This window comes from Nilaparvata lugens, chromosome 1 (genome assembly GCF_014356525.2).
Source record: "Nilaparvata lugens isolate BPH chromosome 1, ASM1435652v1, whole genome shotgun sequence".
NCBI classification, from domain to species: Eukaryota; Metazoa; Arthropoda; class Insecta; order Hemiptera; family Delphacidae; genus Nilaparvata; species Nilaparvata lugens.
Window position 1 is genome coordinate 95,508,441 of NC_052504.1, and position 72,089 is coordinate 95,580,529.

General features: G+C 35.3%; 4 protein-coding genes and 1 long non-coding RNA gene across 6 annotated transcripts in view; 4 read left to right on the plus strand and 1 right to left on the minus strand.

Moving 5' to 3' along the window:
• Nucleotides 1–3,529, plus strand: part of LOC111058725 (uroporphyrinogen-III synthase) — a 33,482-nt gene extending 29,953 nt beyond the window's left edge. Inside the window, exons 5-6 of one of the 2 annotated variants that reach the window (XM_039419661.1) lie at nt 895–1,107; nt 2,940–3,529. The gene's annotated coding sequence lies outside the window, so the exon portion shown is untranslated. The remainder of the gene's footprint in view (nt 1–894; nt 1,108–2,939) is intronic. The other variant, XM_022346287.2, reaches the window with a different exon arrangement.
• A 6,484-nt stretch (nt 3,530–10,013) lies between these two features.
• LOC111057633 (beta carbonic anhydrase 1) lies at nt 10,014–23,357 on the minus strand. The gene is made up of 5 exons (XM_022345078.2): nt 23,076–23,357; nt 19,736–19,820; nt 16,457–16,596; nt 12,840–13,079; nt 10,014–10,508 (listed from the first exon to the last, which is right to left on the minus strand). The coding sequence occupies exons 1-5, from the start codon at nt 23,166–23,168 to the stop codon at nt 10,299–10,301; spliced, it is 768 nt and encodes a 255-aa protein (XP_022200770.1). The 5' UTR covers nt 23,169–23,357; the 3' UTR covers nt 10,014–10,298.
• Nucleotides 23,358–26,047: 2,690 nt separating this feature from the next.
• LOC111057630 lies at nt 26,048–31,681 on the plus strand. The gene is made up of 3 exons (XR_002606496.2): nt 26,048–26,172; nt 27,078–27,188; nt 30,049–31,681. It is a non-coding gene; the product is annotated as an uncharacterized LOC111057630 (long non-coding RNA).
• Nucleotides 31,682–41,847: 10,166 nt separating this feature from the next.
• On the plus strand, nt 41,848–46,603 carry LOC120348738 (gastrula zinc finger protein XlCGF57.1-like). The gene is made up of 3 exons (XM_039419656.1): nt 41,848–41,940; nt 43,223–43,345; nt 45,138–46,603. The coding sequence occupies exons 1-3, from the start codon at nt 41,929–41,931 to the stop codon at nt 46,356–46,358; spliced, it is 1,356 nt and encodes a 451-aa protein (XP_039275590.1). The 5' UTR covers nt 41,848–41,928; the 3' UTR covers nt 46,359–46,603.
• A 10,788-nt stretch (nt 46,604–57,391) lies between these two features.
• LOC120349428 lies at nt 57,392–69,232 on the plus strand. Its single transcript, XM_039419508.1, has 2 exons — nt 57,392–57,679; nt 68,796–69,232. The coding sequence occupies exons 1-2, from the start codon at nt 57,559–57,561 to the stop codon at nt 69,230–69,232; spliced, it is 558 nt and encodes a 185-aa protein (XP_039275442.1). The 5' UTR covers nt 57,392–57,558.
• Nucleotides 69,233–72,089: the final 2,857 nt, after the last annotated feature.

The window sequence follows — 72,089 nt, forward strand, 5'->3', positions numbered from 1 at the left end:
AGAAAATGTGTTTTTTTCAATAATGCAAATGTAGGCAACTGTCTATTAAATCATTCACTATGAAGAGATAGCAGTCTTCGTGTGTCCCATCGTTATTGTCCTGTCACCAGCTGGCAGATCTTTGAATAGTAGACTTGAGATGCGCGAGTACACTAGGGTCAGGTGATAAATTTTCATAGCGGCAAGGAAAGTTGTGTGAGTGCGCCACACCAGATTTTTTTCCTCCGTCTGTCTCCATACTATTACTGTCCACCGCTCGTAACTTGGCCTCTGGAAGAAATGCAGTCGATCTAGTTTTAGGCGTGACATATGGCACTGGAGAGCCAGGTAGCGAGTACACAACACGCTGTGGTCTATTTGCCTTCGCCAAATGTAATTGAGCAATTTCCATCCCACCAAATTTGTAATTTAACCAGCGGTCTATAAGTAAAATTACATCCTAACTATTTTAGTGGTTACATAAAATAATAGAGTTAAGATTCAAGTTCAACGGCTACTAACTTAATGAAAAAATAACACAACATTTCGACGTTTAGTACTCCGGTCAGCTGCGGAAACAAAACTGAAAGCTGAATGGTGAATAGCTTTATTAGTGAGCACGGTTTGTAGTCACAATACCAAGTCGTCAACAACATGGCACCACTCGTTTATTCCCCCCTACGCCTCAGACCTCAGAAGCCAAGTTACGAGCGGTGGACAAACATCTATCTGTTGCTGTGTGCGGTCGCCTGATTCGATTCTCACTCATTGGATATTAATGTATTAATTCAATCGAAATTAAAAGCAACGTTTTTTGTGTATAAGTAATTCATGAGAATGACATTGAACACAGTCTGTATTATACGATTGCAAATGTCTGATTTTCAAGTTTATAACCAAGTTTTATATTTACAGGGAAATCAATAATACTTTGATACATTAAACTTCGCAAAGCTGCCTGCATCAAACTTGACAATGCTCCTCCGATTAGTAACTTCACTCCAAAAGGTGTCACAACTAAAAATGCAGCGCATTCATCATAATCGTGGAATCAGCATCCAAGTATTGTCACGTTCCGAAGATGACTTGTCCTAAGCCCAATACACCACTGTTATTATATTATCAGAGGTGATTAAACTTAATTTTATTCTTATTCTCATGTTCAAGGTTCTTACAAAACTTTCCGTGTTGTAGAGAAAGTGTTAGGCTAGGCACACACCAGTTAGTCAAGACAAGACAAGACATGATCAGACACAATACTTCACATAGTTGCTTATGAAGACATGTCTAATTGCAATGACTAATCAGTGTGTGTTGCGTCAAAAGCAACTATGTGAAGTATTGTGTCTGATTATGTCTTGTCTTGTCTTGACTAACTGGTGTGTGTGTCAAGCCTTATTGTGGTTTGTAGTAGATATCCATGTTGAATAAAACAACTCAAAATTGTCATAACCACTTTTTTAAATCATTTCATTATTTAAATTATTAATAAGTATCTTAGTTTTTAATGAATAATTAATTGTGACAGTACAAGTCGTTCTAGCCCACTATAGATTGTATAAAATAAGTTGAGACTTGGCCCTCCATCCGAAAAAATTACAGCGCGTTGCAAAATTGTGAAAAATTGCAACTTTCTTAAATTTCTAATTCAACTACAAAATTGTTTGTAGAATTTCATCCTCGAAATTCCAGTAGCGATGAAAAAGTATCAAGGTTGAAGGATTGAAAGGAAATTTTAAAATATCCGAATATATATTTTTCTTTTAAAGGCTAAAAATAAACTTTCTACTCGTGATATTTTTCAAAGTTTTTCGATTTGTATATCATCAAGCTATCAAAATGAAAAAGTTTTCTCAGGAAAACATTTTTTTCCGATCATTACTTTTTGAGATATGAGCGCCTGAAGTTTGAATTTATGGGACAGAACATTTCAAATTCGGTAAGATATAAATCCATGAGATTTAGAGGATGGATTCTTCATTGTATTGTTGATTTAGTAAAACAAAAATCTCTGAAAATATCAATTTTTGAAAAAGTTATTAAATTTACCAAAGAAGAAATTATAATAACATGCATGTTCATACAGAAATGTTTTATCTAATCACAGTCAATTGAGATTAATTCCCAGAGGAATGCAAAAATTTTCCTCACAAAGGCCCGGTTGCACAAAAAACCGGTTAAATTTTAATTCTGATTAATTTCACGTGAACCAAATCAGAGAAGACCATTTCAAAAAGATGGATCTACTGGAATTAATCAGGATTGAAAATAACCCGGCTTTTTTGCAACCGGCACCAAGTACCTGATTGAATGATTACAAAAGTTCAACAGCTGAGTCATAATTTTGACACAGTCCCACACACATGAACTCGCTCCATTCACTTCCATCATCAACAGACGGTGAAATAATTATTATCAGCTGTTTTTCCAAGGATGAATGAATAATAATCATCCTTTTTAATGTCCTTCAGCGAGTTTTCCCAGGGATGAGACCTAGTGCAATCGAATTTTTATATCATAAACCTACTATGTTCCACATTTCGTGAAAATCGTTAGAGCCGTTTTCGAGATCCGTTGAACATAATAACACATAACCAGATAAATATAAATAGGATATAATAGGATATCGCGTGATATAATAGGATATTATGTATTAGTTCAATTCTACCTACCGCCTTTCGAAAATTTTGAGCTCCTTTGGAAATATTATTACTTTCATTTTTTTAACAGAGTGGAAGATTCAGTCTAGTTCTTGGATAGATAATAATTTTTATCAACTGTTCTAGCTCCGGGACAATAACTATACTATAAATATAACTATAATACAAATATTTTGTTATTTTTAATCATCGTGAAAAATGCTTGAATGCAAAAGTTAAGGTCGCCTGTATTCTACAGTATATTCTATGTATGACTCGTTTCTATTCTTTTCTGAACTTAATGAGATAAATTTGTTTCAGTGACTGAAAATTGGGACAGAGGTCAACAGTCAACATGGCTTGGATTCAACTGATGGCATCATTTGATCAACTCTTCTGCAATCAAATTTTCAATTACACTATTTCTGCGAAAAGACTGAATTATCTGGTAGCAAGGTGCATAGATATGGAGGTACATTGAAATTTAACTTCTCTCTTTTGATTATTAATTTATTATTCTTGATAGTACTGGACCTGCAAAATAGAAAATCAGCTGAGACCGCACGCTGAAAGTGCGTTTTACTTTATGCGACCTCGGCCAATGACCGAGAAAGAAAACCTTTGGGTTTTAAGGGAGTGTTCACGCGTTGTCAGGTTTCAAATCTGTGAACACTCTGATAAGAATCAATTCTTTTTCTCGGTTATCGGCGAAACGAAAACGTGCGAATATGGAGGGCATAAAAATTCTATTCTGATTCCTTTGTACAGGATTTTCAGATTTTAGATGATCAGGATCCAAGTTTATTTTTAGTAGTATTCTACCAATTCTTATTTATCTCTTGCACTCGTCAATCCCTATTATTTTATCTTAAGCTGGGTTTAAACCAAAAATCAACTACCATATTTATAAATTTATAATCTTATATAACTACCATATTTATAAAAAAAAACGTAACAATCAGTAAAGCTGCGTTTACACCAAAGTTATAAGGATTAAGTTATAAACATTTTGTTAATAACTTTGGTGTAAATGCAGCTTTAATGATTGTTACGTTTTTTTCTTTATAAATATGGTAAATGATTTTTATCTTTTGAATTTGCTCAAAAGATATGACCTAATGTAAATACTTCAGGTTTTGCTCTATGTTATTTTTCTTTAAAATATTTTATGATCCTTGTTAATTGATATAAAATTGATGTATATTATATTGGAATGAATTAATTTTTAAAAGTTCATTGACGAAGTTGTTCAATTTTATTTGATCGTTGTTTGTAAAAGAAACACTGTAGAGCCCTTACCATCCACTATTAAAATATAATAATTGAATGAATTTTTCAATGTGAAGTACAGTTTTCTGTAATGTAGGGAAAGTAGGTTCAACTAACTACTTTGAGATAGAATTTCATATTAGATAAAATGACTTGAAATTGTCATAGTCACTTGAAAAATTGAGAAATTATCAATCAACTAAATTAGTTTCGGAGTTTCGTTTGCTTAAACCATTACATCAAACTCTAGTAAATTAGTGGTTGTGACAATTTTAAATAGTTTCAACTAGTTATTTGAAAAAATGCGGTTGTAAAAAATCAAGGATACAGAAATGAAAACAACGTACTTGGAAACTTGATAAAACAACATTGGAACGATATCAAACTGTCGAATGTTCATGAAACTTATCTTATAAGATAGAAGTAAACTTTTTAATACTCCCCTACACTAGACATAAATATACAGGGTGTCTGATAAGTCACTCCCTATTTTTATACAGCTATAATTTCTTTATTTATGAACCAATTTTGTTAGAACTACATTTGTTAGATTGAGCACTCCTTGAGGTTGTGTTCAACACCAATTTTCATTTGTTTCGGTTTAGAAATTCCCCCTCTCTTGACTATGGAAGAACAAGCCAAAATAGCAGCTCGTTATGAGGTGTGGGGATCTGTGGTGCGAGCACAAAGGTGGTGGATGGCTGAAGGAGGGATCCATTCAACACTGGATGCCATAACTGTTAAAAATTGCCATTCCAAATTACTAACAACAGGGAGTGTCGCAGATGCAAGACGATCAGGATGACCATCAACGTCGAGGACAGCAGAGAATGTTGACAGAGTTCGTGAAATGTTCATGAGGAGCCCTAAGAAATCACTGCATCAATGATCTCGTGATAGTGGTATTTCACGTTACTCTGTTGCAAGGATTCTTAAGAAATAACTCATGGAAGCCACGAGATACTTGATGCAGTGATTTCTTAGGGCTCCTCATGAACATTTCACCAACTCTGTCAACATTCTCTGCTGTTCTTGACGTTGATGGTCTTCCTGAACGTCTTGCATCTGAGACACTCTCTATTGTTAGTAATTTGGAATGACAATTTTTAACAGTTTTGGCATCCAGTGTTGCATGGATCCCTCGTTCAGCCCTCCACCACATTTGTACTCGCACCATAGGGTGCGTACAGATATACACGCCGCAAACATGAGCAATTCACTTTTAATCAGCTGACTATATCTGTATTTTTACAGAAACGGTAAGATACAGATATAAAAAGCTTGGCATCGGCTGATTAAAAGTGAATTGCTCATGTTCGCGGCGCTTATATCTGTACGCTCCTACAGATCCCCACACCTCTTAACGAGCTGCTATTTTGTAAATTTGGAATGACAATTCTAAACATTTTTGGCATCCAGTGTTGCATGGATCCCTCGTTCAGTCCTCCACCACCTTTGTACCCGCACCACAGATCCCCACAACTCATAACGAGCTGCTATTTTGGCTTGTTCTTTCACAGTCAAGAGAGGGGGCATTTCTAAACTGAAACAAATGGAAATTGGTGTTAAACACAACCTCAAGGAGTGCTCTATCTAACAAATGTAGTTCTAACAAAATTGGTTCATAAATAAAGAAATTATAGCTGTATAGAAATAGGGAGTGATTTATCAGACACTCTGTACATGTGACTGTGAGAATTTGGAAATATACAAACAAACCTGTGATAAATAATGCACTTCTAGTGTATTCTAGGTCACATCTTGAACACCTGCCTTCAATTTCTCATGATATTTATTTTAAAGTATTCAGTCTAAAAAGGTGTGCACAGAGGACGTTATTAGCTTCCACCAGCTGCTGTGGGAACGCGAAATCGGAAATGTCATGAACAGTTGAGTCCCAGGCATTTCCAATTCCGTGTTCCCACAGCAGCTAGTGGAAGCTACAATTGTCCCTGTGTCAGGCTGCTCATCTTGAACTGATGGTCAATAATCTATAGTGAGGTCCATGTTATAATGACAGTATTTGATCAACTTTGGTTTTGGTATCCTTGTCAATCATTCGACGAAGCCGGTGGTACTATCCTTTTCTAGGTCCACAACGATGCCAATTATGTTTTTGACAGTGTATAAGTATAATTAATTAATGCAGAGAATCGGCATCGCTATTCTTCTATCTTTATCCACTGTCATTATAACGTGGACCTCACTATAATTGATATCAAATCCCACTTTCACAGAAGTACTTACTTGTTTAGTCAAGTCCGAATGCGTTTAAAGTCACTAGGTCTTTTCTTTAGCGTACAGGGAGAATTAAGGTGCCGTACTGACCTATAGCATAGAGAAACAATAGCATAAGTAGATATCCCATGGTATAGGGCAATGGTCGCCAAACTTATGAACCTGTGAGCTAGAATAGCATTTATAAATCTTCTAGTGAGCTACCATGGAATATTAGACTAAATAAAGTACGGTACCGGTACGCATAATGAAATTTTCACACTTTTATTGTCTATAAAGATACATTATTCTAATGTTGAAATCTACTTATATCATGACAAAAAGTATAAAAAAGTTGAAATGTACATTTCAATGAGAGCAGTGGAACTCTTTTTGGTCGTCAAGTATTTTCTTGATGTTTGGAGTGTACGATGTAGCCGCTATTCTGATGCAGTTGTCTAAATGTTCATCCAGTCTGTTGCTATATCGATTTTTTATGAATTTCATAAAATGCCTTACATGAGTAAGTAGAGGTGAACATAGATTTCAACCTCAATGGAACTTGAATAATATTTTGATATTTTTCTTTGGGGACTTGAGGCCAAATATTTCCAGTTGTAGAAAGTGATCTGAGAGACAGATCATTTTGAAAATCCACAAATTCCATTTCAACTGAAGCCTGATCTCCACCAAAATGTTTCACTACACAAACTGAAAAATCTTCTGCATAGATCTCTACAAAAGAGAGTTGATGAATATTTGATATGCTTTTAAAATCTTGAAATCGTTGATCAAACTATTGTTCAAATCTGAAAGAATTGTAACGTATTCTTGGTTATTGCTGCGGTGCTGTGGAGGATTTTTCTCGTCATTGATTTTCTTCAGACTGGGAAAGTGTTTATAATCAAACTGGACGACATTCTCTTGCACGAGCATTTCTTTGAGCTACCAAAAACTACCCCACGAGCTACCGGTAGCTCGCGATCGACTGTTTGGCGACCACTGGTATAGGGCGTTAATGTCGCAACTTTTACTGTTAACTCAAGCCGATTACTGTCGATTATAGTCAATTCTCACTGTTTTGTTGGGATGAGAGTGTATGAACGGCACAATATGAGAGACTACCAGCATCACACAGCTGCATGGAAAAGAACTACGTGGACTATTGGCTTGAGATAACAGTAAAAGTTGCGACATAAACGCCCTATACCATGGGATATCTACTTATGCTATTGTTTCTCTATGCGTATAGTCTGTATAAAATAAGTGGAGACTTTGAGAAAATATCCGTGTTGCCAGATTGTGCGATATTTCAATTTTTTCATGCAAGCCCATATGACTGGATATATTCCAATTGACAAAAATTATGTGTTCGACTGTATTGTCTAATTGAATACATCCTGACCTGTCATATGGGATTGAATGAAAAGATCGAAATTTCCCACAATTTGGCAACACGGATATTACTTTCTTCAAGTCTCAACTTATTTTATACAAACAATACCTGTAGATCCTTAATACACACCCTTTTTTCACTCTATACAACAATTATATTAATTCATGTATATAAATAATTCTACTATCTATGATGAAGGTAGTGACCAATTAATTGAAATCCTTCCGAAAAAAAGCTTTTTTGTATAAGTGAAGTTCTATTATTATAGAAATCACTATTAACTCTTTATAGAAACCTCTTTATAATGTTCTATACAAATACAACTAGTAGTTCTGTGAACAGTAGACCTCACGCAGTATTCTCATCCACAAGTACCTGATTGAAACTATAGACCTTATGGAAATACAGCAATAGACTGGCTTCTCCACACATCTGTGTAATCACTTGTCAGCTGATTTATGATGAATAATTCTATAGTCGGATCTTACTCTAATATTGGCGTATGAAGGAGCTCCTTTTTCCTTTTAAATTATCCTTTCCAAAAACCTTGTATATACGAATATACCTGTCAAATTTCATGAAAATCTATTACCACTTTTCGCCGTAAATGCGCAACATATAAACACTTAAACATTAAGAGAAATGCCAAACCATCGACTTGAATCTTAGACCTCACTTCGCTCGGTCAACTAGTTTCGAGCATTCATGCCATTTACTTAAGGTACTAGTAGTTCTGTGAACAGTAGACCTCGCGCAGTTATAACCACAGCCTCCTCTTATACTGTCCATCAGAGTAAATCCTGTCTGTATGTCGTGTCGGCGAGATATCGGTGTGAAAACGGCTAATAGCTGTTGGGGTTGGTGTATCAAAAATGCTAACATCAAAAGCTAATCTCCTTCAAGACATACTGGCAACAGGACAGCCCGAGTTCAAAGCAGAGAAAGGTCGAAAGACAATACTACTTTATTTTAGTTATTAATTGCATGCGTAGTTATTTAATAGTGCATAAAAATTGCATTCAATGAGGCATGCAATTAATGGTCCACACAGCAGCTGATTTTTCACCAAGTTACATTGAGATATTGAATTGAATGCGTCATGGTATTCACTGACAGCTGATTATGGAAAGATACAATTTTCAAGATGTTCGATGTTTTGAAAGGGTAGTATTATGGTCCACTAGACAGCTGATTTATGATGAATAATTCTATAGTCTGATTTTTACTCTAATATTGGCGTATGAAGGAGGCTCCTTTTCCTTTTATATTATCCTTGAAATTCAAAATTTCAAAAAACCTTGTATATACGTCGACGCGCAATTTAATAAGGAACATACCTGTCAAATTTCATGAAAATCTATTACTGCGTTTCGCCGTAAATGCACAACATATAAACATTGAACATAAAGAGAAATGCAAAACCGTCGACTTGAATCTTAGACCTCACTTCGCTCGGTCAACTAGTTTCGAGCATTCATGCCATTTACTTAAGGTACTAGTAGTTCTGTGAACAGTAGACCTCGCGCAGGTATTAACCAACGCCTCCTCTTATACTGTCCATCAGAGTAAATCCTGTCTGTATGTCGTGTCGGCGAGATATCGGTGTGAAAACTGCTAATGGCTGTTCGGGTTGGTGTATCAAAAATGCTAACATCAAAAGCTAATCTCCTTCAAGACATACTGGCAACAGGACAGCCCGAGTTCAAAGCAGAGAAAGGTCGAAAGACAATACTACTTTATTTTAGTTATTAATTGCATGCGTAGTTATTTAATAGTGCATAAAAATTGCAATCAGTAAGGCATGCAATTAATGGTCCACACAGCAGCTGATTTTTCACCAAGATACATTGAGATATTGAATTGCATGCGTCATGGTATCCACTTGACAGCTAATTTATGATGAATAATTATGTAGTCTGATTTTTTACTCTAATATTGGCGTATGCAGGAGGCTCCTTTTCCTTTTATATTATCCTTGAAATTCAAAATTTCCAAAAAAAAACTTTTATATACGTCGACGCGCAATTTAAAAAGGAACATACATGTCAAATTTCATGAAAATCTATTACTGCGTTTCTCCGTAAATGCGCAACATATAAACATTTAAACATAAAGAGATAACCGTCGACTTGAATCTTAGACCTCACTTCGCTCGGTCAATAATGCATGCTATTTTATTAATGAATGTGAAGTTATTTATAAGGAATACTGTCAGATGGAGGGAATCTCAATACTCAATATACCATAATCCCTGCTTATCATACATAAAACAGCAAACAACAGTCAACAAAGAGCTGATAAGCAACCAGGCAGAGATAGACATGAGTGGGTTAACAATGAACTACACACCCACCCTCACTTCGCTCGGCCAAAAATGACTTGAAAATGGTATGATTGCTTGAAACTAGTTATGTTTATATAAAACAGTATAATGAGGGTGCCAGTGATTTCTATAACTAACAGTTTAAGTAGCCCTATTAAAATACTTTATCAGGAAGTATTGAAATTCGATACCAGTGCAACATCAACTTTACTTTTATTCGATAAAAAACTTTTACAATCCAAAATAAATTAAAAGCATTGTACACTATTTACAGCAAGGTAGATCTATGACTTGGGCGGATCTGTGAACATAAGTAGGGCGTTAAGGCGAGGGCCGCTCGAATTTATGAGAAAATTAAAAAAAAATCAAAGTACCTTTTTTAAAACTTAAATGATAATTTTATAACTGTGAGTAATAAAATAAAGGGTACTTTGGTTTTTTCTCTGTGAAGATAAATTAATAAATTTACAGTGGTTTACGAGTAATATCGGTTAACTTCTTTGGTGAGTTTATCAACAGTGTCTTCGTTGATCTCGATGAATCTCTTGCTTTGACGACTAAAGTAGAAGATGTCTCCGCTGTAGATGTCGAACCAGAGCGCGTGAATGTGCAGCTGATGCGTCTCCAGTCGTTTCTTCAGAAAGCCGTAGCTGGCGATGTTTTGAAGCTGCTGCAGGCAGTTCACCTGTCACAATATCATCAATTTCAACTCAAATAATAGTAACAATAAAACACTAGAATATTGTCTAAAAAACATGAATTTATTAAAAAGTTACGAACATGTTTAAACATCCAACTAAGGTGTTACTTTTAGGGCCGTTTGCACAGTATAGATTGCTAAACTCGATTAAGTTAATCGAGTTTGAGTTAATCTGAAATTGAATCGGTTTTTTCAGTGCATTTACTAATCCAGTTTAAGTTAAACTAGTTTAGCGTTAAGTTGGTAATAGAATGTCATTGTTTATAATATCAGGAAGACTGATTTTTACAGGAAATTTGTTGTTTACAAACGATCAGTAAATTGAGGTTATGTAGCTACTATTTTCTAGCTCAAAATCCACAGAGCTGTAAGCTGTACGGTAATAAAAGTGAAAAGCGATGTAGAAATTCTTTAAAAACTTATGTTTAGTTTGCACCAAAAAATATATTTTAGAATGTAAGGTAAAAAACTTATATTGCTACGCTTGAATCTACTACGGTCTTTCTCGTTTATTAGAAATATCTTGAAAGCAAAATATCTCAGTCATGTGTTATTAAAAACATGTTTTCTAATCAAAGACCACTGTTAAAAATTGTCTTAATTTCTATCAAGTGATTTATTCAATCAAATACTAACTGGCAGTTGCTTTACTCAAGCAAAACCGTAAAGAAAATTCTCTGTTGAAAATTGTCTTAATTTCTATCAAGTGATTTATTCAATCAATACTAACTGGCAGTTGCTTTACTCAAGCAAAACCGTAAAGAAAATTCTCTATCATCCCAGAAATTTCAATTTATTATTCGTTTTTGTCCAATTTTTCTGTTTCAAAATTTCTTCGCATTCATCTTTTTCAATCGCATTAAAAACTTCTATCAATTCCTCCATTATAATTATTTTTACATTCAAATAATGAATCACTATAACCTAAATAAATTATTATCGTCTACAGAAGCAATAAAAACAACTGTCGAAAAAGTTTCGACAAAAGTCGAAAGCTGTTTCCCCATCAAATCTTTACAGATGTCAAGTTAATCCAAATTATTTGGTTTAAACCTCCTGCTTTGGAGGTTTAAACTTTCCCAGAGTTTAAACTCAATACAGAGTTTAAACTGATACTGTGCAAACGGAATTTTAATTTAAACCAAAAAAATCCAGATTTGGTTTAAGCTTTAGCTTAAACTTTCACTGTGCAAACGGCCCTTAGTGTGAGAATTCAAAACTTAGAAACGTTTGTAATCACACCCTTTATTTCCGGTAACTGAATAGTTTATAGTTGAATCAAAGATTGGCTCATGCATGATCTGACGTGCATTTGCACATACAGAGTGAGTCATATGTATGGGAACCCTTCAATAAATTGGAGACTGTTGCAGATATAATACTGTAACTTTCAGGATAAGTTATTGTTCAAATACTTCATCTTTTGACGAACAACTGAATTTCAACCCCTCATAAAGCGGTGACTTAGGGGTTGTAACTCGAATATTTTTAATGTAAACACCCATTGTGTGGAACATAAATTTAAAGGTCTTTTTAAAACAAGAAAGATGGCATCAATTATAATGTGCTAGAAAGGATGTGCTCTGATTGAGGTTTTAGTTTATAAAGGAATGAGGGGTTGTAACTCAAATATTTTGAATCTAAACACTCATTGTGTGATACATTATTTTAAATGCCTTTTCAAAACGAGAAAGATGACATTAATAAAAATGTTTTTCAAAAATGGCGGTTGATTGAACTTTATCAATTATTTCTTTAAAAACTAAAACTTCAATCAGCCGCCATTTTGGATCATAGAAAATTTTTATCTATGTCATCCTTCTTGTTTTGAAAAGGCCTTTAAAATGATATACCACACAATGGGTGTTTACATTTAAAATATTCGAGTTACAACCTCTCATTTCCTTGAAAACTAGAACTTCAATCAGCCGCCATTTTGGATAAAATTATCATAGAACATTTTTATCGATGCCATCTTCCTTGTTTTGAAAAAGCCTTTAAATAATGATGTTCCACACAATGGGTGTTCACATTAAAAATATTCGAGTTACAACCCCCAAGTCACCCCCTTATAAGGGGTTGAAATTCAGTTGTACGTCAAAAGATAGAGTGTGTTCGACCTGAAAGTTACAGTATTATATCTACAACAGTCTCCAATTTATTGAAGGGTTCCCGTACATATATGACTCACTCTTTATACGGTACTCATTCAATGTGATCATACCATGACCATAACGCCACATAAGTTTCTGGTAACTGAATTGTTATACTCGAATGAATCAAAGTTGAATTCGTTACCGAAAATGTAATCTGTACCTGAGACAACTTGTCCTCAATGGAGAAGCGGTTCTCGGGATCTATGTAGGCGACAAACTTGCGCATGGGTGTCTCCGACTGGAAGATGAGTGGCGTGTGATAGCCAGCCAGCTCTAGCTGTTGGAATTTGGTGAGCGACGACTGCGCATGCGTACAAAGCCACGCGCGCAACGGTGAAATGCGACGGTTGTCTTTGCTGGCGAACTTTTCGTCACGCAGTTTGTGAAGCAGATTCATCGCCTGCAAAACCGAAACAAAAGTCTCTATTTCAGTAATGATTAACAACGATGTATTCTAGTAAAATCCACAACCAGTAAAAATGTTGAGGCTTATTATTGCAATATTATAGACAGCTCAAATGTATCATAATAAGCAATATTGAGAAATTACTGACCGAAGCGAAGCTGAGGTCTTAGTTTCGACTCGATCGGCTTTTGTCTGTTTGTTTGTACCGCAGTTACAGTCGCAGTTATTGTCCGATTTGGATGAAATTTGGTATGCAAGTTCTTTGAAAGAAGGCGCAGAAACGTATGTGAAACGATTTTTGATAAAACCTCTGGTTTTTTTGTAATTTAAAAAACCGTAAACTAACCTCTATCCAGAAAAGATGTGTCTTTGAAGATACAGCAATTCATGTTCATATACTTTTTCGCATCTATTGTTACGAGTACATGGTGGCCGAGTTGATTAGACCGTGGCTACTCACACTGTGGGACCCAGGTTCAAACCAAATCTCGTTCTTACTAAATTTTTTTTGCAGATGATACTAATTGTTTTATCTTATTCTAATATATATCATTATAAAATGAATTATTATGATTAGATAGAATAGTTAAATTGAATCATCTTATTATTATTAGATTGATTTATCAAATTAATTTGATAGATTATTTTTAAAAATCTTTATTGTATTGGAGCCCAATACTGCAGTTGTAGAAAGAAATTTGTGTATAAAGGTAAAATTTGTATGTAAAGGTATAAAGGTTAATTTCGATTTTCTTTTTGTGTAGTTGAGAAGTTGATATTGTGGTAATTATTCATATTAAATGAAAAATACTAAGAAATTGTCAAAAAACACATATTTATTGATACTTAGAAAGACCGGTTTCGGTGATTACACCATTGTCAATCTCTGATAAACTCTGATAAAGACCGAAACCGGTCTTTCTAAAAGTATCAATGAATCTGTGGTTTTTTGACAATTTCTTAGTCTTTTTCATTTAAAAGGTAAAATTTGCATGTATTTGATATAAAGGTACCTCCTTGATAAGTCCAGTGTGCCTTCAAACAGTGTCTCTAGCACTTTCAATGGAGAAAATAATAGATGACATGGCTAAATCTTCACAATATACTGTAAGGTACTTATTGTACTGGCCCTTCTCATTAGATTGAAAGTTGTATTCATGAGCGAGGTCTACTGTTCGCAGAACTACTAGTATTTACGTACAACACTTGCCAGTATCATTCTAGAGAAGGCTATCAGTTTCATTCCTATGTATGAAACTGTATTGTGTTTTGTACTCTATTATTCGATAGTTATAATATATCAGTCAACCTAGAGTAGTGAAATATACATGGAAGGAGAGGATATACAACAGAAGAAGAAAAGCTCGACCGAGAAATAGGTGGACAGATGATGTGGAACGCGATCTTAAGCTGCGTACACATATTCGCGCTTCCAACCCGCTCCGAGCACGCTCCTCCCTCGTACCGCCCTCGTACCACCATCGAACTACAGTCGCTCCGCCCCCGCTCTGCAGTCGCACCCATCATGAACGTTACGGAAGATGTTAGATCTTCTCGCGTTCCCCGGTCGAACCACTGTTGCTCGCCGGTCGATCATCAATCGCTCTGCTGGGCGACAGCCTGTACGCACCTTAAGGATGCTTGAATTTCGTAACTGGAGGAAGCAGGCTGAAAATCGAGATAGATGGAGGGACTATTTGAGGGAGGCCAAGGGTTGCAAAGACCTGTAGAGCTGAGGAGTAGGCCTAAGTAAATATCAGTCCACCTAACTCGTTATAGAGTATTTTTGAGGAAATTTACAAGTTGTCCCAAGTTAATATGTGCGAAATTACCAGACAGTAATAGCATACAGAATAATAGTGAATTGTTGTATTTTTTCTCTTTAGGGCTACTTTTGAATATAAATAAAAATATAGATCTGAGTACCCTTTTTGAAAGTATTTAGTCACGACATGTTTAGGTTATATCCTATTATATTAAGCGAGCAATTTCTGTATTTATATTTCTGGTTATGTTTATATCTGGCAATTTTTTATTTCTGGCTATTTTTATATCTGTTTATTTATGTTTAAAGGATCTCGAAAACGGCTCTAACGATTTTCACGAAATTTGGAACATAGTAGGTTTATGATATAAAGATTCGATTGCACTAAATAACCATAAATAACATAAATAACATAAATAACATAAATAACATAAATAACATAAATAACATAAATAACATAAATAACATAAATAACATAAATAACCATAAATAAATATGTCCAATATATACAGAAATTGCTCGCTTAATCCTATTATATTAAGCGAGCAATTTCTGTATATCTGTTTATATTTTTATACCTGGTTATCTGGTTATTTATGTTCAACGGATCTCTAAAACGGCTCTAACGATTTTCACGAAATTTGGAACATAGTAGGTTTATGATATAAAGATTCGATTGCACTAGGTCTCATCCTTGGGAAAACTCGCTGAACGACATTAGAAGGATAATTCATCCTTGGCTGAAACAGCTGTGGATAGTAAAAAAGTGAGTATGTGAAAAATCAAAATATCACATCCCCGAAATTTATGATGACGTTTAGCCAGCTGTGAAATATAAACGCGATCATTTTAGAGAATTGTGTTCTGTTTATCAATAAATAAAAATAACGAGTGAAGCTCGGTGCCCCGATATTAATGCCATTATCAAGATAAGTTCCTTCATTATCAAGATAATGGCATTATTTATAGCCGAAACATTTCGTGACTTGATAATTTTTAAAAAGGTAATCAGATTTATATTTTTTCCTACAGTTACGTTGAAAAGTGGCCATTGCTGCACTGATTACAGAACGCAAAGAATCACTTTTCCGCTCTAGTGCGGGAAAAATATTTCTGCACTCCAGATTTGCAACATGGCAACGCAAAATACTTAGTAGGTTATATGGAGCAACAGTGCAGCAAAATCAAAATGAAGTTGGTAACAGTGACTGCTGTGGCTGCTATAGTGAGCAGAGGTGCAACGAAGCACAACGCGCTAATTATTACTATTATAATATATTATATCGAGGACAGCAACAGCACAGTGCCACCACAGCACACACCACACAGCTGCCCCCCGCCATTCAAACACTACTAAGTTATTTGATGGATTTCAGGCAATTTTACCCATAATTACCCACTTTTCATATTCAATGGTAACTGTAGGAAAAACTTAATGTGAAATACGTGCGCAAAGTTCCTCTGCTGCACTCAAGAAACCATTCCGCCCTCGCCTACGGCTCGGGCGTAAACGTTTCTTTCGGTGCAGCAAACTGTCACTTTGCGCACTAGTTGCACAAATAACTATTATTTATAGTGAATTGTTCTATTCTAGTGTTTACTTTACCTTACAATCCGAGTGACCGCATACGATAATGTGTCGTATATCGTTGACCACACATCCCAGCTCTAACGCGGCCGGCTCGTTAGTCGTATATTCGTCTAAAAAATGCTGACAGTGTGGAATTAAATTGCCAGCGTTTCGAACTGAAATAAAAAACAAACATTTCTTATCACATATTAGATAAGTTCATCATCTATTATAATAAAACTATGAGAATACAATGTAACAGTACACATATGAGTTGAATGAGCAATGTGATGAAACTTTGATTTTAATTGAAAAAGACTAAGAAATTAAGATAAAGAAAGGAAAAAAAAAGATGTTGTCGAATTTCACTATAGTTCCACTATATTCGACAACATCTTTTTTTCCTTTCTTTATCTTAATATGGAGAAGTTCCATAATATCTCTGAAAAAAAGTGTTAAATTGACTAAGAAATTGTCAAAAAACCACAGATTTATTGATAATTAGAATGTATAAAATGAACATTGTTTATAAGAGATTGACAATGGTGTAATAACCGAAACCGGTCTTTCTAAGTATCAATAAATCTGTGTTTTTTGACAATTTCTTAGTCTTTTTCATTTAATATGAATAATTACCACAATATCAACTTCTCAACTAAACAAAAATCTGGTGTGGGGTAATCACACAACTTTCCTTGCCGTTATGGAAATTGATCAACTGACGCTAGTGTACACGCGCATCTCAAGTCTACTATTCAAATATTTGAGCCAGCTGGTGACAAGACAATAACGCTGGAGACACACGAGGTCTGCTCTCTTCATAGTGAATCATTTAATAGAATCAACAGTTTGTAATTGGATAATCACATTTTCTCGAATTTCAAGCTTATTTCCAATTTTAGGTGAAAATTTTACTGAACATTAATTGTAGAGATTTTTATGCTCAATCTTTTCCACACAATTTTTTTTTGTTTAAATTGTATCTGAAGCCTGATAGTTGGGAATCTAAAATCAAACTTTGCATAGATGGGGCGGAGCTCCTGAATTTTTTACAGATATGGGACTTGTGGTAGTTGATAGAGCTTATCAATGACTATTTTAGGTATAAATTTGATCAAAATCGTTGGAGCCGTTTTTTAGAAAATCGCGAAAAACCCTGTTTTTGACAACATTTTAGCCGCCATCTCTTCTAGCAGGTCTGCTATCTCTTCATAGTGAATGATTTAATAGAATCAACAATAATTTGCAATTGAATAATCACATTTTCTCGAATTTAAAGCTTATTTTCAATTTTAGGTGAAAATGTTACTGAACATTAATTGTAGAGATTTTCATGCTCAATCTACTCCACTTGATTTTTTTTGTTTCAATTGTATCTGAAGCCTGATAATTGGGAATCTATCTGCATTGATGGGGCGGAGCTCCTGAAATTTTTACAGATATGGGACTTGTGGCAGTTAATAGAGCTTATCAATGACTATTTTAGGTATAAATTTGATCAAAATCGTTGGAGCCGTTTTCGATTAAATCGCGAAAAACCCTGTTTTTGACAACATTTTAGCCGCCATCTTGAATTGCATTTGATCGAAATTGTTCGTGTCGGATCCTTATAGTGTAAGGACCTTGAGTTTCAAATTTCAAGTCATTCCGTTAATTGGGAGATGAGATATCGTGTACACAGACGCACATACACTCACACACACACATACAGACCAATACCCAAAAACCACTTTTTTGGACTCGCAGGGGACCTTGAAACTTATAGAGATTGGGGTACCATAATTTTTTTCGGAAAGCAATAATACTTTCCTTACCTATGGTAATAGGACAAGGAAAGTAAAAATATTGGATTGAATTGTAATTATCCCCTTCAATGAAATGAGCGATCATTTTTTCAGTTCTCAGCTTTCAATTCAAACTTTTACTTCAATAATAATAATTGAAGTTATTTAAATCAGTGTTCGAAAATAACTAACTAAAGAACTCTTTGTATTGAACATGAAATTAGAGGATAGGTAGGTTTCTCACATATCAGTATCAGTATCCGTGTTCAGTTCAGTGAGAATACTCTTTCCATCAATTTTAATGAGAATATTCACACTCAGCCGTCGCCGTCTAATAGAAAAAGTTTCATCAAAACTAATGGAGATAAATATTTTTACTGAGCCGGATACGGACACTGATATACATGTGGGAATCCAACTTTAAATGGAAATATTTCGAATTAAGGAAGTTTCAGTCGGCAATTTAAAACAAAGTCTAAAGCTCAGACAACTGCAAGCGTCTAAACTAGTAGTTCTGTGAACAGTAGACCTCGCGCAGTTATAAACCACAACCTCCTCTTATACTGTCCATCAGAGTAAATCCTGTCTGTATGTCGTGTCGGCGAGATATCGTGTGAAAACGGCTAATGGCTGTTGGGGTTGGTGTATCAAAAATGCTAACATCAAAAGCTAATCTCCTTCAAGACATACTGGCAACAGGTCAGCCCGAGTTTAAAGCAGAGAAAGGTCGAGAGACAATACTATGTTATTTTAGTTATTAATTGAATGCGTTATTGCATGCAATCAATAGTGCATAAAAATTGCATTCAATGAGGCATGCAATTAATAGTCCACACAGCAGCTGATTTTTTACCAAGTTACATTGAGATATTGAATTGCTTGCGTCATGGCATGCAATTTATAGTCAACTCGACAGCTGATTTATGATGGATAATTCTATAGTCTGATTTTCACTCTAATATTGACGTATGAAGGAGGCTCCTTTTTCCTTTTATATTATCCTTGAAATGCAAAATTTCCAAAAACCTTGTATATACGTCGACGCGCAATTTGAAAAGGAACATATATATACCTGTCAAATTTCATGAAAATCTATTACCGCGTTTCGCCGTAAATGCGCAACATATAAACATATAAACATTCAAACCTTAAGAGAAATGCCAAACCGTCGACTTGAATCTTAGACCTCACTTCGCTCGGTCAATAATCCACTCGACAGCTGATTTATGATGGATAATTCTATAGTCTGATTTTCACTCTAATATTGACGTATGAAGGAGGCTCCTTTTCCTTTTATATTATCCTTGAAATGCAAAATTTCTAAAAACTTCGTATATACGTCGACGCTCAATTTAAAAAGGATCATACCTGTCAAATTTTATGAAAATCTATTGCTGCGTTTCGCTGTAAATGCGGAACATTAAGAGAAATGAAAACCGTTGACTTAAATCTAAGACCTCACTTCGCTCGGTCAATTATAGGTCTATTAGGCTACTTGAAAAAAATAGAATAAGAAGCAAATCTAACTTACCTACAAACATGTCTCCAACATTTGTTTCTGTGAATCTGGTCGGAATCATTCTGCTATCCATGCATGTGAAGAAAACTGCTTTTGGCTGAAAAATGTTATTTCTTAATCCACAAGATATTTTTCATTTTAAAATTTATTTTTTAGTATTCTTGCTTGGAATATCACAACCAAAACAGCAGGAGTCTTCGCTGTGTTTGAGAGAAAAATCCTGAGAATAATTTATGGACCGGTATGCGAGGATGGACAGTGGCACATACGTACCAATGCTAAGTTAACAGAACTTTATGCAGAGTCCCAACTATCAGCCCATATAAGATTGGGCCATATGTATAAAACCTGAGCATATACTCATGAGCATGGAGCATAAGGTTTTGCTCATGATCATTAGGTAGAAGCATAAGCATTAGCTCATTTTTATATAAGAATAAGCTTTACCTTATACTCTTACCTTATGCTCCTGAACTCTGGAGCAAATGCTCACGTATTTTAAAGATTTTTCATTAGCTGATTGGCCTTACTTTGTTTTTATAGTAAAAGGTTAAAATGTGCTACTACTCACGTAAGCGCTAAATATGCAAGTATAGACACCGCTTGTATTTGGTCGTCTGCTCTGTTCTCTATCTATGAATTGAGTTTTAGGTTAGTTGAGTTCTGAATTTTGAAATAATAGCGTGAAAAAATGTCATCTCTAAAATAATCTTATAATCTCAATAGCCTTCTTATAATTGTCTCTCATCTTCTTAAATACATATTTCCTATTCTGTGATGGCTATGTTTATATCAGGTATCTTTTGTATTTATTCTTTTGTAGGAATAATGGTGTTATATATCATGGTTGAATCTAAAAAGAGTTTTATAGTTTTCAACTATTGGTTGTGATCGTATCTGGTATTGTATTGCCTCTTCCTCACACAAATTAGTTGAGCCATTTTACTATGAGCAAAAGGTGAAAAGCTGCTCTAGACTAGACTCACCTTTTTTTAAGCATTTGTATTCAAAACTTGAGCAAATGCTCTAGTTGATTCATACAATTTTGAGTACAAGCTTTTACTTTTGAGCAAAAAATTCTCAAACTTTTTTTTTGATGATCATGAGCAAAAGGTTTTGCTTACGTTTATTTATAGAAAATGAAGCATATGCTCCATATTTTAGAAGTATAAGCAAATGCTCAACTTGATTCATATGGCCCAATGATGCGCCTCTGATGGGCAGGGCATGTGCAAAGAATGCCCGAAGCACGAGTGCCAAGGAAGGTGTTTGTCGGTCAGCCTGGGGGATGACGACCTGTTGGGAGACCAAGAAAGCGGTGGGAGGACGGATTCTAATGAAATTCTGCGTGTAAGGGAATGGAAGAGAGCGGATATGGTTAGGTATGGATGGAGGCGTAGTTTGGTTGAGGCCAGAGACCGATTTGGGCTGTAGCGTCATTGGAGAGACATATCAATTACTATGTGAAATGACTCAACTTTAAAATTTACATGACAAGTCCTTATACCCCTTTTATAGGAGGTCATCGGATGCTTTAAATATCAAATTGAGAAAAAAATAGAGAGAGAGAGTATTATGCTCAGTGCGACGTTTCTTTTCTAACTCTTGACTAAATTCAGAGTAGCCTAAGCACTATAGTCTTATCATTTCTAAAAAGGGTGATTATAATCTGTAGTTGGAATCTGAGCGCTACCGCTTCTCAAGCTTGTCAAATGTAAAGTTACAAATTATTTCAAATTTTTATAAGGATCAATTTATTATAGCACACTCTCACATACTGGTAATATTATATTACCGTATTGATGTGTAAGCACACACGAAAGCATGCTCCTGTAAAATATTATTTTTTTTTAAATTAGTGGATTTTTGACAACATTTCAAGTCTGTTCAATTATTACTGTATTGTTTATTATAATTGTACTAGATTTATATCACCCCTAAAAATCCGTCTGAGCGAGTATGATAGTCCCATTAGAAAACTTATGAGAATTACATTTTACTATTCACTGTCACTGTTTTGTGGATATTCATCTTTATTAAGTTTAAGTATGTACAAATTAATATTATAGAATACTGTAATTTCGTCAATATCAATATTATGGTATCGAAATTTGAAATGGTATCGACAGTTATCAGTCCTCGGTCTGGATGAATCAGAGGAACTTATAAACTCATCCTACAGATAGTTTTTTTTCATAATCTTTTTATGAGTTTAGTGTCTTGCATCAGACTTAAGGTAAATTTTGCTCCTCATTCAATTCATAATTATTTATTAGAATTTCAATTTAGGTATCATTCCTATAATAGCTCTACAGTTTTTTTTTTCCAATTGAAATCCAACATCGTCGGGGTTTGTGCTTTGTTTCTCATTTCGAGTTTCCCCTGTCCTCCTCTCAATATCTTAGGATACGTCAACATCCTTTTCCAATATAAATAAATGAATTTATATGTAAATTAATAATAAAATTTCATTCTCGTCAGGCTGACTGATGGGGGCTCATCCTTGGTCACAGACCTTAGGCCCATGCAAGGATTAATTCCTTTAAGTACGGCCTGTCAGCTTGCACTATTAGAAGAATAATAAACATTAATGGTAGAATAGAAAGTTTTTATGTTAATATGCTTTATTATTATTATTATGCTTTGTAAGTAACATTATTGTATTGTAAACATTTTTCTGATAGTGTGGGTGACAGAATTTATTTATATTTGTTGTATTGTTTTTTGGATGAGGAATAAAAGAATTTTAATTTGAATTTGAAATCTAGATTTTATTTCTAGTTTATATTTCTCTGGAATTAACAATGAGGAAATGTCACCTCCATGGATATCTCATTCCATTGAGGTGACTAACTATCCATTGAGGTGACTTAGAATTCAATAAAATTATGTAGTTTTAACAAATTTACAATAATCGAAATTGTATGTTTTACTTATTGACATAATTTTAGGGTTATATTTCTCTGGAATGAACAATGAGGAAATGTCACCTCCATGGATTACTCATTCCATGGAGGTGACTTGGAATCCAATAAAATTGTGTAGTTTCAACAAATCTACAATAATCGAAATTGTATGTTTACTTATATAAAATCTAGATTTTCAAACCAGTTGAACGATATTTCAAATTTCCCGCCGAGACCTCAGACATTCGTCTCGACCAATCGCATGACGATGAAATATGACGTCACAGCATAATGACGTGCAACTTGTTGGTTCAAATCAAAACCTTGACCCAGGAGCACAGTGCATGTTTTTGTTTCTATTCAGTAGTTTCCATTGATTTGCGTTTGTCTTAACACTAACAATTCCATAGACTATTTGAACAGTATGGAAGGTTTGTAAATCTTACCACAGGATTGTTTTTCACTTGAATAAACTGTTCTACCATAGTTTTTCGGTCTGTCTGCCGATACCGCATTACACCACGTAAAATTCTGTCCATTCTTGTTTTAGAAATTACACTACAGACTACACTACACTACCTACTGAAAGTATTGTGCCCGTCAGACTACTAATCAAGGTTATCTTTGGAAGGCGATTCATAATACGTCTTGCCTCTGTGAATGCTGCATTACAAGCGCTGTTTGATTTCACATTTCAGCCTTGTTTTTACCAAATCTTTCTCGAACTCGCACAACTAGACGAATCTTGAAGAGGGGAGGGGGAATGATAGTAAACAAAGTTATAACGGCCACAACAAGATAAACATTTGAAAAGTCGCAACAGTTATAGCTGCGTATTGTCATTTTAAATATTTTTTGTGCTTTCAATTATCTTGACGTGTTCCCTTATGGACATGCCCTGATGGCATGTCTGTGCTATGAACAAAAAAACATTATTATTATTACCTATAGGCTACATATATAGCCTATTATGGTTTTATTTCCTCAGTGCTATAGCTGAACCTGAACAAGAAATAGTTGTAGCCTCTATAGGCTATTTTGTCTTTGAAGTAGTCTAACTTGATTTTCTCATGGTATTGGAAGCTGAATTACTTGAAATGAATAGAATTTTAGTAATGTTTGTATAAAAATGGCAATGAATACGTAAGCTAAGGTACCTGTTCCGACAATTTTTGTTTTTAAATTAAATATAGTAGGTAGGTGACTTATTCTATATAATTTACAATATTTGCAAAGTAAGTTAACTTCATGAGTAGTTTAATCTCTCAAGCAAGAAAAATATTTTAAATCTTAATCACTAATTAAAAAATACACATACCGTGTAGGATAATAATATTTAAAAACAGTTTAAAATGAATTATTTGGATTGCTTGGAATTTAAATTAAAAATGAGTACGGTGAAGAATCGGGAGGAAGACATGCAGCAACTCATCTATATGAAATAAAAAATAAAACCGTCCAAATATAATTATTATTAAAAACATCCTTTGGAGTGCTACTGCCTCTGAATAGAAAAAGATAGTTTCGATTACCCTCATCTACAGGTATACCAATAAACAATATTATATTATTTCTGTATATGCTTATTCATCAAATTGAATATACTTATACTGATACTACCTATTCCTATGAATTATACTTATCTACTTTATACTCGTTCTCAAAAGCATGGAGTGATTATAACAAGTTACTCCACTGGCAAAGGATCTTCTGACTTTTTAAAAGTTACGAGTGAAAAAAAAATGTAAGTTAAATCTTGTTGAACCCCACATCCCTTTCTCTCTTTGTTAGGCTGGCCACTAGCGGTAGAACATGCATTTCATGCACATGTTCATCATCAGCGAGATGCTTCTAGCATAAAATGAGCCTGATGCATGAACCATATGCCTGCAATAACATATTAAATGATTAACTGGAAAATTACAAATTTATAATGATAGAAGAATAATTCAACCTTAAATAGAGCAGCAAAGAGAAAATGAAAAAACATTTAATACTAAAAACTAACTTCAAAACATTTTGCTCGAAGCGTTTCGCTGTAGCGTTTCCACTAAGATGTTTCCAAAATATAAAAAAGGTGATAAGACGGATCCTAAAAACTACAGGCCAATTGCTAACCTCCCACAAGTATCTAAAATAATAGAACGTGTTATCTATGAACAGATCATAAAACATCTCAAAGAAAATAATTTAATAACCATCAGGCCGTACTATGCGCTGTCAGAGTACATCCGGGACCACACCTATATCAGCATCTGGCAGGACGTGCAGCTAGCAACATTCACTGACCTCCTCCCTCAAGCATGAGCAAATATTGACGATTCCCCGGTCACCGACTGCGGCGAAGACAGAACTAGTAACAAGTAAGTATAGTTTGTGTAAAACAAGTTGAGACTTGGCCCTCCATCCGAAGAAATTACAGGGTTGCAATAAGTCTCTAAGTCTCAACTTATTTTACACAGACTATAAGTAACAGCTGTGACAACACAACAATCAACAATGTGTAGACTGTACCATATGCATGTTATCCGTTAGTGGCCAGCCTTCTAGTATTTTGCTCTCTATATTTTTCATGTTCTTTGCAGGACCCATATGCGAATGAATATGTTGATGAGCTTACCAGGCAGTTTTCATGCGTATGATCATTATACATTATACTCTATACAATATAATAGAAAGGCCACCAGGGCCTTGTATTAGAGGTGGCTATGGTATGACACAAGAGTGAGCTACAGATTGAATGTACCTTATCAGAGGTTGAGCTGAACACATGGACTTGCCCACCTATATATATCAACAAATACTCTTCTACAAGCTTTCAAATAACATCAAAAAATACCTGTCAACTGGTAACTTATGGGTCGTGTACTAGAGTTTTCGATGAGTGAAAAAATAATAGTAGAGAAGAGATTGCACTTTCTATTGATATTGTACTGAGTATAATGTATAAGGTACATTTCAATATTAAACAAATCGATTCAAATGATCAACTCTATCATAAAATAAAATTCATCCAAGTTTGAAACAAATTTACGGTACTCTCCTATTCACTTTTTGAATGATAAATTTCAACTTTATTCTATTATTAGATAAATAGAAATAAAAAAGCTGGTCGCAAATTTTGTTTTACATTGAAAAATATGTTTTTAAATACCGCGCTCTGAATGTCGCCCAGGGTAGCCAACGCAATTGAGTGTGCAAACACTTTACAATGCAAAGTCAAATTTTGATAATCTTCATAAATGATGGAAAAAATATTCATAATAATATTTTATAAATTTTCAACATTAGTTTCAATCTTTATAATATCATATTATTGTTATTGTTGTATGTGCATTACGGTACCAAAATATATCTATTCTGTGACGGTACTTCCGCTTCCAACGTTCCAACAAAACGAGTTGCTGCTTGGCTTGGCTTGTTCCTTGTTAACCTTCTCAGTTCTCAGTCTCAGTGACCTTGTTGAGTTGTTTGAGCAATCAAGAATCAACTGGCAAAGTTGCAACTTGCAATATTAATTATTTATTATTTCATTGATTCTTGGTAGGTATTAGAAGTTTTAGCTGTTTCTTTCACATCTATTTCTTGATTTATTAGAATTTTATAATTTGTAATTACTACAAGTATTATCTCAACGAGGTGTTTCTGTACCTAGGCTACTAACTACCTCGTGTCATCCATCCATTTTAAGTATTTTGTCTTTTATTCGTTAAATTTTGACCTTATTCTCTTAATTAAGGAAAATGTTTATTTGCATATGCCCTTATTTTCCAATATCTAAAACTGTTTTAATTTCATCAACCATCAGTTTTCTTTATTTCTAATCAATACGGTATTGAATGAATTTTTAAAATCCTAACATCCATAACAATCATTCATTGTTGGGTTAGCATTTATGCCTACCAGGCGTAAAATGTAATTTTTTATCATTTTCCTGCTTTTGAGTACTTTTATTTATGAAATTAGGTAGTTTTAGAATCGGTAATGATGTTAGGATTTTAATTTTATCAAGGCCTATTTTGTAAAAATTGTAGACCGTAACTTGATGTTTCGGAACCATCGTGTCTTGACTTGATATGTCGGAACGGAAAAAATATGAGCACTAGCCTACTAACGTAAATAAAAAATTAAATTCTTGTTACATTGACTTTTTAATAGCAATAATTTTTTTTCTCAAGTTCTGGTAGGTATTTATTTAACCTAAAACAAATTTCCGTAATTCTATAGGCTAACTACAATTTGTCATTGTTACGACCTCTACTACTGTTTTTGCATAAAACCCACGATATTATCGTTCAAAGCTAATGATTTAGTTCTTGTTTTAATATTCTGTGCTTTTTATTTTCATTAGTATTTTTTGTTTTTATTCCCTTCTATCTTCTAATAAGATACATTTTATTAAGAAAAGATTATATAGGTATTACTTTAACAAAATTTATATTTTTCAGGACCTTCCAGCTTTCATCGTTGGTGAATGACAATTATTGACAAACCTCTCATTGGAGTAGGCTACATACTTACTTCCAAGCAAAGGAAGGGCTAATCGATAGGAAGTAAAGGTTAGTAGAGTTTTTAACATTAATTAGCCTAGTTGATTTTTTGTGCTATTGTAACATATTTTTAACCTTATTCAATAATATACATTATGTATTATCCTAAATGACTGAATCCCAAATTTTCATTAAACAGCATCTATGCTTTTTACAAATCATTAATATCCAATTTCTTGATCAAGGACCAGGCAATCTTGAACGGACTCCTGTCAATCAGCCACTAATCTGTCCGTGTAATTTTGAAAATGATAACCACTGGTATTGGTAGTTACACTTTTATTAATATATAGTAATCTATCTAGATCTAGGCGTAACTGTGACAACTGAATAGTACGAAAACAATATCCGATGATTATATCCAAAATATAATGATTGTTTATTGCTTTTGAAGGGACGGATTCAAGGATCCAAAGGTTTAAAGAACCCCACACGTCAACCAAAGCTTATTGTGTTCCCAAGTAGTATGTTAGGCAAACCAATACAAGAACGAGGAGTTTTCCCCTATACTAACATTCCATTCATCACCTGGTTGCAATTCTTGTCGCAATCCAGTGTGATATTCTTGGCAGGCTCTTCAGACTGATTAGTACTCGTGACCTACGTGAGTTCCACTCCTGGCCTTCTTTGTAGGTCCTTCCGCTAAGGGCGCCCGGCCACCTTTGTCTCAGCCTCTTGACCCACATTTGTGCCTGGAGTTTCACCCATCTCTGGTCACTTGGGTTTTTCTTTTTGCCCCCCCCCCCCGAAACTCTGCAGGGTCAAAAGCCTCACCTCTCCCAAGAAGCTTTGCCTGAATGGCAGCCCTTAATATCACTTCCAGTGGTGAGTTTTGGCCTCTCCACCCCCAAACTCGTGACCTATGTGAGTTCCACTCCTGGCCTTTTTGTAGGTCCTTCCGCTGAGAGAGGGGACGCCAAACTGCCTCTAGGGCGCCTGGCCACCCTCGACTCAGTCTCTTGACCCACATTTGTGCCTGGAGTTGTACCCATCTCTGGTCTCTTGGGCTTTTCTTTTTGCCCCTCCGAAACGGCCCTGATGGGGCAGATCCCGTGGGTTTGAAGGCGAGGCAATTTCTGGAGTTGCCTTGATGTCCATTTTAGTTGCCTCCTACGACAAGCATGGATACTGTGGGTGAATTCTGGTTTTCAACACATTCTTGAGTAAGATGATAGACTCAAAGCTCCCCCAACCCACAGGGAGCTGTCTTCTAAAATATAATGATCTGTGGCAATTGAAATTCGTTTACAAACTATGGAATTGTTTCAGGTTTCAAGCTACAACTTATGACTTGAATTGCCACAATATATTGCATTTGACATGGCTTGTCTTTTTCACTTATATTACACAAGACGCCAAACTACTAGTCTCCTAGTGCCGCAGCATTCTAGATTGTACAAAGGTTTTGGAAAAAAATCATTCATATTACTTTATGGTCAGAGCATGTATTTACAAAACCGACCTCAGACTACGAAACCGTACAATTAACTTGAATGTTAAAATTTACTATTTTTCCTTCATTTTACATTATTTTTCATCATTTTTAAATGCAGTTGCATATATAAAATCTCTTGCTTGACTTGAAAACTGTTGATGAAACTTGCACCAGTTTACAAAATAGTAAGATAAGTCAACTCCCGGGAAAACAGGTTCTTTGTTTTCTAAAGTTTAGAAATTGATTCAAGTTGAGCTTATATGGATTTCGTATTTTTCAAGAATAATTTTAAATTGGTCCTGATTCATCTGAATTGAAAATAATCATTTCTGTTATGTATTTTCGGATTGAAAACTAGGAACTAAATATTTTATAAAAGATCTGTGACCAATTTTTATGAAATATGATTCCCTATCAGTCCATCAAATATTTTACTAATGATAGCCTTTCACACCTTCATGTGACACAGCCTATCCGGCTCCGCTGGTCTTGGTGAAGAATAAGTGTATTCAGTGTACTATGAAAGTCCGTTGATCAAGGATATTTTATAACATATAAGCCCGGTTGCAAAAAAGCCTGTTAAATTATTACTAAAACGAAAATCCAAATTATATGCTCTAATTCACCCCGAAGACTTCTGCTACTGCAAATATAGAAAACAGTGTAAACAGCTAGATGGAAATTCGATGAGCGCTACTATTCAAAAATTATTTGTCAGCCCGGGAATAATTTTTGAATAGTAGCGCTAATCGAATTTCTATCTAGCTGTTTACCCTGTTGTCAATATTTGCAGTAGCAGAAGTCTTCGGGGTGATTTACAGCATTTAATTGGGATTTTCGTTTAATAATAATAATAATTTTATTAGCATTTGAATAATTGCAATATCTCATTTAATTCCATCTGTAGCCTGTTAAATTTTAATCATGATTAAATCCAAATTAGTGAAGACTATTTTGAAGAGAAGGCTTTCTCTGATTGGTTCTCTTGGAATTAATCACGGTTAAAATTTAGCAAGATTTTGTGCCAGTGTCACTGGCACATATTGTTTGGCGTATATTGTAACTTTATGTCCAATCACACAAAACGGACATCGGGCAGAGTCCAAGCGGAAGTGCCGCGTGTGTGTCCAAAGAGTAATTGTATGTTGAAATCGCCCATTTTCCGAGGAAGTGGCGCGGGCGGTTGCTTTCCCGTCTCTTCTGTGAAAATTGGACCATTGGTTTAGATAGGAGAGACGCAAAATGTGCAGAAGTCTGCGCCTTGTCTCGACATCCGTATTGTGTGAGTTAGGCCTTGAACTGATGTAGTGAATATCATTTTTGGAACATTGTAACTATTGAAATTCAGAAAAAGGCAAATTTGTTTCTCTTCTCATTTATATGATTTTATGATTGCTATTCAAATTTAATAAATTATATATTGTCTACTTTCAGTTATCTGCGGGCAGCTGAGTAGTCCTACTGGTGTTGGTGCAGTGCATCGAATGTAACTGTTGCATTCACTTACAACTGTTTACGACATCACCTACGATTTCTGAGGAGAGGACAAAGATAGGTCACAATCTTTGAAAAGTATGGTTTAAACTATGATGGATTTTCAAAAGTGTAATTCATGGGTTCGTTGGTGCGCTGACGCTGACGTGAATAGGAAAATGCGCATTCTCATTGATGGAAAATACTGTCAGTATGTCGGACTACCTGAGAGGCATAAAATGACTGGTTTGTTCCAAATGGTTCACTCACTCTACTAGTTTCAGTATGCATTGCATATTCACACCATTGAGAGGCCTTACCAGTGTACAGTATGTTCCACAAGGTTTACTTGGCTGTGTCGTTATCTAAACGACCCCATCATGTCAACCTTGTGGAACAGACTGTATCTACATGTGTACAGTATGTTCCAGAAGGTTTACATGGCTGTGTCGTTATCTAAACGACCCCATCATGTCAACCTTGTGGAACAGACTGTATCTACATGTGTACAGTATGTTCCAGAAGGTTCACATGGCTGTGTCGTTATCTAAACGACCCCATCATGTCAACCTTGTGGAACAGACTGTATCTACATGTGTACAGTATGATGTTCCACAAGGTTCACATGGCTGTGTCGTTATCTTTGAACTTTATTTTCGAAAAAAAACATTACAAAGAAAACTAAAAACAATAAGGGAACTTATTGCATTAGCAAGTTTATGCTAAATGTAGCTATATATTTATAGTTTATTAATAATAAAGTAACATTGCTGCTAGATATTATAATGTCTATTATAAATAATTACTGGTAATATTTTAGGGAAAATGATACCTGCATAGGTTTGAAACCTGTGCGCAGGTAGGTTATTAAAAAAAAGATCAAACAAAGACACAAAGAAAATTACAAACGAGTTGATAATTAGGCTATAACTAACGTAGGCAGGTACCTAAAAAAATAAAAGTGGAAACTTTCCAGAGATGAGGTGAAAGAGATTACAATTATAAAGAAGAAAGCAAGATTATGAATAAAACAAGCATTAGACTAATTGAACAACAAAGTTCGCCTAGCTATTTAATAGTTATGCTTCAGCTTATGGAACCTAATGGTTTTGCAATTACCAACGATGACAATGATTATATTTAATTACATTACGGTACTACTATGAACAAGTTAACTAAAAAAAGGAGAAATGAAAAGACACAACCATGTGAACCTTGTGGAACAAGACTGTATATTTATGTGCTCATACAAATCGATCACGATGCTCTGTGAGTCTATTGGGGAGGTAACAGAGTGTACGTTGCACCGAAAAACACTGATGGAACAGCTCGATTGAGACAGAAGTTTCTTTCTCAGTCCAGCATTCAATCAGTTTTCGCATCCTCCAAGAGCTTATGATTGGTTTGGATGAGCATATGCTTATTTATGTGGTAAAACTGAGATAACCTTTTGGTACAGACTGTACACTGGTAAGGCTTCTCATTGGTATGAGTACGCATATGTATATTTAAATTACTAGAGTGAGTGAACCTTTTGGAACAAACTGTACACTGGTCGAGCTTCATGATTTACATGAATGCTCATTTAGATTAAATTAAGGCACGGTAATAAAAAAGACAAGATTATAAGGATGCTTGTTTTGGTTTGACATGTAGGACCGGACTCTCCAATTCATTATTATTTATTAAGTTAAGTTTTGCTTGTTTTGAACTGTCCTTTAGTTCTGTTCAGTGATGCTCCTGCAATGCGAACGTGACCTTGTCAGCAAGGTCTTTGCATGCAGTATTTTATTTCGTGCATTAATTATGGTGTATTTTTGTAAAACAGAGTAGCTGTGCTAGATTACATTTCATCATCCTATAATGAGAATTAATACAATTAGTATTATCAGCAAATTTCATATTTATTCGGTTAAAAAGTTGTCTTAAGTATTGTTTTATTATTCTTATTTGCTATCTTTTTTTTAGTTTTGTGCGCTGTTGTAAATTGGATGCGAAATAAAGAATCTTATCTTATCTTAATATGTACAGTAGACTCCGGTTACAACGCGGTTGAAGGGACGGACCATTTAGTTCTGAGCGCTATAGCCGGAGCAGCGCTATAACCAGTGTTGTCATTTATCAACAGTGGAAATGGGTTCTAAGACAATCAAGCACTCTTATTATCTCTCCTACACTCATAAAAAGAAATCAATTGTTTCACTTGATTGAAAGCCTGAGAAATAGTTGGGGACTTCAAAAATTCCTCTTTCACTTCACAATCTGCTTCAAAATCATGAACACCACAGTCTACTGACAATGTCCAGTTCACAAAATCTTTTCAGTACAGTAACAGAGAGGGAAAAGTAGGGGCGATTGACATCATACAAACTGGTTATAATAGGGAATTGCGAGAGGTGGGAGTGGCTCTTAACTATTCCATAAACAGCACTTTTGTCCAGTCACTGGTGAATTGTTTAATAATAGTCTATTTTGTGGATTTTCACTCACTGAGAGCAACAATAAAGCTATGGGACATGATGTGAAAACAGCGCTTTATCCGGAGATACACAGCGTTATAAAAGGATCCGAAATACGCATAATTATACGGGATATTGACCGGTCATGTCTTGTAAGAGCACTATAACCGGATTAACGCTCTAACCGGAGTCCACTGTATAATGAATTATTTTTGTGTGAATTTATGCAATTGAATTATAAAATTAATAAATGTAATTACATTGTGTTATGAATAATGAATATTTTCATATCTATGCTTTGGATAAATAACTTGAAATGGTTTATCATCATTACTATGAATAATGAATTTTTGTCATTAATGTACGATCATATAAATATATGAAAATACTGAATAAATAATAATGGATATTCAAACTACTAAGTAGAGTGAGTTAACCTTTTGGACAAACTGTACACTGGTAGAGCTTCTTATTTTACGGGTGTGTTCAATTTAGGTTAAGGTAAGGTAATTGAAGAAATGCTAGATTTATAAATAATATATGTTTGTTAATGATCAGAATGTATGTACTCAATTGTGTAAAATCTTAATTTTCAAATTAAATTTGTGAGTATATGAATTATTCTTTTCATTAGTTTAATCCTTAGAAACGTTTAGCTTCAGTTAGATTCACTGTCAGCTTTCGAAGAATGGGGAACATTGATGTCATTGATGAGGACAGTTAAAAGTGATTTTCACTTCTTACTATAGAAGGTGATAACAGTTTGTGTGTGAACCCAATTATACTAGTAGTTCTGTGAACTGTAGACCTCACGCCAGTGGTTGGGAAGAAACATTGATGAGGACAGTTAAAAGTGATTTTCACTTCTTACTATAGAAGGTGATAACAGTTTGTGTGTGAACCCAATTATACTAGTAGTTCTGTGAACTGTAGACCTCACGCCAGTGGTGCCTATCCCCCCTAACGTCTATGACGCCAATCCCCCCCCCGAATGAACTAAAGATCCCCCCTTATTTTTGGGTCTCCCTGTTGAACAGGTGAAAGTGGGATGTGGGACTATTGAATAACAAGTAAGCTGAATGTTGAGGCTGTATGCCTCACAAACTACAACTTTAGGAGTGCTAAATACGAAATATTGTAGCTTCAAGTACGTACCGTCGACCGAGGTAACTTTATCTACCCCGGGGTGACTTTATTTCACCTCGCGGAAAATATATTCAAATCAGTTTATCTCCGATCTCTGTTATCCGAAATCGATGTTCAACATTGATTGATACCCGTAGCCCTGATCATTATCGAGGTTCTACAATCGATATCTTGTCGAATCTCGTAGTTGAATTATCGAGATAAAACCTAATTGCTTGCTTCATCTTGTGATTTTGTTGTCGGAAAACTTCGTATTAGAAAACATTTATTTCTAAGACTTATTATGATATTGGAGAGCACATTTTGAGTCTGCCTTTTATTTCAATTGGTATCAATGGATATCCATAATATCCATATAGTTGAACTGGTTAGGGTTCTGTTACTAGTAAAATACAACGAGGTTATTTTTAGGTTAAACTTGGGGTGACTTTGTCCTAGTATAAAATTGTGATATTATTCAGGATATTATGCAAATACAATTCAAAATATCATGTATTCTATCCAATAAAACAAAATATTCACCTTGCTTAAAATTAATACGTTCTAAATATTCATTTTTTGCTGATTCTGCAGTTGGAGCCATCATGCCATAAATTTTTAGGCAGCAGAAACTGAAATATTTTTCAATGAATCATTTGTGATTTTTTGAAGTGGATTTCATTTGTTTTTTATGTCATTGTTCATTTTAAAGGTAAACAGTTGGTTTCACTTTGTCTAACTCTTGAAAAATAACTTTTTTCCATATATTTTTCAAAGTGAAACAAAGTCACCCCAACCCCTGATTGACATTGTCTCTTATTTTCAAAAAATATATCTGTTAAAATTGAGAAAAATACTAACTTTTTAAAATGAAAAATACTCTTAAAACATTGCAGAGTGCAAAAAAATATTGCAAGAGATTTGTTGCAACTTGAGTATTGATTGCAAGTTGTTTAAAATGTCAACTCCCCAAAATTGGAACAAAGTCACCCCACCACTGGTACCTTTTACGTCACTGGTACCTTTTTTCCCAACTGGAACTGTTATTCTCACTGTAGCCGAGCATCTGGTTAGAATTCCTCTTGGACCCGGTGCTGGAAGGTGAGGAGACTGCTTGCTGCTTGCAAGGATGCTGTAGTTCGGTCTTTTTCCTGGCGAGGATAACACTAGGGGCCGGTTCCCGAGCTCGGGATTTAGCTAAGTTCCAGACTTTGAACGGCTGGAGTAAGAAAATTGGCTTTCCAAAACGGGGCGTAGTCATAGTCAAAGTCACATTTAAATTAAATTTCGAAAAACTAGAAAATTGAACACAAAATAAAATAAAGAGAATATAGTGTAAAGCTTCAGCTATTTTGAATTATTTAGGAATGTTTAATTTCATCTAGTGACTGGGGATAGGTGGGCAGTGTATGCAAAAGATAGAGATAGATGGAGGAACCTGGGAGAGGCCTATGTCCAATAGAGGACCTGGTTTCCACAAATAAAATGATAAGAACATTTTTGCATTTTCTTTTTATTTAATCTTGTATACTAATAATGAAGTTTGGACTATTTGAAAAAAAGCTAGCTAATTCAGTAATGTTATTTAATATTTTCAGTTTAGCAAAGATGTTCATTCTTTCTACATATTATTTTGTATTATTGTATAGTGTTGGGAACCAATAAAGGCTTTTATTATTATTATTATTATTTCATCTAGAAGAAAGGTTTCCATTTATAGAGATCAGAAAATAAAAATTTATTTTGCTGCAATTATTTACTGTGCTACGCCCCGTTCTGGAAAGCCAATTTTCTGACTCCAGCTGTTTAAAGTCTAGAACTTAGCTAAATCCCGAGCTCGGAAACCGGCCCTAGATGTTCTTGTAGATGAATGTTCTCGCGTTTATGTGCATGTACTGAAACGATACACTCCTGAATATTCAATCTGACTGTTTGATGTCGATCAATTACCTAGTTGATCCATATAGACAAAATTTCCGATTGATTGACAAGTTGAAAGCCTGTCAGCTAATCCAAGTGCGGGAAAATTCTCAAATTAAAATTCTCGATACGATTTCCAAAAACCAGTAAGCTGGCGCTTACACTGATCATAAGTAATTTATTTCAGTAGCCTAGGAACTCATCATTTATATCGTTGGGAAATACAAAGCAGTAATGAATATATATAAATAATAATAAAATAAATAATGAATAAAATAAAATTATTATAGAGAATCTGTTCTCTGGGTTAAAATTAATCCCCCCAAAATTTATATGACGCTGTTGGCGTCATGCCCCCCCCCATGTAGGCACCCCTGAGGGGGGGAATACCCCCAAAGGATAGAGGGTCCTGGGTTTTTCCCCATAAATGTTAGATTTGAAGATGTTTTAATATATGCTTCATTTTTCCAGTTTTATACAAATGTGGTTGAAGTATCAATATAATAATACAAACATATACTTTATTAGTTAATAAATCATGAAATATTTATTAGAAATATAGGCCTACAGAGAAGGCCCCAAATAAACAGATTTCTTAAAAATCATGGAAACAGGTAAATTTTTCTTTTACAATGACAATTTCATAGGGGATTATATTCTAATTGGAAAATAACTTTAATTTAGAAAGCTAAAGAAACATTACGCTGTTCCCATAATTCTCACCAACTCTGTATATGTACATTTTTGATTGTCCGATTGTGCCCTCTTTTTTGCTTTCACTGTGACATTGTCACACTGTGTTATTCTCACGTTGAAATTTATGCTATAACTCACTTATTGTGTCCTGATAAATAATTGTACCCATTCTATATTCAAGCTTCAACTATACTATACCACAGAGAAAAATATATTCTTTATTTCTCCATACCCGTAGCCATATTTTCAAGGCAATTTTGCTACATTGTTGATACTGTAGGAGGATATTATACTACTGCTGTTTAAAAACAGTTTTAAATCAGTATGAAATTCTAAGGATTCGTGTAGATATATAGACCCGCATTTTCATTATATATCTGATCCTTGGGGGAGGCTAGCCCCCCCCCGCCATTCCTAAATGGCGCCGCTGGAAACTTGGCTAGTACCCTGTCGCAAAAATCCGCCATCTTGTTAGGAAGCGCCACATTGTAATATAGCACAGAGAAGGGATTCCTCTTCTCTGTGACTGAACAGAGGTCGAATAGTAACTGACTGTTGGGCATTAGTACTGGAGACTGGAGGTCTATCAGTCAGACGTGCCGAAGAAATGAAAGTAGTTATGGTTGGGAGGGGGGAGCGGGGTGAATATAGTGAGGTCCAGGGTATAATGCCAGTGGAGAAAGATAGGAGAAAAACGTTGCCAAGTCTCTCCATTTTGTCACTGAGTGTACACAGCTGTTACTCAATTCATCCCATTAAATTTGATCTAATGATAATTATCATTATTCCTTGATAAAATAATAAATTTAATGTCAAAATGATCAAGGAAAATATTTTTCCATAATTTGATTCAAAAATTTGCATCAATAACTGAGATCAGATTTTCATTTTTATACAAACCTGAAATGGCGGCTAATTTAAAAAGCTGTGATACACTAATCTGAACTTGAATTTTAAAAAACACTTTTGAAGTGAAAATGCACTTACTCAGCCTGTCTGATGATGACCAACAACAGGTCGAAACGATCGTCACTACAAATAAGTAAGTGCATTTTTACTTCAAAAGTGTTTTTTTACTTTCCTTGCTCTACTACCATAGGTAAGGAAAGTATTGCTTTCCAAAAAAAATTAAGGTACCCCAATTTCAAGTTTTCTATACGTTTCAAGGTCCCCTGAGTCCAAAAACATGATTTTTGGGTATTGGTCTGTGTGTGTGTATGTGTGTATGTGTGTGTGTATGTCTGTGAACACGATAACTCCATTCCTAATTAACCGATCGACTTGAAATTTTAAACTTAAGGTCCCTATACCATGAGGACCCGACAATAAGAAATGCAATAAAATTCAATTCAAGATGGTGAAAAAATGGCGGATAATTACTAAAAAACCATGTTTTTCTCGAAAATGGCTCTAACGATTTTCTTCAAATTTATATCATGGATAAGCCCTATCAACTAGCATAAGTCTCATTTCTGGGAAAATTTCAGGAGCTCCGTAATATTCTTGAGAAAAATGGCGGAAAATGACTAAAAAAACCATGTTTTTCACGGTTTTCTCGAAAACGGCTCCAACGATTTTCTTCAAATTTATACCATGGATAGCTATTTTTAAGCCCTATCAACTGCATAAGTTTCATTTCTGGGAAAATTTCAGGAGCTCCGTAATATTCTTGAGAAAAATGGCGGATATGACTAAAAATCCATGTTTTTCACCGTTTTCTCGAAAACTGCTCTAACGATTTACTTCAAATTCATACCATGGATAGATATTCATAAGCACTATCAACTGGCATGAGTCTCATTTCTGGGAAAATTCCATGAGCTCCGTAATATTCTTGAGAAAAATGGCGGATAATGACCAAAAACCATGTTTTTCACGGTTTTCTCGATAACGGCTCTAACGATTTTCTTCAAATTCAAGCCATGGGTAGCTATTCATAAGTCCTATCAAATGACATGAGTTTTTTCCTTGGGAAATGGCAGGAGCTCAGTAATATTCTTGAGAAAAATGGCGGATAATTACTAAAAAACCATGTTTTTCACGATTTTTTCAAAATAACTTGACCGATTTTTTTCAAATTCATACTCTGTATAGTTATTTATCAGCTCTATTAACTGGCATGAGTCTCCTTTCTGGGAAACTAATGGGGGTCCACCCCATCCTTGAGAAATGGACTTTGTAACCTCCTTCCCGTGCATGAGGTAGGTAGGTAGAGCAGTTCATAAAAAGAACACATAGTCGAGATATTTCATCTGTAGAACAGCTGTTTTGACGACTTTAAAAAAATGATGACTAAAAAAATCATTGAATTTCACAATTTACACAAAGGAAAAAGTACTCTGAAAACAATTATATATACACATATACAAAAGTCTGATCATAGTTTCGAATATGAGCAAGGAAAGTTGTTTGAGTGTACCACACCAGATTTTTAAAATTCAAGTTTAATTTTAACAGTGAAAAAGTATGGATATACAACAGACTAATCTGAATCTCAAAACAACAGAAATTGAGTTATTTGGTAGGTATTCCATTCCAATTTATTTTTAAAATGATATATAAAAATAAAAATACTATTCAAAATAAGTAATTTCAATGGAAATAATTTCGAAATAACCTTTCAATATTATTTATACCAGTACGAGTCTAACCTACACGTGTAGGCTAATTGAAGCATGGATGAAGTCTAGGATGGTTAGTTATCAACTTTTAAAATGCCATTTCAGGTATTTTAATTTGTGTTTCTCATACGGTAATCAACTTTTAAAATGACATTTCAGGTATTTTAATTTGTGTTTCTCATACGGTAATGTCTAAAAATTATTTCATCATTTCAAAAATACATTTTAAACCAATTATATGACTTGGGTACTACAGTATTTTGATAGAATGAAGAGAAAAAAATGGCGGCTGAGAATTGTTTGTTTACTTTTGTACAGTCACTGTCAAAAGTAAAAATAAAATATTCTGGCAAATGGACAACATTGTGAAGAGAGATAGTGTTATCTATTTTGTTGTATGATGGAAAAGGACAGCAACAGTATTGTCAATTCTACACTGTCATTATAACGTGGACCTCACTATAGTATTGAGGGTAGGTTCGGATCACTCTAATGATCCGGATCAATTGTTTCATTTACTGCCAGGAGCCAATCCGAAGAGCAAGATTGGGACTTCTCAAGGTCACGTGACGTCACAATATACATACAGTATACATACAGTACGGAACTTGGCTAGTACCCTGACGCTAAAATCCGCCATCTTGTTAGGAAGCGCCGCATTGTAATAGTATTGATGGTAGGTTCGGATCACTCTAATGATCCGGATCAATTGATCTGGTTCACTGCTACGAGCCAATCAGAAGACCAGGATTGGAACTTCCCAAGGTCACGTGACGTGTTTAGTATTGGCGTCATGTAAAAAGCATTGGTTAGATAGGCGATGATTACAAGTTTCCATCTGTATATTCTGTGGTATGGGAACTTGGCTATAGTGAGGTCCACGTTATAATGACAGTAGTTGAAGATAGAAGAATAGCGATGCCGATTCTCTGCATTAATTAATCATATTCCTACACTGTCATAATTGGCCTGATTGTGGACCTAGAAAAGGATAGTACCACCGGCTTTGTCGAATGATAGACAAGGATAGCAAAACCAAAGTTGATCAAATACTGTCATTATAACATGGACCTCACTATAGTACCCTGACGCAAAAATCCGCCATCTTGTTAGGAAGCGCCGCATTGTAATATCACAGTATACATACATTACGGAAACTTGGCTAGTACCCTGACGCTAAAATCCGCCATCTTGTTAGGAAGCGCCGCATTGTAATAGTATTGATGGTAGGTTTGGATCACTCTAATGATCCGGATCAATTGATCTGGTTCACTGCTACGAGCCAATCAGAAGACCAGGATTGAAACTTCCCAAGGTCACGTGACGTGTTTAGTATTGGCGTCATGTAAAAAGCATTGGTTAGATAGGCGATTGATTACAAGTTTCCATTCTGTATATTCTGTGGTAATATAGTGAGGTCCATGTTATAGCCTTGTCTATCAGTCGACAAAGCAGATAGTGCTATCTCTTTCACGCTTTGCGATGTTGCCACATTGTTTATCAACAATGTAGAAATTCAACTAATTGACAAAATATTTAATCTAAATCATAAAAATTTATTATCGCATCATTAAAAAAATATTTTCTTGACAAATAAAATATTATTAACTATTTTCAACAATAATGAACAGTTAAATTCATCAGATATTCCAGTATCAGCTGTTTGGGTGGCAAGGCTGAGATCTGGCAACCCTTTTCTCCTAATATCTTTCTTCACTGCCATTATAACATGGACCTCACTATCTTTCTTCACTGCCATTGTAACGTGGACCTCCCTATATTATTTGTGCCATGTAAAAAGCAAAGACCTTAAAGAGATATAGACCCACAATGCCTATGCCTTCCCAATGATAGCTCTTACTTGAAATTGAAGGCCGCCATTGGGGTATTTCAGCACGAGTATTATATCTATATATATTTGTAATACAATAGATCACAAAGGCATTGGTGGCATTGGTATGTAATAATCCAAAGACCTTAAAGATCCTCTTTAGACCTTAAAGATATCTCTTTAAGGTCTTTGTAATAATCTTATGGGTTGCCCCCTCAATGGCGGATTTCAATTCCAAGTACGACACTAGCGCTGTATGTGAGTCTATGCATCTTTAAGGTCTTTGGTAAAAAGCATTTTCTGGTTAGATAGGCGTTTTATTGGGTCGCATGAATTGGGAATATCTGGAACTCAAAATATCTTGCAGCTAGCCGGAATTGGAAATATATGGAACTCCAAATATGTTGACAGGTGGAACTCCGAATATCGTGCAGGCCGGCGGAATTCAAAATATCTTGTCAGCTGGTGGAATTGGAAGTATGTTGAATAGGAAATATATCGAACTCACATTATCGATCGTTATTAGCGAGACTGTGTAGATGTGGAATGAAACAAATTTCTCGCAAAACAAATGAAGGGTTCTATAGTTAACCTAAAATAAATTCATCAACACATCAACAGTCGTCAGTCTTGTTTGAAACAGATAACAGAGTTTTGAGAACTTGCATAATATGTACATGACTATTATTTTATAAACCAATATAATTTTATATATAATGAGCTATGAATTACCCTAAGTGGGATAATTAGTCCATATCATTCCAGAAAATAAGTCAGACTTGAACCATTTCTCAATCACAAACACATTACCAGTACTCCCACTTTGGCGCCGATATTTTGAGTTCCAGATATTTCCAATAATTCCGCCATCTGACAAACAAATAATTTGAGTTCCAGATACTCCCAATTCCGCCTAGCAACATATTTCGAGTTCCGGATATTTCTAATTCCGCTGTTTGCCAAATATTCGGAGTTCCACCCAGCAACAGTTTTCAAGCATAGGACATTTAACATTGATATTTTGAGTTCCAGATATTTCCAATTCCGCGGCCCCGTTTTATTGACAGTTTCCATTCTGTACCTATTCTGTGGCTGTGTCCTTCTTGATCTTGAATCCACAGTCACATAAGTCACATTGCAGTTTTGTTTGATTAGTTGTTTATTGGTATGTGAAAAGAAAAGAAATACCATGGAATCTATTGTAAGTATTATTATTTATTCATATTGGCCAAAGTTAATTTTTATCATAGGCTTAGCTATTCACATAGGCTAACATTTTTTATTCATCAAATCACCAAAATAGATTGAACTAGCCTTCATTGCTTTTTTGTGCCTTTCATCTAGAATGCCATCAAATAATACCCTAATTAAAGTATCAAAATTATTACTGTTGTCGTTATTGAATGTATAATCGAAGCGCCCAGATAGACTGTGTCAGGAGATCGAAATTGAACTATTATCCCAATTTCATGTTAAGGTGTAATTTTATTAGGCTGGTCACTAACAACAGGACAAGTCTGCCAAACGTGTCTATTCCGACAAGTTTTGTCATCAGCAAAGAAACTTTGAAATTAAACCTCAAATACAGCAGCAAACGGGAAATAAACAAGCAACAAAGACACAAAACCTTAACCTCAAAACATTTTGTTGTACCGGTATGCCTTTTGCCATTGCCACTGACAGAAAATATTTGTACAGACATGTCTGACAGATGTGTAGTATCGTAGCTTCAGACAAGACACAAAAAATAGGCTATTGCATTTTTCTCAAAATATGTGTTCTCACACATGACTATTAATAATATGGACCTTACTATAGCAACTTTGGAATGCCACTAAAGAACGACACGACTAGTCTTTGAGCATGTTGAACAAACATAATTATCTGTTCACTGTTCAGACAAGTTGTGTAGGTCTAGGTATCAACAATAATTATTAGAAGAAAATTCAAATTAAATGTCGATCTGGCTCATTTTAAATTGTGGAAAGGTGTTTCTTAGTTAGACTATAAAGTTATTAGTCTAGACCAATCTTGTACTCTGTCTACAGATAGAAATGAATAAGCAGAATGATGGAATCAAAGACCATGACATGATCATGTCCGAAAATGAATAAGATGTTTCAACGATCACTCAGGTGTATATCATAAAAAGTAATTAGCGTTATTTATGAGATTTTCTCGTCATTCTAAAATTGTGTATCAACCTCATTTGTCATCTTTATGATCAGGTCAAAAACTTTTTAATCTCCCTTGCATATGAAAACGGTGTGTAAATGTGCTCCATATAATTTTAGGCATCCAATGCACCCACGTATCAGTTGTAATTGATAAGCTCATTATAGCCGGTTATCTTTAATGGTATTAATATTTAACTTTGATAATAATTATCACATCATGGTACCATGTTAACCTACCCATTGTGCTTAGACTGATTCCAATACTATCAACAACTTTGGTTGAATCAGTTTCATCTGTTTTTAAAGGTGAAGTCCGAGCCAAGCGAATCGGAAGAATGGCCAGAAGACAGGGCATCTATTAAAGAAGAAATCGACATAGAATATGGCATGCCCTGGCTTGGCAAGCAGGAGATTCCGGATGAGGAACAGGTAACTTCAATTGCATTAAAAACAGTTTAAATTCAATGAATTTCCACAAGGCAAAGTTATTTTGAGCAATATTTGTATTTTCTTAAACAAACATTTTATGAATATAAATAGGTAATCGATCTTATAACTACAGTATTTTGTATGTGTATGAGAACACTGCCAACAGTTTACATGTACAAACTCACTTTTTCACATACAGGAACATTTTCAAACTTTTCATTTAAAATCATTATCAATTTTATTTCTAATAAAGATATTACGTGGATAATGTTCTCATTTGCTGTATTGAATGAATTGAATATTAGTTTCGAAAACTTGATGAAATCAATTTTCAATTTACTGAAAGGAGCAAGAAGTGAATTGAATTGTGCAGTGATTGATTATTTTTGGTTGTGAAAATTAATAATGTTAGGTATTAAAGTTTGCAGAGACAGTGGTATGGGTTATGGGTGATATGGAAGAGGTATGGACATAGCCTATCTGTATCAATCATCCTTGCTTGGATTTGGAACAATACCTCATTAGAATGTAGAACTGAGTATCGAGTTCGATAAAATCATTGTACTAAATTATTTTATAAAATGAATTTTTGAATCACCTTTCAATGGAGACACTTTGCACTTTCCTAGCTCTAGAATAACAATTTTGCATGTAAGAAGTCATTCAATATCACTGGATTACATTTTTCATTTTTAAAAGATAGAAAAATCTTCTTGAATATTTGCAATACCCATCTTACTATGGCTCATTTGATAAATTATACTGTTCCTTATCACATATTATTCTAATCTCCCAGTCCCCAAATCAATTGAAATATGACGTTTTGTTGATCAGACTGTGACATGGTCATCACTTCAGAGTTGGGGTTTCCACATCAACTTCAAATAGCAACCAACTAAATACAAGAGTTCATTATTTCCGATTTGTATCATATTTGCAGTTTCAGATTTGTTATACACACATTTGTTTCACAAATCCTACATGCAAAACTCTTGTCCTTCAGGTTCCAGATTCAGTTAGATACCACCCATAAGTGAAAGCACAAGTATTACACTTAATGTTTCATCCACACATTGGCCCAGTCGCTGGTCTCGCCATCCACACATTGGCCCAGTCGCTGGTCTCGCCATCCACACGTTGGCCCAGTCGCTGGTCTCGACATCCACCCATTGGCCCAGTCGCTGGTCTTGCCATCCACACGTTGGCCCAGTCGCTGGTCTCGCCATCCACACATTGGCCCAGTCGCTGGTCTTGCCATCCACACGTTGGCCCAGTCGCTGGTCTCGCCATCCACACATTGGCCCAGTCGCTGGTCTTGCCATCCACACATTGGCCCAGTCGCTGGTCTTGCCATCCACACATTGGCCCAGTCGGTGGTCTTGCCATCCGCACTGCAATTTGACCATTGTATTTACTAAATGGAACACAATACAAGCCCCAAAAAATAATAAAAAAGTAACATAATAAAAACTAGGCCTAAAGAAACTCAGTCACACAGAAAAGAGCAGAGCAGACGACAAAAAAGGAGACAGGATGCTTTGTTGACAAGAGTGTGGATGGGTGGTTTGCCAGCGCTCACCTTCTCTGGCCTTCATTGACCTTTGCAGGGCTGGCCTTCACTCCACAAAAATCTGAGCAGTTATCCTTCCCACATTGACTCCTACAGCTCAGTATCATTAAATGATGTTAGAACTTTATTGTGAATTCTATTTCTTGTGATTTGTCATGTGTGAATTAAATCATTTGTTCATTGAAGTAATTTGATATTGATATTTTGACTTTTTACTTTTAGGAGTTGTCATCATCAGCTGTTTGTGGGAGCGACTCCTCTGCTGAAGAGGAGGAAGAAGGTAGCAATGAAAGATTGGGAGAAGAAGACGTCAAACAAGAGAATGTGTTATGCAAAACTACTCTCAAAAAACCTCATCTGTGTACATTCTGTTCTAAAAGGTTTTCTCATTCTTGTAATTTAACTGTTCATATGCGTACTCACACAAAAGAGAAGTCTTTCCAGTGTACAGTGTGTACTAAAAGGTTCTCTACTTCTGGTGATTTAACACGGCATATGCGTACTCACACAAAAGAGAAGCCTTTCCAGTGTACAGTGTGTACAAAAAGGTTCTCCATTTCTAGTAATTTAACTGTTCATATGTGTACTCACACCAAAGAGAAGCCTTTCAAGTGTACAATGTGTACAAAAAGTTTCTCCACTTCTGGTGATTTAACACGGCATATGCGTACTCACACAAAAGAGAAGCCTTTCAAGTGTACAATGTGTACAAAAAGTTTCTCCACTTCTGGTGATTTAACACGGCATATGCGTACTCACACAAAAGAGAAGCCTTTCCAGTGTACAGTGTGTACAAAAAGGTTCTCCATTTCTAGTAATTTAACTGTTCATATGTGTACTCACACCAAAGAGAAGTCTTTCCAGTGTACATTGTGTACTAAAAGGTTCTCTACTTCTGGTGATTTAACACGGCATATGCGTACTCACACAAAAGAGAAGCCTTTCAAGTGTACAATGTGTACAAAAAGTTTCTCCACTTCTGGTGATTTGACTGTTCATAAGCGTACTCACACAAAAGAGAAGCCTTTCCAGTGTACAGTGTGTACTAAAAGGTTCTCTACTTCTGGTGATTTAACACGGCATATTATGCGTACTCACACAAAAGAGAAGCCTTTCCAGTGTACAGTGTGTGCTAAAAGTTTCTCCACTTCTGGTGATTTGACTGTTCATATTCGTACTCACACAAAAGAGAAGCCTTTCCAGTGTACAGTGTGTACTAAAAGGTTCTCCACTTCTGGTAATTTAACCATTCATATGCGTACTCATACAAAAGAGAAGCCTTTCCAGTGTACAGTGTGTACTAAAAGGTTCTCCACTTCTAGTAATTTAACACGGCATATGCGTACTCACACAAAAGAGAAGCCTTTCCAGTGTACAGTGTGTACTAAAAGGTTCTCTCAGTCTATTAATTTGACACGGCATATGCATACCCACACAGTTTAAATAACTCAATTTCTTCTCTATTGGTGTGTTCTCTTTGTTATATGTTCATGAAAAATATCAATAGCCTTGGTTTTCAAATTATCACCAATGTTATTTCATAATAGTTTATAATATATTATTATTATATACATTATATATCATAGTTACATAAAGTTCAATTTATTATATAGTGTATATAAAGTGAAGAATGTCCTAGTTGAGTTATATTGTCAAATTCATTGTCCTAATAGATCAAATTTTGTTAGTTTCTTGAGTTCAGCTTGTTCTTGCATCCATTCTTCCCTCGGCCTGCCTTTGCATCTTTTACCCTTTAGCTTAAGTAATCCAGTTCCCAATTCAAGACTATTTTAATAGTGACATATTTAATAGTGAAGTCCCCAGGCCACGGTACATACTGGCAAGTTTGGTGATGGGGTACTACACATGGTTATCATCCTCAACTCATCTGCCTTTATATGTTTTTGAAATATATATTATTGGAAAACATTCTAGACAATGTACAGGGCCCGGAATAAAAACCTGACGATTTTTAAGGGATAATAACTGAAGTGTTTTTCGTACAATTAAATCATATACTATATCAAATTAAAGATCAAATTTTACAATTTTTAGTGAATTACATAGATTACTCACAAAGTTTCTTATTTGTAGATTATGGCATCCAAATGATTTCCGTTACTTTTCACACACTCACTTAACCTAATTCTAAAATTTGCCATTGCTCGCTCAATAATCACTTGTGGAATTGCTTCAATTTCTGGTTGAATTACTTCCTTTAGTTCTGTTGATTATTGGCTGCTCAATTTTGTTTATTCACAAATCCCGAAAAATGAAAATGTTCCTCGTCACTTGAAAGAATAACGGAATTTTGGTTGAAATTTTCGAGAATGAACTCGCAAGCGGGTTTGCAATGTGCCCAATAATTTGCATTGTTGCACTAACATTATCTTATAGGGATGGAATTTTAGGTCGGAATGAAGAATTTGTTGTACACTTCAATAAGAAATGGCTAGCGCAACAGCATGTTTCGCTGCTGAATGTCGTGGTGACCATGTAACAGCTACTCAGGCGTTCTCACAGTTCGTTTTCGTTTTGTTGGTTTCGTTTTAAAGCGGACAATGTGTTCCTAAAATTCTTTACCCACTACAAGATCGTATTCCTACTGGAAACAGGTGCGTGTCGATTCAAATTATTGAAATGTATGCGACATAAATGCTGTGTCAAAATAACTGAGTTTTTATTTTAAAAATAAGCTTCAATCACAATCGCTTGATGTTCACTTGACCACGACATACTGGCAACTAAAATGGCAAGAATAGACCTGTCGATGTACAACATTCCCGCCTTTTCAATGACAGTGGTTCAAACATAGCAATTACTACAAAATCGTCAGATTAATATGCCGGTCCCTGTACTTCAAACTCCAGCACATTATTCCTTTATTTTCATATATTGTAATATTTATCATCAGATTTTTATGCTCTCTCATATGCTTAGTAAGTTGTCATTTATGTGTTACGAATATGAATGTATTATTTTCTTATAATATATTTGAATACTATGTATTGAAATAAACTCACAATCATTTCATTAGGAATGTTGCGAGATTTGAGTGCTAATAAACAACTTTTTACGAACTGGGTACTGAGTGATTGAGTAAGGGGATTTTAATTTTGTTGCCAACCACATTAAAGGAAGTGTAGTTACTTGACCTATTCAAGAAAAGGACTAAGGACTGTTGCTTGATAAATGTCCCTATAATTGGCAGGCTTTAATAAGATGAAACCGAGCTTTCAGGTTTTAGATATTAGTCTATCTATATCCAAAGACTGCCTTTCACTATTATATTGATTCTATTCACTAGTTTTGATAATAATTATGAATATGTCCATTGATATTTTATTGTTAGTTTTAGTCTATGTTTTGATTTGCTGAAATTCTCAGACAATTTTCAATTTTATTTTATAATAGTATAGCCTATTACATGTGAATAAATAGATAGAAAAAATTGATTTTCCTGAAAAGAAACGTATGCTCACTCTTTTGAGTTTCTTTCTGGATCTACTCGCTATTTTATTTGTTACTCTCATCATCATATACATTTTATTTATTCAAATGGTAGTCCTTTTGAAAAGATGATGTCTGAGATATTTCTTCCTACTTTATTAAATTTGTTATTGATCTAATTGCCCTATAATACTTTAGTGATTGAAATGGCTCCAGTTCCCAGCAAGATATTTGATTGTAATAGGTGAAATGACAATGAATTTGACATAGAAACAATTTAGGAAAGAACATAATTCATAGAATAAAAACTGAGCTAATAAAATTTATTTCTATTTCTATTTAATAGAAATAGACACGACCAGACATCTGTGTAATGCATGCAATGAATAATCCACTTGTCAGCTAATTGATTATGAATAATTCTATAGTCTGATTGATCCTATCTTTAAAGTAGATGATATAATAGTGATATCAGAGTATGTAGGAATTCCTTTTCTTTTCATATTATCCTTGAAATTAGAAATTTCAAAAAACCTTGTGACACGCTGTTGAAAAAGGAATATTCCTGCCAAATCTCATCGAATTCTATCTGCGATTGGCCGTAATCGCGTTACATCAATACCTTATAGTAGGTATTGGCATAGAGAAACGATAGCATAAGTAGATATCCCATGGTATAGGGCGTTTATGTCGCAACTTTTACTGTTATCTCAAGCCGATAGTTCACGTAGTTCTTTCCTATGAAGCTGTGTGACGCTGGTAGTCTCTCAAATTGTGCCTTTCATACACTCTCACCCCAACAAAACAGTAAAAACTGACAATAATCGACAGTAATCGGCTTGAGATAACAGTAAAAGTTGCGACATAAATTCCCTATACCATGGGATATCTACTTACGCTATTGTTTCTCTGTGGTATTGGTTGCATACAGACAGACAAAAGCAAATCGAGTTGAGACATAGACTTCACTACGTTCGGTCAACAAGATGCAGAGCAAAATTATGGATGAATGATTTTGAGAAAGTTATATTATGACATTTTTGTGCTTATCGAATTTTCATTTTTTTGTTATTCTATATTTCATGACAGTAAGGGCAGAGACACACGGGGCGTTTTTTTAGACGAGTCGGCACTGTACGACAGGACAGAAAGTTCTCCGATTGGCTGGTTCTCGATACGCCAACTCAATCAGGCAATCAGAGCTTACTAGTTTACCGACTCGTCTGAAAAAACGCCTCGTGTGTTTCTGCCTTTGAGATCTGGGCCCTGTTTCATAAAACTTTTAAGTCACGTAATACAGGAGAATCACCATTCAAATTACATGCTCAATATAGCCGATAAAATCAGCTGTTCCTGTATTACAGGACTTCTAAGTTTTTATGAAACAGGGGCCAGATTTTATTCTAAACAAGAAGCAAAACTAGTTCACAACTAACTTACTGTACGGAATAAAACTACAGGAAAATGAAAATTTGACGATCATTATTCAATGCCAATATGATAGTCCAGGCAATGAATGCTCAAAAAAGGGTATAGAGGGAAAAGTTTTGGAAGACAATTTTTTACCCCGCAGTTCTATTTAGTGTAGTGAGGAGGTAAACATATCAAAAGTCCCCACCTCTACCCACTGTGCTAAGGGGGTGGGGGTGGTTAAAAGGTACCATTTTTTGGTTTCTCGCATATATCTCGAAAATTATGCATTTTACAGACATGACTATTCTATAAGAAATTAAAGCTTACCTAATCTCCTACACATTTTCCTTCAAGTTTTTGCTATTTTTGCTCATATAACTTTTTGAATATCGATGGGAAAAATCCATGCTAATCATGAGCTTATAGAGCATCGAATTCTCTTCAATTTGATGTATAATTTCACAAGTTTACGCACATCCTCACGACTGTTGCAGCAGCTTCAGTGTTGAGTGTGAGATCTTCAGTTATGCGAAAATAGACCAACTATTATTGACAAAGGAATTTGGAGAGAATGTTTTGAACACAATTTTTGACTCCGCAGCTTTATTGGGACCAGTTAGGGGGTGAACATATCAAAAGTCCCCATTCCTACCCATTGTGCTAAAGGGATGAGGGTGGTTTAAAAGTTGCATTTTTCAATGTTTTGCGTTAAGAATTTATCAAGCTTCATTTCTGAATAGTTAGTCTTGTCGGTTGAACGCATTTTTCTCAAGATATGAGCGTGAAGCTAAAGATTTATAAGAGCCAAAAAAGGAAGGAAAATGTGTTTTTTTTTTCAAAAATGTCACATCTTTTAGAGCGGATATCTCGAAAAGTGAAACAGATATAGAAAAAGTAGTGGATCAATATTGTAGGAAATTATGTAAGCTTCAATTTTTTATAGAATAGTCCTGTCTGTAAAATGCATAATTTTCGAGCTATATGCGAGAAACCAAAAAATGGTACCTTTTAACCACCCCCACCCCCTTAGCGCAGGGGGTAGGGGTGGGGACTTTTGATATGTTTACCTCCTCACTACTCTTAACAGAACTGCGGGGTCAAAAATTGTCTTCCAAACTTTTCCCTCTATAACACTTCGTTGACTGGGCTATTGAGAGTTTTAGCGATTTTAATTTTAGACAATTTTTGCAAAAAACCATGGACTTCATCAAAAATGCAAATCTCCCAGATTTGGTTGATATTTGGGCTATGGATAGAGGTTAACCTAACTAGTGTCGTGCTATAATATGAGACGTTTCGCTACAATACAGAGTGGTGAGTTATTCACTTAAACATAAAACCTTACCTCCACTCTCACAGAAATCACTCATCTTCAAATGCTTATAATTCAAGATTAGGAATGAATTTGGCCAATGTGATGACATATAATTGATCTTCTTGTCAAGTACTATCATTCCTGAGAGTTTGAGCGATTTTAATTTTTGACCATTTTCGCAAAAATCCATGATGTTACTTTTTTATACAGGTTGACCCAAAATAACGGGATTTAAAAATAATAATAAACATAAGTGGGAAGGGAGAAATAATTCTTTCAATGTAATGATCGAAAGTTCAAAACATGACATTTGGGGATCATTGATGACATTTATCAATTTTTATTACCATAGTGAGGTCCACGTTATATCTAATAGTGAGTAGGTTTGTGATGTTGTATTCAAATTTTCCCAATAAACTGCAATTTTTCTTAATTTTCTTATTCATTGTGATACATTCTGTGATTCATTTGTGGTATCATGTCAACCTTCAAAATTCTAAATCTTCAAATCATTATTCCTGGACAAAAATCAAGTGACGAAGCAGTGTGTGATATCATAACCTCAACCTTTGGACAACATCAACTTTTTATCAAAATTTTTGGAGAGAAATAGTACAGGCTCAGCCTAGTTTTTCCTTCAAAGTCATAATTATTTTATGATTGTAGTATATTGTACAATAGATGAATAAATAAATAAATGGCAGTATTCGATTAACATTGGTGTTGCTATACTTGTCTATCATTCAACAAAGGAGGTAGCACTAAACAGATTCTAGCTCCACAACGTTTCCAAATCTGTTTTTAACAATTTAGAAATATAATTAATTAAGGCAGAGAATCGGCAACGACGTTCTCCTATCGTTATCTACTGTCATTATAACGTGGAACTCACTATAGCATACTTCTGCTACATGACTTCCTGCTCGAATACATTATTGAAATCTGTGTTGAAGAAAATTCTATTCATTGATCGCCTTAGTATCTCAACTCGATACAGTGCTTGGTTCAATTAATACAGATCATTCAGAATTAAATTCATCATATCCCACTTGAAATGCAGCTGCAATCGATTAGAAATTTCCAAGCTTGCATTCATGAAAAAAGAATCCTAGAAAATGGCGTATAATTTTCCAAAAAAATGAGATTTATGATCCTTAAATGGCAAGTTTTAAAGTTCTTATTGTTATATTCAATCGATTAGAAATTTCCAAGCTTGCATTCATGAAGGAAGAATCCTAGAAAATGGCGTATAATTTTCCAAAAAAAAAGAGATTTATGATCCTCAAATGGCAAGTTTTAAAGTTCTTATTGTTATAAATAAATTTATTCTCTCCCTCTCACTTTTAATCTATGACAATTTTCAAGATCCCATTGTTTTAAGTCACACTATTCTAATTCCTATTCTATTGGAGGAAGGAGAAAGGTTTGAATTTCAATTTTAAAAACTCACCACAAATCATTATAAAGGTTTTTATTACATTATTTCTGAATCTTATAAAAACTTTAAGTTTGCATGCTTTATTCAAAGGATATACAAATTTTCAGTTATATAATTATGTACATCATGAATTATATAATATATGTGCATCATATTGGTAGCTAATAATAATATCGTAAAATACAATATCAATAGTAGATTTGATGCTGAACTAACACTGAAATAAATAAAAATTCAGAATAAAAAATAAAAAATACATTCAACGAGATAAGTTATGAATCACAGATTACAAATAGGTTACAGATTATTGGTAGCTAATAATAATATCGTAAAATACAATATCAATAGTAGATTTGATGCTGAACTAACACTGAAATAAATAAAAATTCAGAATAAAAAATAAAAAATACATTCAACGAGATAAGTTATGAATCACAGATTGCAGATAGGTTACAATATTACAGGGGTTTGTATGTTTGCAAACTTGAAAAAGTGATTTTTAGAAATGAATTTTCTTAAAAGAATAAAAACTCTTTGCACAAAAACTTACAAAAGTAGAAAAGTTTCTCTTGTTCTTTGCATAAACTAGAATCCAATTACTTGACCTTGTTTTACTTTATCACCAATTTCAACTTGTATGTTTTTTAAGTTCAGAATTAAAACTTGTAAAAATGTGAAACAACAATTTATTTTTATTAGAATTAAATTACTGAGTTTACTATTCAGTTTTGTGAGGCAAATACTATAATTTCCAAGACACAAAGTAGGACTGCAATCCTTTACATGGACGGATTTAAATTTTTTCATTTTCCTGGGTTATTTCTCTATCTGTAATCTGTTTGTCATGTCAAAGCATCTCAAATTTGAATTCTTTTAAAATCATATACAACAATTCAAAATAAATGTCAATAAACTACATGTCAATCTAGACTACAGTTTAAATGACTAGATGAAAGTTAACATATTAATCTATTCTGATTTAATAACTTGATCAGCAAAATCAATTGAAATGAAAATTCCACAAAAATACAAACTGTATCGATGCATACACAATTTTTAGAAACTAAACAATTTTGGATATCCTAATCATTTTAATTGTTTATTATCATAAAAACTTGATCAGCAAAATCAATTGAAATGAAAATTTCACAAAAATACAAACTGTATCGATGTATACACAATATTTAAAAACTAAACAATTTTGGATATTCTAATCATTTTAATTGTTTATTATAAAAAATTTCACCCAACTGGAATAATAAAATGACTAATTAATAGCGAGTAGCCCATGCTTAGCAAGGGTCCATTTGACTTTACAAACTGAAAACTTGATGTAATGAAATCTTCAAGAATTGAAAATAGGTCAATAACCATCCTCGGTTAACTAAGAATCTATAATGCAAAAATTCAAATTAATCAGACCTGATGATGCATCAAACATAATGTTCCTATCCCGAATGTGCCTAAGCCAGTTTTTAAATTTATTATAGTACTAGCTGGTAACCCGTGCTGGTAATAAGTCAGTTCTTTCCTTAATAATTATAGAATAGATATGTTCTTCAATTGGTACTGACATACTGGAAAACATAAACAGAACCAAACCTAACCTTGATGAGTGAAGAACGTTAATTTTAGAATTTATATTAATATAATTTAAATGCAAAGAAAAAATTGCTTTTTCAACTTGAGCAAAAAAATCTGGTGTGGTGCACTCACACAACTTTCCTTGCCGTTATGAAAATTGATCAACTGACGCTAGTGTTCCCGCGCATCTCAAGTCTACTTTTCTAAGATCTGAGCCAGCTGGTGACAGGACAAAAGCGCTGCAGACACACGAAGTCTGCTATCTCTTCATAGTGAATGATTTAATAGAATCAACAGTTGCCAACAGTTTGCAATTGAATAATCTTATTTTCTCTAATTTCGAGCTTATTTACAATTTTAGGTGAAAATGCTACTAAGCATTAATTGTAGAGATTTTTATGCTGAATCTTTTCCACTTGAAATTTTTTGTTCAAATTGTATCTGAAGCCTGATAATTGGGAATCTAAAATCAAACTTTGCATAGATGGTGCAGTGCTCCTGAAATTTTTACAGATATGAGACTTGTTGCAGTTGATAGAGCTTATCAATGACTTTTCTAGGTATGAATTTGATCAAAATCGTTAGAGCCGTTTTCGAGAAAATCGCAAAAAACCCTGTTTTTTACAACATTTTTGCCATTTCAGCCGCCATCTTGAATTGCATTTAATCGAAATTGTTCGTGTCGGATCCTTATAGTGTAAGGACCTTAAGTTTCAAATTTCAAGTCCGTCCGTTAATTGGGAGATGAGATATCGTGTACACAGACGCACATACACTCACTCATACACACACACACACACACACACACACACACACACACCAATACCCAAAAACCACTTTTTTGGACTCAGGGGACCTTGAAACGTATAGAAATTTAGAAATTGGGGTACCTTAATTTTTTTCGGAAAGCAATACTTTCCTTACCTATGGTAATAGGGCAAGGAAAGTAATATCATCACATAATCAAATCCATAAGTTTTATAAGGAATAGAGTAAGTATATCTTTTTATATACCTGTTGTGTCTGTTTGAAATAATTACCGATATAGTGAATGTGTTTTATGCGCTAGATGATCCCAATGTATCAGACATTGATTTTCTCACTGATTTGGACTGATGATTACTCAATCATTGGATGAATTATTGGATAATACTGAAAATAAAATAAACACTGTTGATGTGACTGGTTTACATGTAGAACCATTCCAAGTGAATAATAGGAATACTGCCTCAACAAGTGCATCAGATCCCAGTTCAACAACCGATCCTCTTCAGGATGATTTACCATCTGCACCAGCTTTGACAACTACATCAACTTTGACAAATACTTTGTCAACTTTGACATCAAATATTCAGGACAAGCAACTGAAAGCTACAACATCCAGTTAAATAGTTCAGTTAGTTAAGCTGAATAGCTTAAAATTCCAGTTAAGCTGAATCCTCTTCAGGATGATTTACCATCTGCACCAGCTTCGACAACTACATCAACTTTGACAAATACTTTGTCAACTTTGACATCAAATATTCAGGACAGCTACAACATCCAGTTAAATAGTTCAGTTAATTAAGCTGAATAGCTTAAAATTCCAGTTAAACTGAATAGTTCAGCTTCAAATAAACAGAGACCAATTGTGTGGTATGCAAAGGACAACGATTTTGTGAATAATGTTGCCAACTTTACTGGCACCTTACATTCGAAATTGACAGATCCCAAACATGGTGAGACACACTATTACTTCTTTGTGAACTTGTTTACTGATAAAATGGTTGAGCTGATTTCCACCAAAACTACAAGGTATGGAATTCAATCGGGGAATCATGATTTCAAAACAAGTGAGAAAGAGATGCGTCTGTCTCTTTTTAGGAGTGAATCTAGTGATGACGTTCATAAAGTATCCACAATATAGGATGTATTGGTCATCTCTACCTACACTTCGAATGATCTTGATTGAGGATAATTTGTCATTGAAAAGTTTCGAAAAATTGAAAAAGTAAGACATTCATTTCATTGATAATGACACAATTCCGACTGATAATCTATAATATAGTATAAAATTTTTTTTTAGGGCCTGAACACCAAAATCAATCCTTCAATCAATGTTCTGTAATTCTGTGAGTCGTCTGACAATGCTTGACGTTCGAATGTCCAGCCAAAATTGATAGTGATAATTTTCACTGCAGATAATAATGAATAAAATATTTATTCATTTTGATCAACAGTTCTTTATTTTCTCTCAACTTCAAAAATGTATGTGACATGAATGTAACATAATCATCTCACATCATTCATTCATTCATACTATAAAATGTCAAGTCACAATAATTTTGAAACTTCTAGATGTTAAGTCACATAAAAATGTCAAGTCACAAACATTTCAAAACTTTTAAAATGTTAAGTCACATAAAAAATTGCATATTTACGTAAAAAAGTTGTAAAATATGTCATTTCTAGGAAGGCATTATATTTTATCATATTAAAAAAAAATTGAATACCTATGACTTGTTTAACATGAATAAAAAACCTTGTGACATGACGCTGTGTATACTATTGGCTCCTGTTCAAAGTTTAACTTTTGTGACTTGACACAGTTTTCCACTGACCTGCTGATATAAATAAAAATCTGGTGTGGCGCACTCACAAAACTTTCCTTGCCGTTATGAAAATTGATCACCTGACGCTAGTGCTCCCGCGCATCTCAGATCTACTATTCAAAGATTTGAGCCCACCAGCTGGTGACAGGACAATAACGCTGTAGACACATGAGGTCTGCTATCTCTTCATAGTGAATGACTTAATAGAATCAAAAGTTGCCAACAGTATGCAATTGAAATAATAATATTTTGTCGAATTTCGAGCTTATTTTAAATTTTAGGTGAAAATGCTACAAAACATTAATTGTAGAGATTTTCTTGCTCAATATTTTCCACTTGGAATCGGTATGATTTCTCCGAAATCGCTAGTAACAGCCACACTTGTGGCTCTGTATTATAAGGCTCAGGACGCCTAAAAACGCTGGAAAAACGCAGATTTTGGTCGTTTTCAAAGATGTTCTTAGTGCGCCTCTAAAGGGCCAGCAGAACCTACCTACCAAATTTGAACGTTTTTGGTCCGGTAGATTTTTAGTTCTGCTTGTGAGTGAGTGAGTGAGTGAGTCAGTCAGTGAGTGCCATTTCGCTTTTATATATATATATATATAGATTACAAATGAAATTATTAATGGATATGGCATGCATGAATAATTATTGAGCTTTTCTATAATTTACAAGAAAGACAATGACTCAGTCGAATTTTCAACAGACCTACGTGATCCCCTTGAGAATACTGTACTTTAATTTTAATTTTATTATTCAACTTGAGTATTTTGTTTTTTCATTTGTTCAAAGGAGACGTATGTCGCGTCATGCGCCGATAAAACATCGGATGGGCGCACCATCACAAGTATAATGGGGAAGCTGGTGACGCTCAACGTTGCCGTTCACTTTTCGTGGAAGGGAGTACAACGCAAGGACCATAGAATAGAAAAGAAACCTTTCAAGGATCTGCTCATAGCTAAAGTTATGATTGGTAAGATTTTAGCTAATTTCTCCTTTTGCAGTTTACTGTTGCTTGCTTTATATTTTCTAAACTACGCTAATTAGTGACTCATACAAAGCCAAGCCAGTGGTTCGATGCAAAAAGAGTCCAGATGAGGTCAACAATGCTTTCATGGATGCTGTCGCTGAGATTGATGAAGGTCTACCAGAATCTATGGCAGATCCAGCATTATCTGTCCCTTTGTCTCATCATAGGTTTACCTGTTTTGAACCAATTAGTGAGGAGGACCTGATGAGCATTGTTCAGGGTTTCAAGACAAGTCACAGACAGGACGTCTATGGCCTATCGGTGTTCCTGTTGAAAAATTGATATGTTTTGTTTCAATTGATATGTTTCAATTGATGTTTTTCCTAACTGCCTCAATATCGCAAAGACAGTCCCGATTTTTAAGAAGGGTGATCCTACTGATGTAGGCAGCTTCAGACCAATATCAATTGTACCGGTGTTGGGTAAAATCATTGAAACATCCATGTTGAGGCAGCTGACTGTATATCTGTGGAGGAGCAACCTGATGGGGGATATGCAGCATGGTTTCAGGATAGGCAGATCTACCACCTCTGCAGTGCTTTCATTGGTCGAAAGAATACATGTGGCTTTTAAGTAGAGCAAATCGGTTGACCTTGTGTTGTGTGACCTGACCAAAGCCTTCGACTGCGTGTCGCACAACCTCCTGCTGGACAAGTTACATAGGTATGGCATCAGGGACAGTGCATGGAGCATGGTGGCAGACTATCTAAGCGACAGGAGGCAGGTTGTGTCGGTGATGGGTGCCACTTCAGAGGAAAGGAGAGTAACACATGGAGTTCCTCAAGGATCTATTGTGAATATGAAGAGATAGAGTGGACAAAAATATGTTAGTTCAAGTACCAAGAAAGAAGTACCAGGTAAATAATTTATATTAGTGAAAAAATGTTGTGGCAATGAGTGTTTTAAGAACTTTGACAACTCTGAACAAAAAGACATGTTTCAGTTATTCTACTCTTGTAATACCAAAGAGCCTCAATACACCTTCGTTGCTGGTTGCATGGCCAAAAAAGATGACCAAAAACGAAAGAGGAACACAGTTAGGCTAATGTTACCAAAGAAAGAAACTTCACCTGGACATACAAACTAAAAACCTCAGGACGTGAAGTTAAAGTATGACTTCAGCCATCAACACCAGCTACAACCACAATCAACAATAATTGTGAAGATGAACCTCACGAAGGGGATATACTTGAATAGATAAGAATATACTGCCCTACTAAGCAAAAACGCAGTATCTACAAAATTCTCACAAAATGAGTTATATATATCAAAATTCTCAGCTCGACGAGCTCTATCCATCTAACTAAACAAGAACGCAGTATTTCTTTTCGTTAAGAAATAATGGCATCAAAAACGCAGTATCTACATGATATTTCTCTTATTACTAAGCAGAAACGCAGTATTTTCAATGTACTAAGGAAGAACGCAGTATCTACAGCTCAGATACTGCGTTCTTCCTTAGCAACATCACTTACTGCGTTCTTGCTTAGTATATTAGAGGCGACCATATGCTATTTGCAGTAATTGACAGTGTTTGAGACAGCTGCTTAACCTATGAAGAAAAGATTCATCAGTGATGATAAAGTTGCCTTTCTCTGTCTGTTAGTAGTAGAAGCTGAGTGTTGAGAGTTTTGAGTGAAGTGAATTTTGTTCAAAAGTTTGTAATGTGTAGGCCGAAAAACTGAAAATGAATGTGAATAACTACAGTTGTATAAGTAGTCGTGTCAAATTGATGATGGATCTCGTGAAAGAAGACAACAGTGAAAATGAAGTTGAACTTCAACCCACACTAGAAGCTGATGCTAACAATAGTTCAGATTCAAATTTTATTGAACAATTTGGTATTGCATCTGGATCTGGTAATGATATGGTAGAAGTAGAAGTCATCAGCATTGATGATTGTAGTGGCCTTCTGAGATGGTAAATACAGAGGAACTGTGCAATGGGACTGAAATTAGTGTAGATGTACCTATATTGAATACAACCAACGTTACGATAGTAAGTTGTATATTTTGTAATTTAGTCATTGGGTACTCTTTTCCGACTTTTTGTTACTCAGGTTGTTTAATTTAATTTGTTTATTATCAAGAAATTTGATCATTATGTATTTGATATGATAAACCACATGTTTTCGTTGTCATTGATTCATTCATAAATATCAAATGTTGTTGATCCGTTACTAGTAGAAAGTCATGTTCAATTTTATTTGATTAAAGCTCTACAAATGAAGAGTTTACTTATTTCAATTTAATCAAATAAAAATGCCGACAAAAAAAATGTAAATTTTCAAAAAAATCATTGAAGTTCCTTGGGTATGAGATAAAACATGGAGAAATTAAACCTGACCCAGAACGCCTTGCACCACTCATGAACTTTCCACCCCCAAGAATGCTAAAGAAATGAAACGACTCATGGGATTACTGGCTCATTACTCCCGATGGATTAAAAACTTTTCTCAAAAGATTCACCCCCTTGTCCACATACAGAAATTCCCTCTATCTCAAGATCAGATGGAAACTTTGGAATTGTTGAAAAATGAAATTGCTTCCGCGGTACTGCTCTTTGTTGATGAAAATGTACCATTCATAATTGAGACAGATGCTTCAGATTTTGCAATTGGTGCAACATTAACACAAAATTCTCGACCAGTAGCCTTTTTCTCACGAACTTTGTCCCAAAGTGAAACCAGGCATTCAGCTGTTGAGAAAGAAGCCTATGCCATTGTGGAGTCTATAAGAAAATGGAGACACTATTTACTACGAAAACAATTCACTTTGATCACTGACCAAAAATCAGTCACATTCATGTTTGGCACTCAACACAATAGAAAAATAAAAAATGAAAAGATACAAAGGTGGCGCCTAGAATTATCTGAATACAAATTCAACATAGTCTACAGACCTGGAAAAGAAAATGCACCAGCTGATGCACTCTCTCGTATATATATTACAGCTGGTTGTTCAACATTGAACTCAGCTTTGGCAAAATACCATGATGAACTTTGTCACCCTGGTGTAACTCGTTTCTACCACTGGCTCAGAATGAAAAATCTCCCCTATACTGTAGATGATGTAAGGAAAATTTGCTCCAATTGTGCAATTTGCTCTGAAATAAAACCACAGTATATGAAGACAAAAGGAAATCTCATAAAGGCAACAAAACCTTTTGAACGAATTAATATGGACTTCAAAGGACCCGTACAATCAAAAACAAGAAATAAATACCTACTGGTGATGGTTGATGAGTACTCAAGATTCCCTTTTGTATTTCCTTGTCCAGACATGACTGCGAGAACAGTCATAAATTGCCTGGTCTCATTAATATCAATGTTGGCCTTCCAAGCTATATTCACACAGACAGAGGAACATCCTTCATGTCAACTGAGTTGAAGAGCTTTAGTAATTCGAATTTCCGGCTGACGGTCTTTGACCAAGCCGTATAGTGTATGCAATATTTAAATAATACTTCTGGTAAAATATTGTTTTTTTTTCAATAAAGCACTTTACATCTATCTATCTAGTTCGGACAATGGTGTGTGTGAAATGTAGTCGGCCTACAAACCCTCAAAAGACAGTAAAGTGAGTCATGAGTAGTTTGCGAGTTTCATCGAGCATGCTGACCTGCCGAGTAGGCACTGTGGCTAAGCTGAACGCCATGAACGCTGGCGGTGTAGCATGGAGATGCGATAATTGCCCTGATGAGACCAACGAAGGTGATGACACAAATATTATTGGTATATTAAAATCAATCCAAAAACAAATGGATGATAATAAGAAGGAAACAGCAGAGAATTTCACCAATCTTCATTGGCTGGTCTTCAACTAAGAATGGCTGCTGTTGAAAAATATAACATAAACTTGAAAATGAGTAATCAAGAACTGGAACAGGCAAATGCACATTTAACTAATCAACTGAAAAACCTAGAGTGGAAGACCATGCAGCTTGACTGTTACCCACGGAGATGGGATATAGAAATTCGCGGAATTCCAACAACAGTCGCTGAAAATGTCTACTTGGTAGTGAATGGTGTCGCAAAAGCAATCGATTCAAAACACCACAAACATGAAGATAAAAATAAAAAGACTTGAAATTGTCAACCATGAATTGTCACTTATTTAAGAATTAAGAAGTGAGATTCGATTTATATACCATTATCATCTCTATTAAACTCTTTTAATAAGGGTGTGTGAATCCATTTCCTATCGTCTGCCTGGAACTCGGAACAGCAAATGACAGCTTGCAATATTGGTTAAATTTATTCGCCGCGCGACAAGACTAGAGTGGCTTGCGGCCGCCAGGCTTACTTAATTAAGAATTGAGAAGTGAGTTTCAGTTTATACACCATTATCATCTCTATTAAACTCTTTTAATAAGGGTGTGTGAATCCATTTCCTTTCGTCTGCCTGGAACTCGGAACAGCAAATGACAGCTTGCAATATTGGTTAAATTTATTCGCCGCGCGACAAGACTAGAGTGGCTTGCGGCCGCCAGGGCGAAGCGAATCATGGCAACAGACGTGCTGGCTACATTTGGGGCGACCCCTGTCTTGGCCCTTTATTTTAGAAATATTAAAGAGCATACAATACTAGTAGTTCTGTGAACAGTAGACCTCGCGCTCAGTAGAAAACATGCTCTTTCTGTCTGTACCTGGTGATGGTTTGTCTTCCCGTCTCTGTCCACTACCTCCGTAAATAAAGCCATATTGCATGACAGGTGGTTGATGGTAACGTCAGCACAGGTAGGGCTCCTACACCAATAAAAAACTAGTTGATATAGATCAGCTGAAATCAACACATTTTTATTGGTGTTGGAACCCTACCTGTGCTGACGTCACATGAATGCACTACGGCTTTGTTTACGGTGGTAGTGCTATGTCTCGTCAATTTGTGATTATTTCAGTCAATTTAACCAATTAATCACCTGATTCGGTGCTAGTAATTGAAGTTTTTTATTCGTTCTAACGTTTTGCTGTTGTGGAAAGTGACGAGAAGTGGTTGTAGTCAATCAGTGCAATGATAATTTGAAACCGAGACTGAAGCCTACGAATTACACAGTCAGCCATTTTAAAATTTGAAGGGCAACCAAACTGAGTTCGGCTCGAGCCGTGGAGATGACCGGTTGTTTTCGTAGCTGCCTGCCTGCTTCAGATAAGATAATACTGTTTCCTACAGTTATGTTGAAAAGTGGCCATTGCTGCACTGATTACAGAACGCAAAGAATCACTTTTCCGCTCTAGTGCGGGAAAAATTTTTCTGCACTCCAGATTTGCAACATGGCAACGCAAAATACTTAGTAGGTTATATGGAGCAACAGTGCAGCAAAATCAAAATGAAGTTGGTAACAGTGACTGGGCTGCTATAGTGAGCAGAGGTGCAACGAAGCACAACGAGCAAATTATTAATTAAAAATTAAATTCCAATATTGGATCACGTGTATTTTTTTCACTGATTTTAATTATCTCTGTCTTACAGTACACTAAAGAAAATAGAAATAACATAATTGCAGTAAATAGTAATAATAATTAAATTATTTATATCCTATCTGAAAATTAGTTGTTCTCTATTCGTAATATATTTCTTAATATTAGTTTTTCTGTTTACTTTTCTGGAAAGGGAAACTGAGCTTTGTTGACTTAATTGTTGAGTTAATTTTGATACGGGCCGAAATAGTTTTGTAAAATTCGGCAGGCTGCTCTGTAATTTTTGTAAGCATTGCATTCTGTAGTAGTCGCTCTTGGCCTGGTGTGGGACGGGGTATGAGCGATTCGACAACATACTATTTCGTTTTATTTTTTCTGCCTGTTTTTTTTTTATTTTTTAAGTTTCAGAGCTTTCATTCATATTTGTTGACGGTATTAAGTTGTAAACATAATCGAGCATTGTTTTATTGTGTTCATTTCCCTACCTAGAAACTTTCATCTTCTTCTTATCGGATAGATTAGCTTCTACATTCTTAACTTCAATACCACATCACATTTATCTAGAGGTTTGATTTCAAGGGACTTTCATGAATATATGTTAAGCCCTTACGGTATTTGGCCTAATTAATTCTTTTTACCTCTATAACTGTTCTTAAACTAGTCTACCGAGTTATAAATACGAATTTATATTCCGTTGCCAATATTCTATTATAATACATTTCAATATTATTATCATTTTTAAAATAATTATTATTGAATTCATAAGCTTTAAACGTAAGCCCTATCTTAATTTCAATACCCATAATTTAATTTCGAGGATTTTTATTCAAGGAAATTACATTCATAAACTAATTCATACACTAAAATACAATCATACACTAACTCATAAACGAATAAGCATTCATAGTACTTGACCTAATTAATCTACATAATCACGATAGTTTCTAGCTCTTCTTTATTTTTCTTGCTTCGCTTTATGTCGGTGTTGGGAACTAAATATTAATTGGTTGTCTGAGTGGTCATGAATAGGAAACTTAATATGGAGAAGATTGAAAAGTTTCTAACACAGCAAAAAAAACCGGGGCTAATAGTGAAAGGCTATAAGTATAGGCGAGATAATCGACGGGCTGATGATAGTGTTGTTTGGAGGTGCTTGGTTAGGACATGTTCAGCTACAATTAGGACTAATTTAAGCGAATCTAAAGTTTTGAAAGATGATGGTTTACATAGTCATTCACCACAAAAACATACTGAAGGTCACATTAGCATGGAAAATTCACCATAAGCAACAGGGAAAGGGTAAATAACGATGAGTCAATTTTGATGAGTAGTCCCAACTCACCTGTTGCCTGTGGTGGATCAGAACAAGATAGCAACAAAAATGCAGCGGTCAACACACCGTCATACAGGAGAGAATTTCCATCTCTTCTTTCGGTAGCACTTGACGAATCTCTGAGAGAAGTTGAGCTTCAGCAACAAAGAGATGACATTATTGCACATGCTATGAGTCTACAAATCGAGCTGGAAGCTTGTAGAGAAAAACAAACATCTTTAATGCACACACACCAAGCGAGGATAGATGAATTGGAGTCGGCCCTTCGAGTTCAGAACGTTTTGAAACAGGAGAATGAAAACCTTAGAGCAAACATTACTGGAATGATGACTACAATAGAAGTTTTAGAGGCTGATAATGCACTACTGAGAGCTGAAAATAAATCGTTGAAAATGGAAACAGAAGACCTGAGAAATTCCTATTCGCCGGGTGAAACCATAATTGACTCATCTTTTGACTGTGGTGAATTAAGAGCAGGAAACTCTTTCAATGTTTTATCGCAAACTAGTCAATCTGCTAGTCAAACTAGTCAGTCTGTTAGAAATAAAACTATAGAAATTGGTCATTGCGGGGGAAAAGCTCCATTTGGAATTGAAAATAAAAATAAAAAAAGTCATGATGTTGAGAGTATTGCTGGAAATGAGCTAAATAAAACGTACAGAGAAGCTTTGAAGACTGCTGAAAAAACTGAACTCAAATCAAAGGAAAGTAGGAAAGGTAGAGTGTTACTATTGACATCTCATCTAGTCATGGACGAGATTGTAGTGACCTTCTCAATAAAAGATTAAGAAAAAAGTTTGAGGTTCAGTGTTTCTTCAAGCCCGGCGCAACTATAGAAGCAGTGGTGGAGTCAGCCAAAGAGCAAACAAAGGATTACAATGAAAATGATTATCTGATTATACTGGGTGGCTCAAATAATATCATTGTTCCTAATTTAAATCATCTCCCGCAAATTACAAGGAAAATAGAAGAAATGGTGCCACTCTCTAATACAACAAATGTAATAATAAGTACACTTCCAAACAGGTATGATAGGCCAGAACTCAACAAAACGATCGGTCTGACAAATAAAGCAATTCACTGTTCAATCAACAGGGTCAAAGATAAAAATTCCAAGCAACTGGGGTTATGTTTCCTCAATGAGCGACTAAAAAGACAAAACTTTACAAGACATGGATTACATATGAATCGATCTGGCAAGAGAATTTTCTGTGATAGACTGGCAGAGTTAATTGAAAGCAGTCTGCAACCACCAGCTGGTTTGTTATCAGATAGTAACCCCCCTACAGGTAAACAGAGTTTTTTAGAGATGGATCCACCCGGTCAAATAATAGAGTAAAATCGGGTAATTCCAGTCATACACCATTCCTCTTCAGCATGAATATACAGGGCATTGGAAACAAAATAAAAGAGTTGAACGTACTCCTTGCAGATCTCAAGTGTCCATTGGTTGTGTCATTCAATGAACATTGGCTGGCTTCATGTGATACTACTATTCTGAACAGACTCAATAACTATATTCTTGCTTCATCTTACAGTAGAAATAATAAAAGAAGAGGTGGTACGTGTATAGTGTTGGAAAAATCCATCAATTTCAAAGTTACACGAATCACAATGTAAGCAGTATTCATGAGAATATAATAGACCCTGGTCTCTCAGACCATCTAGCCTTAAGTGTCACTCTGAAAAACGGGTTTGCTCCGGAACGCCCTGTATATAGGTTGGGAAGATGTATAAATGATATATCATTGAATTTATTCTACAACCTGTTAAAAACGGTAGACTGGTCCCCTTGCTTGATCAATAATGGAGGTGAAAATGCATTTAATGCATTCCATTCCCTATTTTATTGTTGTTTTATAGAATGCTTCCCACTAAAGAAGTTTAAAGCTACAATGACTAACTCTAACACGAACAGGGTGACAAATGGAATCAAGATTTCGTGTGGTAGGAAGAGAAAGCTTTGTATAGAGGCTAGAAACAATAGAGACCCCACATTTTTACAATACTTTGCTACTTATAAGAAGATCCTGAAAAGAGTGATATTATTGGCCAAACAAAAAGCTAATGAAAAGCTCATCTCAAAGTCTACTAATGTTAACAGAGGAGCATGGACTGTCGCAAGGAAAGAATTAGGCCTGTCAAATTGTAATGAGCAAAAGATTGAATTGTCCAATGGCGATGATGTGATCTCCGATCCGGTAAAAGTAGCATCTTTTCTCAATGATTACTTTTTGGAGTGTAGTACTGAAGGGTTGAGCACTACTAGGTCAAGTATCTCGAGAAAATTGGTAGGCAACACGGCTTGTTCAGATCTAAAGCTGTTAGTGAAAGTGAGGTGAAAAGGGCTGTCTTAGGTCTAAAAAATACTGGCTCGTGTGGATGGGATGAGATTTCTTCCAAGGTGGTAAAACGAGTATGTCCCATTATACTACAACCTCTCACCTACATCATCAATTTGTGTCTGAAGGAAGGTGTATTCCCACAAAAGCTAAAATTTGCAGTCATTAAACCCATCCATAAAAAGGAAAGTAGGAAAAATGTCAAAAATTATCGTCCCATTGCATTGTTGACAACTTTTTCCAAGATTTTTGAAAGAGTAGTATTCCAGCAGATGTCTGCTTACTTGGTGGATGAAAACATTCTCTATAATAGGCAATATGGTTTTAGAAGAGGTGCGTCGACTAAAGGCTTGTTTTCCTAGCGACAGGTTTTTTGCGCCGTTGACAACGTGATACGCGGGGTGTTTAACGTCGACCACTGATTCCTTTGAATCTAGTTGGAATGTTTTCCTAGAGGGCGCAACACGTCAGCGCAGAACGTGTTGCGTTGACGCGGTTGGCCCCACTGCTCGAGGAGGAGTCAACAACGCAGTACGCTGACGCAATCGCCTTGGATTCCAGTGTTTTGTGCATTCAAGTTTCGAGTTGTGAGGTTTTCAAGATGTCCCAAAGCGCATCAGCGAGGTTTTCGGCAGACGAGGACGAATTGTTAATTGAGTTCGTCCAAAAGGAAGATATGTTATATGACCTTAAACATAAAGAATTTAAAAACTCGACGAAGAAAGACCTGTTGCGGAATGAAATAGGGAGAAGATTGGAAAAAGAAGGTACGTTTTCATTTAAAAACATAATTATGTCATAAATTTTATTAAATATATTACTTATTAATTACACGTATTATTACTTATTATTAAACACGTATTATCATACGTGTTTTCATAACATGTTTCAGTGTGTACTGAAGTATTCAGTGAAACGGTTTCTCACTTCGAATCCTTCAGCTTGAGAGAAACCACCTGTGCCTGCTAGATTAATTAGGTTTCGGGAAGGGAAATCCTCCAAGGTTTCCTCAGTGTTCAAAGTACTGTTCGATAAATACTCATCCCTCAACATATTGTGTAAGCAACAGCACACAACGATAAGTGATTCCACAGTCTCAGGTTTCAAATTTATGGGAGTGAAAAAAATTCTGAAAATTTGGCACATGATGCCAAACGCATTTTCGGATGTCCTCCGGCTTTGCTGTGACAGTAATTGTACCTTCTTTTGTTTGCATCTTGGAGCATTTGTGCTCTCGAATATGGCTTCATCATATGCTTACCTAAACTGAAAGCATCATCGCCAACTACTACATGAGGTAGAATGATATTAGAATGCGGAAGGTTTTTTGGTGGCGGGAATATTGTTCCATTTGTAACTAACGTTCCAATTTTTGACTTCTTAAAAATTCCTGCGTCTCCCTCTTTTCCGTAGGAACCCACATCAACAAGAACAAACTTACATCGGCCATAGCGAGAAGCACTACAGAAAAATACCCCTTATAGTTAAAGTATAGACTTCCTGAGTGACCAGGTGCTACAATTCTCACATGCTTGCCATCAATGGCAGCTACACAGTTGGGGAAACCCCACCGTTTCCAAAAATCGTTGGCTTTCTGTTCCCAGTCTATTTGGTCGGGAGGAGGTAAAAAAAGTGGCACCAGCTTCTTCTGTAGTGCTGCCAACACTGTAGGGACGATGGTACATATAGCAGAGGGAGAGATGTGGTACCCAAATGCTAGTGACCTGTATGATTCTCCTGTAGCCATAAACCTAAAACAATGTTTTATAATTTGTAGTAATGTTGTACAGTAAAGTAATTTTTGATTAATTTACATGAACCGAATTAATAATAATTAATAGACAGGGGTGTCGCTATTTGGGTAAACATGTGTCTGAATACCCAATCCATTTTCCTCCCCTCTCATTTATATTTTTTGATGATATGTATTTTATCAGAGTTGTAATTGTCTTTTGTCTTTCGTAGGGAGTGAGTGCAAGAAACGGTGGAAAAGTATGAGGGACCACTACAAAAGGGAGAAAAAAGAAGAAAAAGGTACAACAGGGAAAGCTGCTAAGAAGAAAAGAGCTCAGTACTGGCAACGGTTGCAGTTTTTAGACACTGTGGAGGATGAAAGAACGAGTTTTACGAATGTTGTTACCGCATCCGACGTTGGAGCATCATCTGAAACTCCACAACAAGGCATTCCAGAAGAGTATGAGGAGGATGCTTCAATGGAACATAGGTCCAGGAATTATCTCCGCATACATCATCTCAGCATACTGAACAGACAAATACGACCCCATCCCAACATGAAAAAAGGTCCGAACTTGAATTTCACCGTCGAAATCCGAAACAAAGGAAAGACAGTTCTGTTCTCCAAAAATATTTGCAGGAAAGAAAGGAAGACAGGAACCATTTAAAGAGATGTCTTGAAGGTCTTATGACATACCCAGGACCTCCGCAAAATGAAACTGAAATTGATATGTTCTTCAAAACAATGGCCGCAACTGTTAAAAAATTCCGACCAGATCTTGCCACCCAGACTAAAGCGAGTGTTTTCAAAATAGTCACCGATATGGAAGTGCTGAACCAGCGACTGTCTATCCCTGGTGACAGTGGATTCACAGATATTCAGTATGATAACAACCAATTGAGACCGTCACCCTCCTCAACATTCTCACCCTGGTCCACTCCACATTCATCTCACACACAAGCTTCGGACCCCTACTCCGATATCGTTTCTCAGGCCTTCCAAACGGCCTTAGTAGGCACAGAGAACAATGAATAATTCAGTTTTTGTACTCATGTTTGATTGAATAGTTTTGTGTTTGATTGAGAAGGCTACTCCCTTTTGTACTCGTTTTCTACTAAGTAATTACTTTGTTCTTCTATTTTAAGTATTATATTGTTACTTTTCTTTCTCGTACCGTATTACTTTTCTTTCCCGTGTTACTTGATGTTAGGTATAAGTTTCATAAAAATCGTAAACACCCACATCAAAGACACTGATGAAGATCTCAATACCACATTCACGCTTCCTAGGGTTAGGTTAGGTTAGGTTATATTTGGAAATAGTTCATTTTTTTCGATTTTTTAAGAATTTTTTTTGGGTTTGTGATACTATGAAAAATAGTTTCCAGATTTTTTCTTTCAACTCAAGGTTAAGTTTGGTTTTACTTTACTATTTTTTTTTTTTTTAAAGAATCTGGTAAAAATACTTATATTTTTTTTGACCTAACTTGTCAGTCTAAAAATTGGACTACTACGTCAAAAGTCAATTGTTTGCTACAATGATAATGTAGTAGAAATAAACAAATATTTCCGGCTTACCTTAGTGTGACTGCCAATTTTTCAGCGGTTGTTATAGGTTCCTTCACTCGGTTGTAGGAAGAAGTAGTCAAGTCGTCATTAATGAGGTTCAAAATGTCGAAAAATCTTCCTCTGGGCAGTCTTAAGTATCTTCGGAATTTCTCTTCATCATCAAAAAGATGATTCTTGACTAAACTGCTGAACATTCCTTCACTTCTGCGGTTTGAGAATAGATCACTCACACTTTCCCTTACTTTTGCATATTTTGTTAATACGAACTCTTCTTCTTCGTCACCATCTATTATTTCTTTAATTATGAAAGCAGCCATTACATTTCTCTTTCTCACCATGTTCTCCATTTCAGCAGTTTCACTTAAATGTTTCACATACAAACACCCAACCTTCAACACGATTCTACGCCAACTGAACAGATAAAACACGGCGCTAGGAAAACACTTTTACGCTGCGTAATATATTTCGCGCTTTAGTCGACGTTTTTCAGGCTCATTCGGTTCCTGCTGCGCAAAAAACCTGCCGCTAGGAAAACAGGCCTTAAGTCTGCTACCTTCGATGTTGTGACCGATTTGTTGAGTGCTCTGGATGGGTCGTAGAGGGCTGTGGGAGTCTTCTGTGACTTGTCCAGGGCTTTCGAGATGGTTGACCACGGTCTCCTTTTGGATAAGTTGAGGTTTTATGGATTTAGTGGTTGTGCAGAGACATTTTTTAGATCCTACCTTGAGAGGAGATATCAAGCTGTAAAGAATGATTGTGAGGGCTCTCAGGTATTTTCTACATGGCAGCAAAATGGGCGAGGAGTGCCTCCGGGATCCATACTTGGGCCTACTTTGTTTAATATCTTTATCAATGACTTGCCCTACAATGTGGATGGTAAATTGATATTATATGCTGATGACACAACAATCTTGGTTAAAGGTAACAATAATCAGGAAGTCATGGAGAAAGCTAAGATTGCAGTACAACAGATCAACAGGTGGTTCAAAGATAATTCATTAAAGTTAAATATGAGTAAAACCAATGTTGTGAAGTTTTCTGCAAGAGGGAATGATAATGATCCACTGGTAATGGGATGGGACTATCCTGCTTCTGAAAAAACAAAATTTTTAGGGGTGGAACTGCAGGGGAACTTGAAGTGGGATAGCCACGTGGAAAAGCTCCAAAAAAGACTGTATCATGCTCTCTTCGCTCTGAGAACCGTAAAGGCAAATTCAAATATTACGACAGCTCTAAGGGTCTATCATGGATATTTCCTATCATTGATTAGATTTAGTATTTTATTTTGGGGGTCAGGAAGGAACTATTTGAACACATACTTCAAAATGCAGAAAAAAGCACTCTGGGTTCTTGAGGGAGTGAGTCCTTCTTCTTCCTGTAGACCTATACTCAGGAGACTCCAGCTTCTTTCTGTTCCAGCTATCTATTTCTTGGAAGTGGTTTCTTTTGTGTTCAAGAATTCAGAAATTTTCAATGTCGACCGAATTAATCATGCATACAGAACTCGATGTAGAAATGCATGTTTGTTCCAGCTCCCAATTCATAGACTCTCTCTGCTTGAAAAAGGACCGTATTATTCAGGATTGAAGTTTTATAATTGTATTCCAGAGGATATTAGGTTGTGGTTATAAAGTGTTTTTATCTAAGATAACCAGGACATTGGTAGAGGCATGTCCCTATACAATAGAGGAGTGCTGCAACGCATTCTCAGGATCCCGATCCTGAACTTGACATGTGCCTTGAGCCTTGCTCAAAAATGTGTGGCTTTACGCAACTAAATTGTAATAATAATAATATAATAATAATAGTAAGTTGCATTGACCTGTTGTTATGTTTTCTCAAAAATTAATAAATAATTTATCAATTTAAAATGTCTAGAAAAAATCCTAAATGAATATAGAGCTTTCTGTCCTATCGTACCGTGACGTGTCATCCCGGAATGTGAGTATGAGCGCT

Bases quoted from the DNA above. Each gene is read 5' to 3' on its own strand.
- LOC111057633 (XM_022345078.2), bottom strand. From the start codon at position 23,168: ATGGACAGAATTTTACGTGGTGTAATGCGGTATCGGCAGACAGACCGA. The intron at 16,597-19,735 runs GTAAGTTAGATT...TTTTTATTTCAG, and splicing joins TGTTGGAGACATGTTTGTAG to TTCGAAACGCTGGCAATTTA. The intron at 13,080-16,456 runs GTAAAGTAAACA...TCGGTTTTGCAG, and splicing joins GCGGTCACTCGGATTGTAAG to GCGATGAATCTGCTTCACAA.
- LOC120348738 (XM_039419656.1), top strand. The intron at 43,346-45,137 runs GTAACTTCAATT...TTTTACTTTTAG, and splicing joins AGATTCCGGATGAGGAACAG to GAGTTGTCATCATCAGCTGT.
- LOC120349428 (XM_039419508.1), top strand. From the start codon at position 57,559: ATGGGGAAGCTGGTGACGCTCAACGTTGCCGTTCACTTTTCGTGGAAG. The intron at 57,680-68,795 runs GTAAGATTTTAG...TGTCTTTCGTAG, and splicing joins CATAGCTAAAGTTATGATTG to GGAGTGAGTGCAAGAAACGG.